Below are 72,089 nucleotides of genomic sequence, written 5' to 3'. Positions count from 1 at the left end.
CGCTGATTCTTGTCCTCCTTGCCAAACTTGGCCTCATCAGGAGTGCAGTATCCAGCATAAATGTCCTCAGGGATTTCAAACGCAGTATTGACCTCAGGCCTCTTTCCTCCCTTCTGTGGCTTCTTACTGTCAGCCATTTTCTTCAGCTGAGGATGAACAACTGAAGTTTCTGAAGAGGTATGCAACTTTTCTTTGAGGAACACTACAAATGAGTTAAGTTGATGAGAACCTAGTGATTCAGCAGCGGACATGTGTACCTGTGAACAGAGTATAGTTGTGAGGAAGTTGGAGAGGTCATATGCGTTCTCAGAAGATTTTCAAAAAGAATAGGTTTGAGGAATTTGACCGATGAGTCTTGAAGAATTTCACTAAGCGTTCTTTATCTTAGGTTCCAGAGTTGTACAGATTTGAAAATCCACACAATTGAGGAATCTTGAAGAAAATCATTGCTTAGAGAAACGAATCAAGAACAGATAACATGTGAGGTGTTTAGTGTGTGAAGATTTGAAGAATAAACACCTTTGAAGATTTTCAAGAAAACACATGAATCAAAGCAGGCAATAAAAGTAACTTTTAATTACCCCTTGATGAGGAACACGACGAACTGGGAAGTGTTGAAGTGAAGTTCATCCGTTCAGATCTTCCACGCCCTAACTCGACAGAGGAAGACAGCTACGGCGGTGGCGGAGTGAAGAAATCCGCAACCGGCGCGAGTATGAAGGCGACGAGGTCGAGGTAGTGAAGCTCTTCCTCACTAGCGATGATGAAGTAGCGGCGGCGCTAGGGTTTGGGAAGCTTGAGTGGGAGTGAGGTCGAGCGGAGTAAAAGTGAAGTGAGGAAGAGGCAGGGGTATTTATAGTGGCGGTGAAAAACGGTACGCCCGAAGATTTTGGACGAACGTGCCCTTGGCCCGTCTTATTCACGTGACATGTGTCACCCACGTACTGTGAGGTGGCGATCTTGTAGGATCGTGGGTGAATAGATAAGTATTATCGTGGAATGCGGAACGGTTTGAGCGGCAAAGCCGAAAATTGAGATAAGATTATTTTAAATTTCCGTTTGCAATTTCTTCAGCTGTCAAGGACACAGTGAAGATTTTGAACGAGTTTCAAATTAGAACGCACATGAAGAATTTGTGAAAAGATTAGATTGAGTTTAGCATAGAGGGGGAAGGGTCCGATCACATTCACTTAGCGGAAAAAGGCAACTTGAAGAATTAGCAATAAGTGAATGCTGTAGAGGACATAAAACTCATATATATATATATATATATATATATATATATATATATATATATATATATATATATATATATATATATATATTCAAATGAAGACAAACGACGGAAATAGTGAATACATTGCAAGTTGAAGAATTTGAAAGACTGAGAAATTTCAAAAAACTGAAGAAAAACTCAAATTTTTAAGATTTTCAACCTTTTGTGGTGGCGGAGCCCACGTATAAGAAAGTTGACTTCAGACACCGCGTACAATTGTCGTAGGGCTCTGAGAGTCAATTTCTTTGTTAATTTCTTCACACTTAGAGGGTTAGTCTTCATTGATTGAAGAAAAATGTTACTTCATGTGTTGCGCATCTAAGTCATCAAGTCAGCATAAGTGTTAGGATGAGTGTCCATTTCAGAGAACACTCGAAGATTCTAGGATATTTAGCTCACACCACAACTTGCTAAATCTCTTCTCATCCAAGGGCTTAGTGAAGATATCGGTCAGCTGATCTTCAGTGCTTGCATGACAGATGGAGATATCGCCCTTCAACACATGATCACGAAGAAAATGATGACGAATCTGGATGTGCTTTGTCTTCGAGTGCTGAATTGGGTTATGAGCAATCTTGATAGAGCTCTCATTGTCGCAGTAGAGAGGCACATTCTTCATGTTGATGCCATAGTCCTTGACTGTTTGCTTCATCCATAGTAATTGAGCACAACATGATCCAGCAGCAATGTACTCAGCTTCTGCAGTGGAGAGTGATACGCAGTTCTGTTTATTCGAGGACCAACAACCCAAAGATCTTCTGAGGAAATGGCATGTGCCTGATGTTGACTTGCAGTCCACGCGATCGCCAGCATGGTCAGAGTCTGAATATCCAATGCTATCTAATGAAGAGCCCTTGGGATACCATAATCCCAGTGTTGGTGTGTGAGCTAGATATCGAAGAATATGCTTCACAGCCTTATGGTGTGATTCCTTCAGTGTAGCTTGAAATCGGGCACACATGCAAACACTAAGCATAATATCTGGCCTAGATGCACATAGGTACAATAAAGATCCAATCATGGAGCGATATACCTTTTGATCGAAGTCTTGACCATTTTCATTAGTGCATAGATGGCCATTAGTGGGCATTGGAATTTTGACCCCTTTGCAGTCTTGCATGCCGAATTTCCTCAATAAATCTTTGAGGTATTTCTCCTGAGATATGAATATGCCATTGCGCTGTTGACGAATTTGGATACCTAAAAAGAATTTGAATTCTCCCATCGTAGACATTTTATATTCTTCACTCATCATATAGGCAAATTCATCACTATAACGTTGGTCAATACAGCCAAAGATAATATCATCAACATATATTTGGCACACAAACAATTCATCATCATAAGATTTTGTGAAAAGAGTTGGGTCGAGTTAACCGGGTTTGAAGCCTTTCTTCATGAGGAATTCCTTCAAAGTGTCATACCACGCCCGAGGGGCTTGCTTGAGGCCATATAGGGCCTTGTTGAGTCTGAAGACTTTGATTCTTTGGATCTTAAAAACCTGGGGGTTGAGCAACATATACTTCTTCCTCAAGCTTACCATTGAGGAATGCACTTTTCACATCCATTTGATATAAGGTGATATTATGATGGTTAGCGTAAGCAAGTAATATGCGAATAGCCTCAAGTCTTGCAACAGGTGCAAAAGTTTCATCGAAATCAACTCCTTCAACCTGTGTGTAGCCTTGAGCTACAAGCCGTGCCTTATTCCTCACCACAAGGCCATTTTCATCTTGCTTGTTGCAGTAGATCCACTTTGTGCCAATGATGTTGTGCTTGCGAGGATCTGGATGTTTGACCAGTTCGTAGACGTTGTTGAGCTTGAATTGATGTAATTCTTCTTGCATAGCCTGAATCCACTCAGGCTCTAGAAATGCTTCATCTACCTTAGTGGGCTCTGAGATAGAGACAAAAGCAAAGTGCCCACAAAGGTTAGATAAATGTGAAGATTTTGAGCGTGTGAGAGGACCTGGTGCTTCAATGTCATCAATGATCTTCTCAATTTGCACTTCGTTAGCAATGCAAGGATGAGTGGGTTGTCTTCGAGGAATTTGATCAGCATTCCCTTCAGGAGCATTTTCATCAGCCCCATTTTCTTCAGGTGCGCCAGCTCGGTGATCATCACGATCTCAAATGAATTCTTCAACATATTCTTCGGTAGGAACGACATCCTCGATAGCCTTGAACTTGATAGAATCCTCAGGTGCTGGTTCATCTATCACAGAAGGTAGGTGCTCTCTTTGCGAGCCATTAGTTTCATTGAACCACACATCAACAGTTTCAACAACTTTGTGAAGAATGCTGTTGAAGACTGTGTAGGTGTGCGAGTCCTTTCCATAACCAAGCATAAAACCTTCATGTGCTTTTGGTAAGAATTTGGAAGTGTGATGAGGATCTCTAATCCAACATTTAGCACCGAAGACTTTGAAATAACTCACATTGGGCTTTTTGTCAGTGAGGAGTTCATACGCCGTTTTCTTGAAGAATTTGTGAAGATATACCCTGTTGATGACGTGGCACGCAGTATCAATTGCCTCAATCCAGAAGCGACGAGGCGTCTTGTATTCATCAAGCATAGTGCAAGCCATTTCAGCGAGGGTTCTGTTCTTGCGCTCCACGACGCCATTCTGCTGAGGAGTATAAGGAGCAGATAACTCATGAGTAATACCTAGTTCATCAAGATAGCCATCTAGACTGGAATTCTTGAAATCGGTCCCATTGTCAGTTCTGATGTGCTTGATCTTCACACCAAAGTTGGTTGAAGCCCTCGAGGAAAATCGTTTGAAGACTTCCTGCACTTCATGTTTGTAAGTGACAATGTGCACCCATGTGTAACGAGAATAATCATCAACAATAACAAATCCATATTGAGATGCATCATTCAGAATTGCAGAATAGTGGTTAGGACCAAAGAGATCCATGTGAAGCAATTCAAATGGTCGAGTGGTGGTCATCACAGTCTTCGCTGGATGCTTGGCCTTTGTCATCTTTCCAGCTTCACAAGCTCCACATAAGTGATCCTTGAGGAATTTGACATTCTCGATGCCAATGACGTGCTTCTTCTTCGCAAGCGTGTGCAACTTCCTCAGGCCAGCATGACCAAGTCGTCGATGCCATAGCCAGCCTTCTAAGGCTTTTGCAAGTAAGCACACGGCTGGTTGCGGTCCTGTAGAGAAATCAACAATATACAAATCTCCTCTCCTAAAGCCTTCGAAGACTTTGCAATGGTCAACTTCCATGATCACAACACAATGATATCTTCCAAAGACAACAACCATATCAAAATCACAAAGCATTGAGACAGACATGAGGTTGTATCCTAAGGACTTGACAAGCATGACTTTGTCCATGTGTCGATCCTTTGAGATCACAACCTTACCTAGACCCAATACCTGACTTTTGCCTTTGTCAGCGAAGATGATATGCTTCATATGTGATGGTGATAAAGGAGCATCCATCAATAGATTCTTGTCACTAGTCATGTGATTCGTACATCCACTATCGAGGACCCACTCGTTAGCTTTGGGTTGATCATCCTGCAGATGAATTAGTGCAACTTACAAACTCATATACTTCATCAGTGAAGAATATGCCATCAATATCATCAGATCAATTTCATCAAGCAATAGCACAGATAAATCAGTATGAGGACGTGAGAAATGAAAATTCATTTCTTCATGATTAGCCTGCATCCTTTCAGGCACATTCAGGTCTCCAGCAAATTCTTCAAACGTTTTGAGCACGTCTGGAGACCTGACCCTGCATTAGAGATTAGTTCTTTTTCTTCACCACCCACATCTGAAGGGGTGGCAAAGAATTCATCATTCTGCGAGCACCATATGAGAAAGGTGGCATAGAAGCCAGTCCGCTTCGTTTCACATAAGAGGGGTTAGGGTAAGCATATGAATAAGCAGAGAAATTCTTTGAGGACTTATGAATATAATGATTTGAAGAATAACGCTCATATTCATCGCCCTTAGCTCTACCCTGCGAAACATAGGGGTTAGCACGATGATGATCATATGAGGATTTTGATCCTTTTGCGGAATTTGATCCATATGAAGAATTTGATCTAGGGTTCCTGTTCTTCGCAGGTGGTGTCATGAGGACATTCACCTGAAGACTTTCAAGATAACTTTTGGGAACCCAGATTTTCTTCATAGGAGAACCGTTCCTACAGTTAGTGCCAACATATCTAGCAAATACTTCACCATTCTGATTTTTGAACAGTTTATAGTTGGAGTCAAATGACTCATCAGAAGAATGAGGAGATTCACATGTAAAGCCAGATAAATTGAATGGATCAACTGGAGGTCCCTTTGCAGCAACCCATGAGGTTTTGGGGTACTGCTCAGGCTTCCAATATGTTCCATCAGCATTGAGTTTCCTCTCAAAGGCAATACCCTCTTTCCTAGGGTTCCTGTTGAGGATCTGCTTTTTAAGCACATCAAAAAGAATCTGATGCCCTTTGAGGCTTTTGTACATGCCTGTCGTGTACAATTCCTTCAGCCCTGCATCATTAGTAGTACTAGCAATGTCCTCAGATGAGGAATTAGTGATAGCAGAGACAGGTCAAGAATTTGTAACATTTGAAGCATTTGAACATTCAGGTGAAGAATTAGCAGATTCACGTTCAATGCACTTCAAACATGGAGGAACAAATTCTTCTTGAGTAGCGCTGATTTGTTGAGCAAGTAATGAATCGCGCTCCTTCTGAAGATCTTCATAACTCACTCTTAGCTTCTCAAGATCTTGTTCCTTTGAAGAAGTTCAAGAGAAAGCTTCTCATGATCAGATAAGAGAGTGTTATGATGACCTTGAAGGTCGTCAAACTTGGAATGGAGTCCCTGAAGACTTTCAACCAAGGCTTTTCACTGATCCATTTCTTCACCCAACATATCATCGCTCTTATTTAGCATGTATTGAACTTGTTCCAAAGCTCTTTGTTGTTTAGTGGCAAGGGAAGCAAGTTTGACATAGCTAGGTCCAAATTCATCGCCAGATTCATCATGACTAGACTCGGATAGATAGCATTTGGTTACATTAGCACTGTTTTCCATAAGGCAGGGGGTAGACGATGATGATTCTGGTTCGAATGGCATCGCATTGAGAGATTCCTTGTAATCCTCAAACCAAGGATCATGACGAGTCCGATGACCTTCGTAGACCTCAGAGAGACGGTCCCAGATTAGCTTTGCGTGATTGAGATGCATGACGTTCCTGAACTGATTTCGGGACAGGCTGGAGCAGATGACATCCTTCACTGTGAGGTTAAGTAGTGTGTACTTGAGAATGTCATCAGCCTCAGCCATCTTGCATAGATCGGTAAGACCGATCTCGGGGACGGTCCACAGTTTGCTGTCCATACCCATGAGTCGCTTTTTCATCATGGCCTTCCACCGAGGATATTCATGACCATCAAAGATGGGACAGGAAACGTTCCTCGATCCTGCAGTCGACATAACTAGAACTCCAGGTGGTTAAACCAAAATCACACAGAACAAGGGAGTACCTTGCTCCGATACCAATTGAAAGTGCATTATATCGACTAGAGGGGGGGTGAATAGGCGATTTTTATGAATTCTTCACTGAGGAATTTGCTGATGAGGAAATTCCCAAATGAAGAACTACTTGCAGCGGAATAAGTACTCAAAAGTAAACATAGCAGAACACACGCATAGTCATCATGATGAAATGAAGACAAGCACAGAGTACGGAAAGCGTAAACACAGGATAACACAAGATGAAGACGAACAGACTGAAGAAATTGAACTGAGGAAATTGAGAAAGTCTTCAGTCAAATTCTTCAAATAGATATGAACAAGCGCACAACAACAGAGATGAGGAAATGAAAGAGTTGAGGAAATAGAACCAGTAAGCTCGGTGAAGACAATGATTTGTTAGACCAGTTCCAACTGTTGTCTCAGTTGTACACTGGTTGGAGCGGCTGAGTATTTAAACTCGAGGACACCCAGTCCCGGACACACAGTCCTCACTGTATTCTCCTTGAGCTAAGGTCACACAGACCTCGCCGAATCACTCGTGGTAAGTCTTCAGGTGACTTCCGAAGCTTCACAAACTCGGTCACTCGACGATCCACAATTCCTCTTGGATGCTCTAGACCTTGACGCCTAACCGTCTGGAAGAAGCACAGTCTTCAAAGGAAACAAGCGTCGGATCCACACAGGATCAATCTCTTCAGTGATGCTCAATCACTTTGGGGTTTTGTAGGTTTGGGTTTGGGATTTCCTCACTTGATGATTTTCGCTCAAAGTCCTCGGAGGATGGGTTGCTCTTAAATGACAAGTGTCAGTTTCTCTCGGAGCAGCCAACCAACTAGTGGTTGTAGGGGGCGGATATTTATAGTCGGGGAGTAGCCCGACATGATAAGACATAAATGCCCTTGACTGATATGACCGTTAGGTGGATAGATATTTTGGGACAGCTGGTGCGTAGCACAGCAACGGTCGGAATATTTGAGGTTCGAATTCCTCAGGGCTATCATGCTCCTCACTTTGTAGGCAATCCGCACTGGCGAATTCCTAACTCCTCAGTCAGAACAAATTCCTCAGAGACCAGAAGAACTTCGTCTCTGTCACTGAAGAATATGACCTAACTGTGCGAGATTTCCAATGGCTTCACTCGAAAGGATTGGTAGGTGTAGGATTTTGAGTTGAGCATCACATGGAAATTTTTCCTTAGTATTTCTTCGACTCCCTTTAACAGTACTATGTTTCCTATGACTCAAGAAAGAGAAAATGAAACAGTAAAAACAAGAGTCTTCACGCTTCATGTTCCTCAAATGATTACCAAGTCTTCAAGGTCACACCAATTTCTTCACTTTCAAAGTCTTCAGAAATCCAAAGTCTTCAGTCGAAGAACTTCATTTTTAGGGGTCGAGTTTCTCTGTAAATATCAAACTCCGCATAGACTTATAGACCTGTGTACACTCACAAACACATCAGTCTCTTAACCTATAAGTCTTCAATACACAAAAATCACTAAGGGGCACTAGATGCACTTACACGGCTAGGATTTGTAACCCTAGGTTCTCGGTCTAAGGTAACCCCTTTATCTCTAATATTACTATTCATCCAACCTAACTTTAAGGGGCATCCTACAGAATGCTCTGCTAGAATCATACTCGTCGATTAGGAAGAGAGGTGTGAGACAATGCGTGAGAGACAGGCCTAAAGATAATGTGCGTAAATGAGACATGTAGGCAGGTCCATGTATATAGAAAGGGTTGATGGGGATTGTGTGTGTGTATGCTTGCGAGAGGAAGAGTGCTTCTGATAAAGGTTAGTGAAAATAGTTGTAAATGGTTACGAGAGGGAGGGAGGGTTATATCTAGCGCATGTGTGCGAAAAAGACACCTCGGGAGAGAGTGTGTGAGCATGTGTGAGAGATCACCGATGGAGAGTGAAACAACACGTAAAAGGCGGTTGTACACATTGATTAAAGATATAAATTGTATCCAGATATTAGGATGGGATCATGATATTTGCAATTCACGTAAGGAACGGTCATTGATCCATCAGACATCTGGATTCTATCGAATTTGAGCATGTCTATGTTATTATTCGACCCAATTGATCCACATAGTTAGTATTTTGAACTCCAGACAATGCATAGCTTTAGCAATCGAATATAAACGTGAGTATAGTTCATGTTGTGTGTGTAAAGCACATTATACATATGAAAGTTACACAATGAACATTATAAATAGCTACCTATGAACTAGCATACATTTAAATTTAACTTAAGGTGGTTTAAAAAAATCGAATTCAACATGAAGTCCATTCAATTATTTGAATTTGATATCATAGCATTTGTAAATCATACCTAAATTATGGGGGCACCAATCTTTGCTCTGGTTTTGTACTAATAGCATATGTAGTCGTGTACAAAATAGATTCAAATTTAGCTCCTCCATTCCAAAATAATCGTAGTTATAGGATTTTCAAGTGTCAAAATTTCAAAAAGAAGCAGATAATGTAATGAGGTTTTCAAACATACAAGGTCAAATATAATGTTGTCTATTTAGGTCAATCCTCATAGTTCAAGAGTACTCTAAACGTGAATGCTTGTGTTTCAAAATTTCGAACGAAGCGCCAAAAGAGCCTCTACTCGCCCGAAACCATGTGAGACCAATGTTTGGTAGTACAAGGAAAGTACTTTTCTAATAACTCCGACCCGTGAAACCTACCAGCCCGACGTCCAAAGGTATAAACCAGGGTCGGTTTGTAGCTTCATCTAGACGCCATGCAACCGCCTCAGAAAAACATTCATACACAATGGCCGCCTAAGCACACATGCGCGCGGCCGAAATCGCTCCCGCCCACTATTTGGGACACCTGGGATTACCATCCTACCCCTAACCCGTAGTAGGTCCGAAATTTAAGAGGGGGGCAAAGTTTGTACTTTCCCCAAATTTCAAACAAGCGTGTCCCATCTCCTGTTCAAAAAAGCCAAAAACAAGCGCGTCCCAGACCGAAACATGGTTCTCCCCCCGTCCCTCCTCCCCCGCCCACCCATCCGATTCCCCATTCATACTCCGTGGGCACCAAAACTATCTCTCCACTAGCCGCGAAACTCCGGCGTCCTTTGTCCGCCACCCCATCCCACCCATCAATCGCCACCCTCCTCCATCACGTCGGAGCCGATACCCCGACGTCGGCGTCCACCGCAACCTCAACCGCAATGCCCTCCATGGCTAGTAGTTGAAGCCGAGGCCGAGCAATCCGTACCCGAGCCAGTTCAACCACGCCGTCCTGCACCTCACCGCTGCCGCTCCAACTTCGCCACCGTCCACTTCACCGGAGCTGTTCCTGCTACGCCGTCCTTCGCCGCCTCGGATCTTCTTCTCCTCCGCCGCTATACGGCCATGACAACACAGTCAACAATTTGGCCATGGGTTTGTCCAAGGAACCATGACTCTCCAAAACATCGGTTCCCCGAGGGAAAACAAGAAGATCGCCGCGACATATCGACACCACACTGGCAACTGATACGGGTACTCCTCTTCCCTTATTCGTGCAAATCTTACGTGTCTGTTTGCATCGTATTCATCCCACAGAAGACACTAGTTGACCGCTTCTTCTTCATACTAGATGTTCCTAGTAACTCGCGATGCACAAGTGTAGGATCTTGAAGTATGTCTAGAGGGGGGTGATTAGACTACTTGACCAAATAAAAACTTAACTTTTTCCCAATTTTAGTCTTTGGCAGATTTTAGCAAACTTAGCACAAGTCAAGCAATCTTAACACAATTCAAGCAAGCATGCAAAGAGTATATGAGCAGCGGAAAATAAAGCATGCAACTTGCAAGAATGTAAAGGGAAGGGTTTGGAGATTTCAAACGCAATTTGGAGACACAGTGATTTTTGAGCCATGGTTCTAATAGATGGTGCTGTCGTACATCCGCGTTGATGGAGACTTCAACCCACGAAGGGTAACGGCTGCGTGAGTCCACGGAGGGCTCCACCCAAGAAGGGTCCACGAAGAAGCAACCTTGTCTATCCCACCATGGCTGTCGCCCACGAAGGACTTGCCTCAGTAGCGGTAGATCTTCACGAAGTAGCCGATCTCCTTGCCCTTACAAACTCCTTGGTTCAACTCCACAATCTTGTCGAAGGCTCCCAAGTGACACCTAGCCAATCTAGGATACACCACTCTCCAAGAAGTAACAAATGGTGTGTTGATGATGAACTCCTTGCTCTTGTGCTTCAAATGATAGTCTCCCCAACACTCAACTCTCTCTCACAGGATTTGGATTTGGTGGAAAGAAGATTTGAGTGGAAAGCAACTTGGGGAAGGCTAGAGATCAAGATTCATATGGTAGGAATGGAATATCTTGGTCTCAACACATGAGTAGGTGGTCCTCTCTCAGAAATGATAAGTTGGAAGTGTAGGTTTGTTCTGATGGCTCTCTCCACGAATGAAGATGAGGTGGAGGGGTATATATAGCCTCCACACAAAATCTAACCGTTACACACAATTTACCAATCTCGGTGGGACCGAATCAACAAACTCGGTCAGCCCGATTTAGTAAACCTAGTGACCGTTAGGGTTTTCGGTGGGACCGACATGCAACTCGGTAGGACCGATATGGTTAGGGTGAGGGCATAACGTAATCTCGGTGAGACCGATTGCACAAACTCGCTGAGACCGATTTTGGTAATAAGCTAACCAGAGAGTTGGTCAGGTAAACTCGGTGGGACCGGTTCGCTCATTTCGATGAGACCGAAATGTTACGAAAAGGAAATAGAGAGTTTAGATTGCAATCTCGGTGGGACTGATCGCTCATCTCGGTGAGCCAAAATGTTACAAAGGGAAACAGAGAGATTACAATCCCATCTCGGTGAGACCGAAATCCCTATCAGTGAGACCGATTTGCCTAGGGTTTGTGGCAGTGGCTATGACATCTGAACTCGGTGGCGCCGGGTAGAAAGAGTCGGTGGGGCTGAGTTTTACTTTAGGTTTTGGTCATATGTGGATGTGGGAAAGGAGTTGAGGGTTTTGGAGCATATCACTAAGCACTATGAAGCAAGAAACTCATTAAGCAACACCTCATCCCTCCTTGATAGTATTGGCTTTTCCTATAGACTCAGTGTGATCTTGGATTACTAAAATATGAAATGTAGAGTCTTGAGCTTGAAGCTTGAGCCAATCCTTTTATCCTTTGTATTTTGAGGGATCCATGCCATGCCATTCATTGAGCTTTCCTGAAATATTTGTCTTGGAATAGTATTAGCTCAATGAGCTATATGTTGTTAGGAATTACCAAAACCACCTAGGGATAGTTGCACTTTCAATCTCCCCCTTTTTGGTAATTGATGACAACATATAGATCAAAGCTTCGACAAATGATAATAAAATTTTAAAACATCGTCGCTTTGAGAAGTATGTGAAATGTGAGAGCTCCCCCTAAGTTTGTGCATAGTTTAAGATTTGCTTTGGACTCCAAATGCACATAGAGTTAGGTTCATGAGTTACTCTCCCATGTCACATACATCTTGGTGGAGAACTCAAAACGATAATACTCAAAATACATGCACTCATCACCAAGCAAAGTGAATGATCGTATAGAGATAAAATGGATAATGTCATCCAACAAGCATTAATGTAGCATATGATCAAACACATGATCATCATTGTATCACACAGGCAATAAAGTATCTCAAGCAAGCGAAAGCAAATAAAGTTCAACCACAAAGACAAGAGAGAACAAAAGCAAACTCTCTCTCTCGAAGCCTATGATCTATACATTTTTATCCCCCTTTGGCAACAAGTTACCAAAAAGTTCCTAGAAAATGCATAGGACTATGTCATCTCTCAGGCTTGGTCTTGATGTGGTGGTGTAGATATGACTCCAAGGACAAAGGCATCAGTTGATGAAATTGGAGCTTGTGGAGTAGATGCTGGAGCTGGTGGCATTGAAGCAGTAGCAGGTGTAGAAGATGTTGCTCTTGTGTCTATCACAGGCACATCAGCTGATATCTGAGCTCTAGGCACTCTAGCAAACGCCTCAGTGGTTGTCTTCCCCTTCCTCTCCTGCATGTCATCTTGGAGTTGCTCAACAACAGACTGGATCTCAGTTACTTTCACATCCAAGTCATAGAACTTCTGCTCCATGATCCTCTCCAGGCTCTCCTGGTTTTGAGTCAGGGTGGCCAACCCTTTCTCAATCCTCAGAGTGGATGCTATCAAGTAACCAAGCTGGTCTTGTTTGCTCTTCAGGAAGTACTCGGATGCCTCATCAATTGTTGGCATCTTGGTAGCCTTCTTAGTCTTTTCCTTCTCCTTCTTCGCTTGTGCTTGCACTGAAGATGGTTCATTTTCATCCATAACCACTTGGTTGTCCTCAAAGTCTGGATAGATTTGCATGTGTTCCTTGTCCAACAAGTAAGTGACAGTGCCCATCTTGGAGTTAATCAACTCCTGGATCTGTGGGGCATAACCACAACTTCTCTTCTGGTCTGCAGCTATCCTCTTGATTGTTTCAACAACGAGGCTCATCACCTTGAACTTTTGAGGCACATCAAACAAGTGTAGCAGATTAATAGCATGGCCTCTGATCATGTTATGATCACCTGACTTGGGCAAGAGTGTGTGCCTAAGGATCCAGTTGATGGTTGGCAGTCCTGACAGAAGAAAATGTATAGACCCAAACTTGTGAGTCTCAAGAGCATCATCTGGGATCTCCTTGTACATGTGTGCCATAGAGTTGTGATCCATCTTCTTCTTGGCATAGACATCCAAGTCATCCTCTTTCTCCTTTGGTGCATTGATCAGATTTGCCCATTCTTCAATACTAGACTGGTACCTTGTACCTTCAGACATCCAAACTATTCCGCCATCTGCATAGAAGTGTGCTGTGGAGTAGAATTGCATTATGAGCTCATCATTCCACTTTGTGAGCTTCTGCCCAACAAAGTCATCCACTCCACAACCCTTGAAGCTGTCAAGCACTCCTGGGTATTGTTCCTCATTTTCCTTGATGTATTTCCAATCTACCCATCTCATATCACAGACTATTGGTTTCTTGTCCAGCAGCACAGTCTCATAGAAGTCCTGTTGTTCCTTTGTATGGAACCTGTAGTCCATAGCAGTTCTCCTCCTGACTGCATAAGGATCAGTCAATCTCCACTATCTAAGTCCTGCATCCTTTCCCAGCTTCATGTTCTCAGCAATAGGATGAGCATCGTTATGATCTGGAATCTTAGGCTTCAACTTTCTCAGAACATGCTCTTCATCTTCTTCTTCTTCTACAACAACTTCAGGCACTGGGCCTTGTTCTTTACAGCAGTTGGGATGTTCCTGGTATTCCTCTTGGGTGCAGTCTTGGGCTTGGAAGCAGCCTTAGGTGCTTCTTTGGGCTTTGATGAAGCAGCCCCTGACCTTATGGCATCACCCATGAGCTTCTGAGCTTTGGGAGCCGGAGCAGCAGCCTCTTCTTCTTATTCTTCCTCTTCCATCATGGAAGGCTTCCCAACAACCCTAGCCATGGTCTTCTTGACCCTTTCCTTCCTCTTCTTTTCAGCCACTACTGGCTCCTCGGGTTCTGATCTCTCAGTTTCCTGAGTTGATGCTCTGACTTTCAGCATAGGAGTCCTCTTCACAGGGACTTTCCTGTTCAGACCTGGCATGGTGGCTACAGCAGTGCCATACTCCTTCTTGAGCACTTTCCTGGAGGTGACTTCATCCTCTTCTGCCACATAGTCTTCATCCTCAGAGCCTGAGGTTTTCTTCTTTCTGTTCCTGGTGGCAGCTTTGGGTAAGTTGCTTGGGGTGCTCCTGCTGCCCTCATCTGAGGAACTAGAGGGACTAGTGCCCTCACTCATAGGAATCTGCTCCTCTTCCCCGTTCTGGCTGTCACTTTGATCAGACATGTTGCAAACACTGACTGCCGACCCTGTGAATAGATGTAGATGAGATAGAGAGGATAAGCATCACAAAATACAGAGGTTTTTGCAAAAGATTGAGTTAAAAACTTAGTTTTAGTTTTCCATAGAAAGCATTTCGGATCAACCGATTTGTGAACTCGGTGATACCGAAGCTGCTTTAGGAACCTAAACTAGTGAACTCGGTCAGACCGAGTCACAGTTCGGTGGCATCGATACTGCTAGGGTTTCACAAAGTTTTGATCTCGTTCACACTGATTTGCAATTCTTGGTCCGAGAATCACAAGTGCAATTGCCTTGGCCAAATCGGTGGAACCGATTTCTACAACTCGGTGGGTCCGAGATGGTTTCGGCGGAAACCTAACCCTAAATTTTCAATCCAAACCTAATCTACGGATAGTTTTAACTAGATGAGATAGTTTCAATCGTGGCAAGATTCATGACGAACACAATGTGCTAGGAAACAGATTGGAATAGCAGAGTGATCAAGTCCATACCCTAGCTCGGCGATGGACTCGCTACGGTGGCAACGGCGGTGGAGATTCCCGTTGATGGTGGAGGAGACCAGCGGCGGGAGGCAGCTGGTGATGAGGAGAACGATCCGGAGACCCTGGAGGCAGAGCGGGCTGAGCGCGGGCGAAAACTGTTCAGAGAAATTTCCAAATTTTTTGCCCTTGGGTATATATAGCCCGACCCTGTCGGTGTGACCGAGTGGAACAACTCGGTGGCACCGAGATGCATTACTGCAAGCAGTTACTGTAACTCGGTGAGGCCGAAATGTTCAAATCGGTTGCATTGAGATTGAAAACCTAGATCGACTTAGTGATCTCGGTATGACCGAAATGGAAGAATCGGTCGGACCGAAACGCACAAAGAAGTTTTGGAAGTTTAAGTCTCTGACGAATCGGGGACTCTGAGTGCTCCTCACACAGAGTGGTTCGAATCTGACTTGATCAAATTTTGTGATGTAGCATGAATATAGTTTGAGACAAGAAAAGCATAGATAGCTAGAGAAGGTTCTTAGGCATTCTTGTCCATCCACTTTGCCAAAAGAAAAAAGAAACCAAACAAGCAAAACTACGAGTGGATGTCCTCGAATGAGTAAAGTATGCAATCAGCATGCTCACACAATAAAATGACAAATGAAATATGTGGCAAAGCATGCACAACCAATTCTAGCATCTATCAAGCAATTGGCGATGACTAGGTCATCTATATATGAGTATATTGACTTAGGAGTCAAATGAGAACATTTGATCATAGGTCATACTCATCATTTAAGCTCAAGTGGGGTTACCACTTTTACATAATGCATTGATGTGTTCACACCATTAGAGTTGCTTTAGCTCAATTCTTAGAGTAAAGCTCCCCCTAGATGTGAGATCCCCCTATAGAGGGATGAACCAACCTTGGGTTTTGTCGTTGTTCACTTCATGTAGGTGTTGAAGATGTGAATGCTCAATGTTTATGTAGATCATTTGGAGCAATCCTTTGGAGTGACTTGCACTTTCAATACCTACACGGGTTAGTCCCACAAGGAACAAACAAGGATATCCATAGACATAGAGTGATGCACACACAAGATGATGTCTATGAAAGCATTAGGTTACCTTGTCCCTTGTCTTACCAACAAGAGGGTTTGTGACTCCTTGAACTAGTGCAAGATGTGAAAGTTGATTGCACTTGTCTTTGCCAAAATGATATGAGTGAAGAATGTTGGCGGAGTCACCCTCAAGAACTCTCTAGTTCTTATTCTTCGGGATCCACACCATGTTGATGGGAATCCTTGGAGTTGTAGTTGTACTTGATGAAGTAGAGCTTGACGTAGTCTTGGGAATCCACTTGACCAAGGCCTTGGGAGCTTCTTCAAATGCATCAATCTCTTCTTGAAGCTCATCCTTGCCTTTTTTGCTTGTGGTCTTGTGGTGGAAGATCATCTTGAGCTTGTGTCCCTTTGAATTAAGTAGGATCATACTTCTCTCGTTGAGGAACAAACTTCGTCTTGGGGTATTGATCTTCTTCCCACTCAAATCCATTGGCATTTAACTTTTGTTCAAAACCAACACCTTGGTTCTTCCGGTGCCTTCCTTGCTTGCGTACAATTTCTTCGAATTGCTTACTTCCGGCAAGGCTCTTGTAAACACCTTTCTCTACAATTCCCTTCAATAAGCTATTTTCTTGCTCAAGTGTAACTTGTCTAGAAGAATCATTGGTGGAATCAAGAGAACTACTAGAAGCAACAATATTGCATTTAGCATGATGATTGTTACTACTAGAGGAAGAATCCTTCTTGTTTTTGTTACTAGACTTGACTTGGGGCATGTAAGTAGATAAGAGTAAATGCTTGGCAATGTAAGAAGAACTTTTCTTGCGAAGTTCATCATTGATTGCCTTTAATAACTCATGCTCTTGCTCAAGGTTGAGCTTTTCAAAGCGTAACTTCTCATGAGTCCTTAAAAGTTCTCGATGATACCCTAACATAGTTTCATGAGCTAACTTGAGAGTGTTTAGTTCTTTAGTTAGGAGCTCAATTCTCTCCTTATCATCGTCATTCGTTTTATCTTGATTAGCATGATTAATTGATGTTTCATCATAGTATTCATCACTAGAGTTGTCAATAAGTAAATCATCATCACCTAGCAAGTCATCTTCATCACTATTGAAATCAACATACTCGGGGTGTGTTACCTTTGGGCCTTTAGCCATGAAGCATCTTCCAAGTCCTTCATTTGGTGAATCAAATATGTCGTGGAAGTTGGTTGACACAAGTGCTAGACCGGCAACACCTTCATCTTGAGTATGTTCGGAGTCGGAGTGATAGCTTCTCTCGGAGTGATGTTCAGAGTCGGAATCGGATACCCATTCACCAACATGAGCTTGATGTCTTCATTTTGTGTAGCTCCTTGATGACTTGTCCTTCCTTTCCGAATCCTTGCTTCTCCGGGACGTTCTTCGTTCATAACGATCATCTCTACTCCTTCTCTCTCTTAGTGGTGATTCTTCTCTTCTAGTTCTCCTCTTAGGTGAATCTTCTCTTCTTTTGTAGGGAGCCGTACACTCATTGGAATAGTGTCCAGGTCTTCCACAATTGTAGCAATCTCGCTCTAGACTGGAAGATCTTTTATCATTGTAGGACCTTGACTTGGAACCTCTTTCCTTGCTTCTACTCTTGTAGAATTTGGTGAAGTTCTTCACCATTAGGCTCAATTCTTCATTGAAGGTTTGTTTCTCACTTGATGATGTGGGAGCTTCACATGAGGCTTTGTAAGCACCACTTGACTTGTTGTGCAGCTCCTCCTTATCCTTAAGCGACATCTCATGAGCAACAATTCTTCCGATGACCTCTGTTGGCTTGATATTCTTGTAGTTGGGCATCATTTGGATCAATGTGCATATGATATCATATTTTCCATCCAAGGCTCTTAGGATCTTCTTGATGATGAATTTGTCGGTCATCTCTTCACTTCCTAAGCCGGCAATCTCATTTGTGATGAGAGCAAGCCTAGAGTACATTTCAGCGACGCCTTCACCATCCTTCATCTTGAACTTGTCAAGTTGACTTTGAAGCACATCCAATTTGGATTCCTTGACGGAGTCGGTACCTTCGTGCATATCAATCAAAGTGTCCCAAATTTCCTTTGCATTCTCAAGGCGGCTGATTTTGTTGAATTCTTCGGGGCACAATCCGTTGAAGAGGATATCACAAGCTTGAGTGTTGTATTGCAGCATCTTCAACTCTTCCGCGCTAGCTTCACGGTTTGGTTCTCTCCCATCAAAGAATTCACCTTGCAAGCCAATACATACAATAGCCCAAACGGCGGGGTTATGTCCGAGAATATGCATTTTCATCTTATGCTTCCAACTAGCAAAATTAGTACCATCAAAGTAAGGACCTCTACGGTGATAGTTTCCCTCGCTAGATGCCATACTCTCCTAGGTTGTGAAACCAAGGCTATGACCACCAAAACCTATGGAAATCAAAGCAAATGGAGACCAAAGCTCTGATACCACTTGTAGGATCTTGAAGTATGTCTAGAGGGGGGGTGATTAGACTACTTGACCAAATAAAAACTTAACCTTTTCCCAATTTTAGTCTTTGGCAGATTTTAGCAAACTTAGCACAAGTCAAGCAATCTTAGCACAATTCAAGCAAGCATGCAAAGAGTATATGAGCAGCGGAAAATAAAGCATGCAACTTGCAAGAATGTAAAGGGAAGGGTTTGGAGATTTCAAACGCAATTTGGAGACACCATGATTTTTGAGCCGTAGTTCCGATAGGTGGTGCTATCGTACATCCACGTTGATGGAGACTTTAACCCACGAAGGGTAACGGCTGCGTGAGTCCACGGAGGGCTCCACCCAAGAAGGGTCCACGAAGAAGCAACCTTGTCTATCCCACCATGGCCGTCGCCCATGAAGGACTTGCCTCACTAGCGGTAGATCTTCATGAAGTAGGCGATCTCCTTGCCCTCACAAACTCCTTGGTTCAACTCCACAATCTTGTCGGAGGCTCCCAAGTGACACCTAGCCAATCTAGGAGACACCGCTCTCCAAGAAGTAACAAATGGTGTGTTGATGATGAAATCCTTGCTCTTGTGCTTCAAATGATAGTCTCCCCAACACTCAACTCTCTCTCACAGGATTTGGATTTGGTGGAAAGAAGATTTGAGTGGAAAGCAACTTGGGGAAGGCTAGAGATCAAGATTCATATGGTAGGAATGGAATATCTTGGTCTCAACACATGAGTAGGTGGTTCTCTCTCAGAAATGATAAGTTGGAAGTGTAGGTTTGTTCTGATGGCTCTCTCCATGAATGAAGAGGAGGTGGAGGGGTATATATAGCCTCCACACAAAATCTAACCATTACACACAATTTACCAATCTCGGTGGGACCGAATCAACAAACTCGGTCAGACCGATTTAGTAAACCTAGTGACCGTTAGGGTTTTCGGTGGGACCGACATGAAACTCGGTAGGACCGATATGGTTAGGGTTAGGGCATAACGTAATCACAGTGAGACCGATTAGACAAACTCGGTGAGACCGACTTTGGTAATAAGCTAACCAGAGAGTTGGTCACGTAAACTCGATGGGACCGGTTCACTCATTTCGCTGAGAGCGAAATGTTACGAAAAGGAAACAGAGAGTTTACATTGCAATCTTGGTGGGACCGATCGCTCATCTCGGTGAGACCGAAACGTTACGAAGGGAAACAGAGAGATTACAATCCAATCTCGGTGAGACCGAGATCCCTATCGGTGAGACCGATTTGCCTAGGGTTTGTGGCAGTGGCTATGACATCTGAACTCGGTGGCGCCGGGTAGAAAGAATCGGTGGGGCCGAGTCGGACTTTAGGTTTAGGTCATATGTGGATGTGGGAAAGTAGTTGAGGATTTTGGAGCATATCACTAAGCACTATGATGCAAGAAACTCATTAAGCAACACCTCATCCCTCCTTGATAGTATTGGCTTTTCCTATAGACTCAGTGTGATCTTGGAGCACTAAAATATAAAATGTAGAGTCTTGAGCTTGAAGCTTGAGCCAATCCTTTTATCCTTGGTATTTTGAGGGATCCACTTTTCTCATCCATGCCATGCCATTCATTGAGCTTTCCTGAAATATTTGTCTTGGAATAGTATTAGCTCAATGAGCTATATGTTGTTAGGAATTACCAAAACAACCTAGGGATAGTTGCACTTTCAACAAGGTTTCTCCTCATATACTATTTCACCTTAGCTAGAGGTCCGTTGCCCCCCCTGAATTTCAATTTCTGGCCAGTTGATTCCCAATTAACGGAAGCATTCCCCAGTTTACACCGGGGAAGCAGCGCCTTGGTGTTTATCTTAAGGGCGTGTGCGGCCTAGATCTACTGGCGCCCGATCTGGAGACTGGAGGTCGGCCGGGATTGAAGGAATGGCCTGGGGGCGCTGCCAAGCACGGTGGTGGTGTGAGGTCGAGGGGAGGGTGGGGCGGCGGAGGCAGGGGTCTGGGCCGGTGGTCGCTGGCGGTTCGAGAAAGATTGTCAACAGTGATTGGCGGGAGGTAGACGAAGGCCATCTACCCGTTCCTTATGGATCGGAAGGTTCATTAAAAAATCGACTGACCTATTTATTTTCAGTCGACTGTTATCTTAGATATGACCACATGTGGTGGTGTGCTGGAGGAGTACCTGCATTTCCTGTGCTCATATATTACAAAATCATACGGAGTAGAATCTAATTTTGTTTGCCATGCAATGTTGTAGAGCTATCATATGTCTCATGTCATTTATATTTCAGCCACCAGCTATCTGCTACTTTTACAGTGCACTAGTTCTGCACACACTTCACTCATACTCTCACTATTGTGTTTTTATGCAAGGGTATTTCAGAGTCTGCCTCGAGGCAAGCAGAAAAGAAAAGAGAGAAGTTGCTCCAGCTTGCTACGCGGGTAGGCACGCCACGTTACAGCGTTATGAAGGGTGCAGTGTCAGTAGATGGAGACGGTAAACGTAGCTCTGGAGTTGATGAGCTCTCTCGCAATGAACCACCATCCAAGGTGCTCGCTTTAACTTCGCGGTGTCATATGTGGTTGCATGTTCCATATGGTGTCTAGCTTGTATTCGAAAGGCCGAAGTCGGTCTTTATTAAGATAAGGAAATATATTTTTTACATGAACAACCATCTCGTGAGCACCATAAGACAAATAGCTAGCCAGGGCACTGGCCGAGCCAGTGACAAGCTGTAACACCCTGGATACAACTTTCCATATTCGTAACTCCAACTCTTGCCTTTTCCGGAGATGCGATATGATTTTTCCTTCGTGGTTGGGTTTTTGTCTTTTGTTTTGCATTTTGTTCATGTCATGCATCTCATCTCATAGCATCATGTGCATCGCATCCATATGTTTTCATAAAACCCGTACCCGTTCTTAGTTGTCGCATTCCCCTGCCTTTGTTATCCCTTTCTCAGACTAACCGGCTTCTCGTTCCCTCTTGTTTGACCACCTAACCCCTCTCTGCACAACCACCGACCCCCTCGTGTGCGTGTTCAAAACTTACCCAAACCCGAATAGGTCTGTCGTTACCGATGAGTCCGGATCATCCCCTAACATCTATAAAACATCTCCGTTTTCTTTGTTTGGACGCCCATAGCCTATCTTTCTCGACCGCCCGATTTTGATCTAAGGGTCCATGTCTACCCCAATTCATCTCCCATCACTATATATACGAAGTTAGTCCAAATCTGAGCAAACCCTAAAAATTAGGACCCTTGTCCCATCCCGCCACCGCTCCTCTTCCACCTCGGGATCCCCTTCCGATCCAAAATCCTCCCTCGATTTTTCCAACCGGACCAACCACTCGCCGCCGCCGGTGACCTGAACCACCAGGCCGCCCCTCTGATCCCTTCGCCTTCCATTTCTCCCTGCTCCCCTTGCCTCCTCCCGATCCATCCACCGCGGTCGTCCCACGCGTCACCTACCAGCTCGTCCGAGACGTCTCCTTCCTCCCACGGTTCTCCTCCTTCCCTTGGTTCCTCTTTCCTCTCTCTGTTCGTGCAACAGGAGCTCTGCCTAGACACCATGGCCGTCACACCGCTTCTTCGAGACCAGCCGCCGTTGATCTGCATCCATGCCGCCTCCCGCCGTCGACCGCAAGCCAGGAGCCCGAGCTCCTCCTTCCCGAGCCGCAGCCACCCCGCAGCCGTCCAACCTCACTGCTGTTGTACCTCGCCGACCCCGCCACGCCGGCCTCTAGGACCTCCTCCTCGCCACCTCGCCGTCCTTCCTCCCGTCGGTGTTCTTCCCGAGGACGCCAGCCGCCCTCCTCAACCACCTTGGGTCGCCGTCGGCCGCAAGCAGCTCCCCAGCAGATGAGCCCCGTCGCGCCCTCTCGTTCCTCTGTTTTCCTCCTCTCAGTATCTCATCTCTCTCTTGTTCTCTCTCTGTACAGAATGCAGCGTCGCCCATGGCCTTGTCTTCGGCCAGAACGAGCCTCCCCGTTGCGTCACCCACCGGATCCACGCGGCCAGCCCTCGCCGGAGAACGCGCCAAGTCTGCCGCCGTCGACCTGCTTCCTCTGCTTCGAGGATGAGGCCCGCGGCAAGTCCCCTACCACGCCGGAGCCAGCTGCAGCTCCGTCCCCAGCGCCTTTTGCCTCACCGCCGTCTAGGACCCTGTGTCGCCCCGCTTCTTCCACTCTCGGCCTCGCCTGGTTCATCTCCGCCGGAGTCCTCTGCCGCTGTGTCCTCTGTTTCCCTGCATCGAGCCCAGTAGCGCGCGCCTCGCTCGACCGGGTCCTCCCCGTGTTGACCGCGCCAGCCCAACAGAGCCAAGGCTGCGAGTTGTGAGGCCTCTCCACCAGCCAGCCGGCCTGCAGTCTCCATCGACTGGGCCTAGCCCAATGTGAGCAGCCCAGATCCTTCTGTTTTGGCCCGTGTTATGTTTTTTCTTGTCCAGCGATTTTAGTATTATCCGGTGAATTACTGTTTTCAGAAAAAACCCTTGAACTTCATGCATATAATAACTCATGAACCGTGCATCATATTAAAAAAAAATTTATATAAAAATGCTTAGAATTTCATCTAGTTTCACATTATGCCACTTTCATCCATGTTAAAATACTTAAATTGCTGTTTGATTTAATTTGCATAAATGCCATGCTAAAATGCTTTATTTCATAACTAAATAACCGTAGCTCGGTTTTAAATAAACTTTATATGTAAATGGGGTGAAAAAATGCCTAGTTTAACATGGTGCACTCATATTGCATGTTTAACAACTCTAAAATATGGTTTAGGGCAGAACAGTACCAAATTCGAATATTGCTCATGAGGATTTTCTGGAATTGTTGTTTGTTACTTCTGGCCTCATTTAAACTTTCCTAGATAGGTAGCTTAATTATGCTTCACCTCCTGCCATGTTTAACAACATTTAATATTGTTTGGTAGCTTAAATGAGATTAAACTAAATATGTCAATGTGGGGTTTTGTCAATATGCAACTCGTTGCATATTGAGCTCGACTTAATTTGTCGTGTTGTTTGTTGCATTTTGCCATGCCATGCCATGCCTCATTAAACCGGACATGCATCATACTTGTTTGTGCATCATGCCATGATTATGATTGTGTGTTTACCATATTGTTTGCTTCTTTCCGTTTTGCTTCTCTCGTTAGCTTCGGTTCCGTTCCGGAGGTGTGAGGATTCGTTCGACCACGTCCGCTTGTCTTATTCATGGACTTGTTCTTCTTCCTAGCGGGATTTCAAGCAAGATGACCGCTACCCTGGATCTCACTACTATCATTGCTATGCTAGTTGCTTCGTTCTATCGCTACGTTGTGCTACCTATCACCTGTTTATCAAGCCTCCCAAATTGCCATGTCAGCCTCTAACATTTTCACCCTTCCTAGCAAACCGTTGTTTGGCTATGTTACCGCTTTGCTAAGCCCCTCTTATAGCGTTGCTAGTTGCAGGTGAAGTTGAAGATTGCTCCATGATGGACAGGATTATGTTGGGATATCACAATATCTCTTATTTAATTAATGCATCTATATACTTGGTAAAGGGTGGAAGACTCGGCCTTATGCCTACTGTTTTGTTCCACTCTTGCCGCCCTAGTTTCCATCATACTGGTGTTATGTTCCCGGATTTTACGTTCCTTACGCGGTTGGGTGATTTATGGGACCCCCTTGACAGTTTGCTTTGAATAAAACTCCTCCAGCAAGGCCCAACCTTGGTTTTACCATTTGCCTCACCTAGACCTTTTTCCCTTGTGTTTCCGGAGCCCGAGGGTCATATTTATTTACCCCCCCCCCCCCGGGGGCCAGTGCTCCTCCGAGTGTTGGTCCAAACTAGAGCACCGTGCGGGACCATTCCTTGGCAAATTGGGTTATGTCGGTTCCTGTATGCTTCGCTTATCCGGTGTGCCCTGAGAACGAGATATGTGCAGCTCCTATCGGGATTTGTCGGCACATCGGGCGGCTTTGCTGGTCTTGTTTTACCATTGTCAAAATGTCTTGTAAACCGGGATTCCGAGTCTGATCGGGTCTTCCTGGGAGAAGGTATAACCTTCGTTGATCGTGAGAGCTTATCATGGGCTAAGTTGGGACACCCCTGTAGGGTATAAACTTTCGAAAGCCGTGCCCGCGGTGATGTGGCAGATGGGAATTTGTTAATGTACGGTTGTAGATAACTTGACACCAGATCTGAATTAAAACGCATCAACCACGTGTGTAGTCGTGATGGTCTCTTTTCGGCGGAGTCCGGGAAGTGAACACGGTTTTGGGTTATGTTTGACGTAAGTAGGAGTTCAGGATCACTTCTTGATCATGGCTAGCTTCACGACCGTTCCGTTTGCTCTCTTCTCGCTCTTATTTGCGTATGTTAGCCACCATATATGCTTAGTCGCTGCTGCAGCTTCACCACTTTACCCCTTCCTTTCCCTTTAAGCTTTGCTAGTCTTGATACCCATGGTAATGGGATTGCTGAGTCCTCGTGGCTCACAGATTACTACAACAATAGTTGCAGGTGTCACATCCCTAGTCTGGTATGACCTAGACTAGCTAGTCATTTGTGCATCATATTTAAATTTCATTTAAATTTGAAATGAGGATTGGTGGAACCCTCAGAATCATTTTTGAAAATGACCCAAATAAAAATTTCTCCAAAAGGGTCCAAGAAAATGCTCATGATGCCCTCTAAAAATATTGGACAGAGATAAAAATCAAAACAATATTTTTAGGAGCTCATGGACATTTATTTTGGCCATTTGGATTAATTCGATAAATATTTGCATTGGAAATATATTTCTATATATATGAAATATGGTCCAAAAATTATGCCAATTATACAAGAGCTCTGGAATAATACCATTAGCCCCTACAAAAATTGGCATAATAAAATTAAATGATTTGATATATTTATTAAATCAAACAAATGTCAGAAAAAAATAGAAAACAGAAATAAAAGGAAGGGGGGCTTACCTGGGCCTCCCCTCCCCTGCGCAGCCCAGCAGCAGCAGGCCGGCCCAGCCAGGAGGCGGCCCAGCCCGCCTGGCCCCCCCTCCCCTGTCGCCTTCCTCCTCTGCCAGGAGGACGGGCGTGTGCCCGACGCTCGCCGGCACGCGCGCGCGCCACCTCCCCCCCCTGCTGGCCACCTCCTGCTTCCTCCTCGTCGCCTGGAACGCCTGGACGAAGCCACGCAGCTGCCGCACCGCTCTCACTCTCCCTCGCCCTCCTCCTCTTCCCCTGCTCTCTCTCCCTCTCACCCGAAGCACCACCGCCGCCGCAGCTCGCCACCGACGCGCTCCCCGCCGTCCCCTCGCCCCTCCGTAGAGCCCCCGAGCTCCGCCGCGACCCCCTCTACTTCCTCGCCGAGCCACGCAAGCCGGAGAGCCCCGTGGAGCCGTCGCCGTCGCCATCCTCGCCTCCGGCCGCCGTGGGTACTCGCCGTCAATTCGGGAGCTTCCGGGCATCCCCGACCTCGCCTTCGCGCTCGCTGGATCCGCGGTGAGCTCCTCCACCGTTCCCCTCTCTTCTCCCTTCCGTTCCCGCGCCGTAGCGCCGCTCCCCACCACGGCCGAAGCCCCTCGCCGCCGGCCATGGCGCCACGGTGGCACGAGCCCAAGCCGGTCCCTTCCGCGCGCGTCCCCGTGTTCCTGGTGACGCCAGGAGCCCGTAGGAACCCTCCGTCTCCACTGCCGTGCACCACAACGCCGCGGCCACCAGTTGCCGAACTCCGGCCGCCGCCCTGAGCTCTGCTCCGGCGAGCTCCGGCGCCCCCGCAGCCCCCCACCAGCTCTCCTGGTTGCGGACGACGACGGGCTACGCCCTGGTGCTTTTCGCGCGACCAAACGCCGCCTGCAGCGCAAGTCCGGCGAGTCGCCGCCGTGCTAATGGTCGCCGCCGGCCAGAACCCCGGCGGGCTGACGTGGCTTGTTAATTAGCCACTAATTCCCCACCCGCTGACGCTGACAAGTGGGCCCCAGGGCTTAGTCAAAGCCGACCAGCCCAGGTTTGACTCGGGGTTAACCCCCTGTCACTGACGTGTGGGTCCCACACGTCAGATTTGACCTGGACAGCCGCGTTGACCCGCTGATGCAATGATGACGTCATGCTGGCGCAATAATATAATTTCTGGATTTAAATTTAATCAGAAAATTCCAGAAATTGATTTAAACTTCAAAAATTCATAGAAATTCAACCGTAGCTCAGATTGAAATAATTTATATATGAAAAATTATCAGAAAAATGCCATCTTTCCATCTGTACTAGTTTCATGCATGAAAAACAAACTTATACATGCTGAATATGGGAAAACACATTATGGCATATATAAGAGACTTAATTTAGAAATGCATTTGAACCTTTGGTTCAAATGGACTTCAAACCAAGTGAACATTAGTTGCATTAGCTCAGCAGCATCACATCTACATGCCATGTTCATGCATCATATTGCTGCATATGATTGTGTTTTGATTGCCGGCACCGTTCCTTCTCGATAGGTCCTGCTCCGGAGACGTTCCAGAGTACCTGTCCGTGAAGCAGTGCCTTCCTTGTTGTTTTACCAGGCAAGCAAACCCCCTTGTTCATTTCGATAAAACTCTACTCTCTCGCTCCTGCTCTCAGTTATTGCATTAGAACAACAACGATTCATCTGCTACTTTGTGCCGCGGTAGTTGAACCCATTCCTCTGCATGACCTGTCATTGCCACAGTAAATAGTTGAAACCCACTAGCATGTGTAGTAGTTGATTGAAGCCATTGATGTGTGCCTACCATGCTATGCCTGCTATTGCTTAGAGTGTGTCAGGTCTGATTCATTGGGAATGAATTGGAGTGTCACGATATGTTCTGATGCTGAGAGTGAAGTGTGTGAACACGATTTGGTAAAGGTAGCGGTGAGAGGCCATGTAGGAGTACATGGTGGGTTGTCTCACTGGAACCGTCCTTAAGCCCTGAGTTCTGTGTATGTTGTCCAATGACTCGATACTACCACACATTGGGCTCCGGGCGCTCCAAGCCCTCTCGACTTATTAACCGACTTGATCTCTGTCCAGGAGTCGCAACTAGTTTCTGGTGTTTGTAGGTAGTGCTATTTTTCTACCAGGTGGCACCCGGCAGGGTGGGCTTGGGACAGACTAGGCACACGTGGCACGGTGTACCGAGTGGCACCCGGTTGGTGGGCTCGGGAACCCTGCTCACATCGTTTGGGGCCGTGAGCGACACCCCGGCCGGATCTCCTTGCGGATGGAACCCGAATAGGCGATAAACCTGGACTAGAGTCTTGTGTGGTTAGTCAGGTCATGGCCGACACCCTCGCCAGGCTTCCGCTTGAAGGTTGCCGAGATACATGACGTGTACATGGCGGTAAGTGGCGAGAGCGTGTGTGAAGAAGTACACCCCTGCAGGGTTAACATGATCTATTCGAATAGCCGGGTCCGCGGTTATGGACTTCTTGGATGCTTACATGGTACATAGACAACTTGAAGTGGATACCCTAAAATGCTCAAGACATGTGTGAGTGCTATGGATGGCCTTCTCGTAGGGAGACGGGGATGAATCCATAGTAGTGTATTGTGTGGTGATTAGTGGACTCGTGTACGTTGTTTCACCTCCAGAGTTTCTGGTAGTCGTAGAACAGGATAGCCACAGAGTCAAAGCTGGCTTGCTGCAACTAAACCCCACGTTACCCTCTTGATACAAGTGCATGTATGATAGGATCTGATGTAAGTCTTGCTGAGTACCTTTGTACTCATGTTGCTTTATTTATGTTTTTGCAGCTGAGACTTCGGTCTTACTAGTGTTCTTGTGGACTTCGACTAGTAGCTAGTACCTCAGCTACGATCTTGATCGGTTGTTGTAGATAGTCAGGCTCTTCAGCCTTTTTCTTTTGTAGATGTCTGTACCCAGACATGTAATGCTTCCGCTTGTTGCTTGTATGCTCTGTATGATGGGTCTTGTGACCCCTGTTTGCAATATATGCTATGACGGCTCTTCTGAGCCTTTATCTATATGAGTTGTTGAGTTATGCTGTGATGCCATGTTGTACAGCACATACCTGCATGTTATGCGTACGTGTAATGTGTATTGCTATGTGTGGGATCTGACTATCTAGTTGTTTATTCTTAGTAGCCTCTCTTACCGGGAAATGTCTCCTAGTGCTTCCACTGAGCCCTGGTAGCTTGCTACTGCTCCGGAACACTTAGGCAGGCCGGCATGTGTCCTTCTTCGATCCTGTGTCTGTCCCTTCGGGGAAATGTCACGCGATGAATACCGGAGTCCTGCTAGCCCGCTACAGCCCGGTTCACCGGAGTCCTGTTAGCCCAGTGCTACAGCCTGGATTCACTCGCTGATGACCGACACGTTCGATGCTAGGTCATGGATGCCTGTCCCTGTAAGTTAGTGCCACTTTGGGTTTACGACTAGCCATGTCAGCCCGGGCTCTTTATCATATGGATGCTAGCGACACCATCATATACGTGCGCCAAAATGCGCAAACGGTCCCGGGCAAAGGTAAGGCGACACCCGTGGGGATACCGTGCGTGAGGCCGCAAAGCGATATGAGGTGTTACATGCTAGATCGATGTGGCATTGAGTCGGGGTCCTGACAGCTTTGGTATCAGAGCCTGACTGCCTGTAGGATTACCAAGCCAAACCGGTCGAAGTTGAGTCTAGAAATTCTTTAGTTATATAAGGGAATTGATTGTGGGTTGGAACGTAAGGCTCTTTTACTCCTTTACCTCATGGCCTTCTGATCGGAGTCATCCTATCTTTCCGACGGGGTTAAGGAACTAGGCTTCTCCTCCGTCTATCAGGATCACGTGTTACTACTCCGTAGTTCCATAGGATTGGTTGATCAGAGTCATACCCCAGTTTTCGAGTACTTCCGGTGTAGTCTGTTTAGTACTATCTCAGAACCTTGAGTGATGACGATAAGTATGTTACTACCCCATGTTTAGTAGGATGTCTCATTCTGAGCATTTTACTGTCGTTATGCTGCCGGATTTTCCCTAGGAGTTCGAGTGATATTAATTCCTTGTCCTACATGCTACAGTCCTTAGTTGCTGCTGATTCCGTCCTTGATTCGTTTCTCAGGATGTCATCAGCCAAGCGAAGTTCCGTTGCTCGTAACCAGAATCACGGAGATGGTAGGGATGAGGATCCTTCCGACCAGCCTTCGTTGACAGAGTTCATGCTAGAGATGGAAAGGAACAAGCGTGAGTCCAACCACTTGTTGGCACGTATCGAGGAGAACACCGCACATCAGTCCAACAAGTCTGTGACCATTCATGACTTCATTCGTTTGCACCCACCTACCTTTCATCATTCCATCGAGCCACTCGATGCAGATGATTGGCTCCGTAGCATCACTCATAAGCTGCGTTCCGCGAACGTAGCTGAAGATGACAAGGTCACTTATGCCACATATCACCTGGAAGGTCCTGCTAGTCTTTGGTGGCAGAACTATGAGGCTATGCTTCCAGCTGGCCAGATTCCTACCTGGAAGGATTTCACTGAGGCTTTTCGCGAGCATCACATTCCCCAAGCCCTCCTTGATCGCAAGAGAGCAGAGTTCTGTAGCTTCACCCAGAGTAAGATGGCTGTTGATGCTTATAGCAGAGAGTTCGAGAACCTTGCCTGCTATGCCACAGAAGAAGTGTCCACGGACGCCAAGAAGCAAGCTAGGTTCCGAAAGGGTCTCAACCCCAAGTTGCGTCGTGATCTTCACCTGCATCATTGTGATACATTCCAAGCCCTTGTGAACAAGGCCATCAATGCAGAGACAGCTCAACTCACTTACGAGGAGTCTCGTAAGCACACCCGTGATTTGGGATCTTCCTCCGGTTCTAGTTCCCAGAAACGCCGGATTTGGGTTCCAAACCCTGCTCTTCCTTCCGGTTATGCACCGAGGCCGTCCTATGTGGTGCCTTCCCCAGCTCAGTCGTATGTTCCACCCAGGCCTACTGGTAGACCGCTTGTTAGTGCGGGTCCCCGTCCAACCTCAGGGACTTGCTTCACATGCGGGAAGCCAGGACACTATGCACGTGATTGCTCTCAGACTAGTTATGCTCCACCCCAGCCCGAGAAGACTGTTGGCTGTATTAAGCCATCACGCAAGATGATCAGTGTCAAGTCAGCCCCCACTGAACGTGGACGTGTGCATCACGTCTCAGCTAAAGACGCTCATGATGATCCAGATGTCGTTCTTGGTACACTCCTTGTCAATTGTCACCCAGCATCAGTTCTATTCGATACTGGAGCATCTCACTCCTTTATTTCTGAAAGCTATGCTAACTTGCACAACATGTCATTTTGTGATATGCCAACTCCGCTAGTCATCCAAACTCCTGGATCCAAATGGCAAACCTCTAGTGTAAGCCATGGTAACGAAATCCTTGTTGACAGACTTGTATTCCTTGCATCGCTTGTAGCCCTCAAGTCTTCAGATATTAACATCATCTTGGGTATGGACTGGATGACAGCTCATCATGCCAAGATTGATTGTTACACAAGATCTGTTCAGCTTACACACCCATCTGGCAAGTTAGTCACCGTCTCCACTAGAGTTGCAAAGCGTCAACTCTATTCTCTTAATGCCAGCCCTCTTCCAGACCTTGAAGATATCCCGGTAGTCCGTGACTTTCCGGATGTCTTTCCAGAGGAACTGCCAGGTGTTCCACCTGACAGAGATGTAGAGTTCGTCATAGATCTTATCCCAGGAACAGCTCCAATCTCCCGGAGACCTTACAAGATGGCACCCCTAGAACTAGCCGAGCTTAAGAAACAACTCGATGAGTCCTTGCAAAAGGGTTTCATCCGTCCTAGTTCTTCTCCTTGGGCTTGCCCCGTCCTCTTTGTCAAGAAGAAAGACGGTACGGACCGGATGGTCGTTGATTATCGTCCCGTTAATTTGGTCACGATAAAGAACAAGTATCCGCTTCCCAGGATCAACGACCTGTATGATCAGCTCGCTGGATCCTCAGTCTTCTCCAAGATGGATTTAAGGTTAGGATACCACCAAATCAAAATCAGAAACGGGGACATTCCCAAGACAGCTTTTGTCACTCGTTATGGTCAGTGCGAGTACACCGTCATGTCCTTTGGCCTAACCAACGCCCCAGCCACATTCTCCCGTTTGATGAACTCGATCTTCATGGAGTACTTAGATAAGTTCGTCGTGGTTTATCTCGATGATATTCTTATTTACTCGAAGAACGAGGAAGAGCATGCCGAACATCTTAGACTTATTTTAGAAAAACTCAGAGAGCACCGCCTTTATGCCAAGTTCTCCAAGTGTGAATTTTGGTTGCCAGAAGTGACCTACCTAGGCCACGTAATCTCTGGTAAGGGCATTGCTGTCAATCCCGAGAGAGTTCAAGCCGTTCTCGATTGGACTCCACCTGAAACAGTCAAACAAGTTAGGAGTTTCCTTGGCCTAGCCAGCTATTGTCGCCGCTTTGTTGAAAACTTCTCCAAAGTAGCCAAACCCCTCACGGAACTTCTCAAGAAAGATAAAAAGTTCGAGTGGTCCCCACAGTGTGAGTACAGTTTTCAGGAACTGAAAAGACGCCTGACTTCTGCTCCCATACTTGTGCCACCGGATTTCACTAAAGACTTTATTATCTACTGCGACGCCTCACGACAGGGACTAGGTTGAATTCTTATGCAGGATCGTCATGTGATTGCCTATGCATCCCGACAGTTGCATCCACATGAGGAGAATTATCCTACACATGATCTAGAGCTTGCAGCCGTAGTCTATGCACTCAAGACCTGGCGACATTACCTCCTTGGTAAACGTTGCGAGATCTACACCGATCACCAGAGTCTCAAGTATATCTTCACCCAACCAGATCTGAACCTTAGGCAAAGACGTTGGTTGGAGTTGATCACAGATTATGATCTAGGGATTACCTACACCCCAGGCAAAGCCAATGTCATGGCTGATGCTCTAAGCCGTAAATCCTATTGCAACAATCTCATGTTGCAGCAAGGCCAACCACTTCTCCATGAGGAATTCTGTAAGCTTAATCTTCACATAGCTCCTCGCGGATTCCTTTCTACCCTGGTGGCGAAACCTGATCTTGAAGATCGGATTATCGCTGCTCAAAAGCAAGACACAGGAATTTCTCGGATCAAGAGAAACATTAAGAAGGGAGTTGGTGGATGTTTCTCTATGGATGATCGTGGTGTTGTTTTCTTTGAGAATCGCTTGGTGGTTCCCAAGAATCAACATCTGCGACAATTGATCCTTAAGGAGGCGCATGAATCTCCTCTCACGATTCATCCCGGTAGCACTAAGATGTATCAGGACCTACGCCAGAGGTTCTGGTGGACTAGGATGAAGAGAGAAATCGCTGAGTTCATTGCTAAATGTGATGTTTGTCGTCGCGTTAAGGCAGAGCATCAAAGACCTGCTGGCACCCTTCAGCCTTTGGCTATTCCTGAATGGAAATGGGATAAAGTTGGTATGGACTTCATCACCGGCTTTCCCAGGACCAAGAGAGGGAATAATGCTATCTTCGTAGTCATTGATCGTCTCTCCAAAGTGGCTCACTTCCTTCCTGTTCGAGAGAGTATCACTGCTAGTCAGCTTGCTGACTTATACATTTCTCGAATAGTATCACTTCATGGTGTTCCACTAGAGATTAATTCAGACCGTGGCAGTCTTTTCACTTCTCATTTTTGGGAGAGTTTCCAAACTGCCATGGGAACCCATCTTTCCTTCAGTACCGCTTTCCACCCTCAGTCAAGTGGTCAGGTGGAACGGGTCAATCAAATTCTCGAAGACATGCTCAGAGCTTGCGTTATCTCATTCGGTATGGATTGGGAGAAATGTCTTCCTTTCGCCGAGTTTGCTTATAACAACAGCTACCAGTCCAGCCTCAAGAAAGCTCCTTTTGAGGTTCTCTATGGACGAAGATGTCGAACACCTTTGAACTGGTCAGAAACCGGTGAAAGACAATTCTTTGGACCGGATATGATCCAGGAGGCAGAAGAGCAAGTTCGCATCATTCGTGAGAATTTGAAAACAGCCCAGTCTCGTCAGAAAAGCCAGTATGATCGTCATCATAAGGATATGACCTATGAAATTGGCGACCAAGCTTACCTTCGGGTTACTCCTTTGAAGGGTACCCATCGTTTCGGTATCAAGGGCAAGTTGGCTCCTCGTTACATTGGTCCCTTTCGCATTCTCGCTAAACGAGGAGAGGTTGCCTACCAGTTGGAACTACCTCCACATCTTTCCCGAGTTCATGATGTCTTCCACGTCTCTCAACTCAGGCGTTGCTTCTCGGATCCCATCCGCGGAGTGGACCACGAAACGCTTGATCTCCAAGATAACCTCACATACCGAGAGTACCCGGTTCGCATTCTTGATCAAGCAGAGCGTGTTACCCGACGTCAGAACATCAAGTTTCTCAAAGTTCAGTGGTCTCATCATTCCGAGAGAGAGGCTACTTGGGAGCGAGAAGATCGTCTTCGACTGGAGTACCCCGCTTTCTTTCCGTCGACCCCTGAATCTCGAGACGAGATTCTTTCAAGTGGGGGCGAGTTGTCACATCCCTAGTCTGGTATGACCTAGACTAGCTGGTCATTTGTGCATCATGTTTAAATTTCATTTAAATTTGAAATGAGGATTGGTGGAACCCTCAGAATCATTTTTGAAAATGACCCAAATAAAAATTTCTCCAAAAGGGTCCAAGAAAATGCTCATGTTGCCCTCTGAAAATATTGGACAGAGATAAAAATCAAAACAATATTTTTAGGAGCTCATGGACATTTATTTTGGCCATTTGGATTAATTCGATAAATATTTGCATTGGAAATATATTTCTATATATATGAAATATGGTCCAAAAATTATGCCAATTATACAAGAGCTCTGGAATAATACCATTAGCCCCTACAAAAATTGGCATAATAAAATTAAATGATTTGATATATTTATTAAATCAAACAAATGTCAGAAAAAAATAGAAAACAGAAATAAAAGGAAGGAGGACTTACCTGGGCCTCCCCTCCCCTGTGCGGCCCAGCTGGCCGGCCCAGCCGACTGGCTAGCGCCAGTCGTCCTCCACCTCCCGCCAGGAGGCCAGAGGCGTGTGGCCGGCGCGTGCGCACCGCCGTGCCGCCACGGCACCTGCCTGCCTGTCCTCCCCTCGACGCCTGGACGTCCGGAACGTCGCCACGCGCTGCCCCGCACCGTTCTCACTCTCCCTCGCCCTCCTCCTCTTCCCCTGCTCTCTCTCCCTCTCACCCGAAGCACCACCGCCGCCGCAGCTCGCCACCGACGCGCTCCCCGCCGTCCCCTCGCCCCTCCGTAGAGCCCCCGAGCTCCGCCGCGACCCCCTCTACTTCCTCGCCGAGCCACGCAAGCCGGAGAGCCCCGTGGAGCCGTCGCCGTCGCCATCCTCGCCTCCGGCCGCCGTGGGTACTCGCCGTCAATTCGGGAGCTTCCGGGCATCCCCGACCTCGCCTTCGCGCTCGCTGGATCCGCGGTGAGCTCCTCCACCGTTCCCCTCTCTTCTCCCTTCCGTTCCCGCGCCGTAGCGCCGCTCCCCACCACGGCCGAAGCCCCTCGCCGCCGGCCATGGCGCCACGGTGGCACGAGCCCAAGCCGGTCCCTTCCGCGCGCGTCCCCGTGTTCCTGGTGACGCCAGGAGCCCGTAGGAACCCTCCGTCTCCACTGCCGTGCAACACAACGCCGCGGCCACCAGTTGCCGAACTCCGGCCGCCGCCCTGAGCTCTGCTCCGGCGAGCTCCGGTGCCCCCGCAGCCCCCCACCAGCTCCCCTGGTTGCGGACGACGACGGGCTACGCCCTGGTGCTTTTCGCGCGACCAAACGCCGCCTGCAGCGCAAGTCCGGCGAGTCGCCGCCGCGCTAATGGTCGCCGCCGGCCAGAACCCCGGCGGGCTGACGTGGCTTGTTAATTAGCCACTAATTCCCCACCCGTTGACGCTGACAAGTGGGCCCCAGGGCTTAGTCAAAGCCGACCAGCCCAGGTTTGACTCGGGGTTAACCCCCTGTCACTGACGTGTGGGTCCCACACGTCAGATTTGACCTGGACAGCCGCGTTGACCCGCTGATGCAATGATGACGTCATGCTGGCGCAATAATATAATTTCTGGATTTAAATTTAATCAGAAAATTCCAGAAATTGATTTAAACTTCAAAAATTCATAGAAATTCAACCGTAGCTCAGATTGAAATAATTTATATATGAAAAATTATCAGAAAAATGCCATCTTTCCATCTGTACTAGTTTCATGCATGAAAAACAAACTTATACATGCTGAATATGGGAAAACACATTATGGCATATATAAGAGACTTAATTTAGAAATGCATTTGAACCTTTGGTTCAAATGGACTTCAAACCAAGTGAACATTAGTTGCATTAGCTCAGCAGCATCACATCTACATGCCATGTTCATGCATCATATTGCTGCATATGATTGTGTTTTGATTGCCGGCACCGTTCCTTCTCGATAGGTCCTGCTCCGGAGACGTTCCAGAGTACCTGTCCGTGAAGCAGTGCCTTCCTTGTTGTTTTACCAGGCAAGCAAACCCCCTTGTTCATTTCGATAAAACCCTACTCTCTCGCTCCTGCTCTCAGTTATTGCATTAGAACAACAACGATTCATCTGCTACTTTGTGCCGCGGTAGTTGAACCCATTCCTCTGCATGACCTGTCATTGCCACAGTAAATAGTTGAAACCCACTAGCATGTGTAGTAGTTGATTGAAGCCATTGATGTGTGCCTACCATGCTATGCCTGCTATTGCTTAGAGTGTGTCAGGTCTGATTCATTGGGAATGAATTGGAGTGTCACGATATGTTCTGATGCTGAGAGTGAAGTGTGTGAACACGATTTGGTAAAGGTAGCGGTGAGAGGCCATGTAGGAGTACATGGTGGGTTGTCTCACTGGAACCGTCCTTAAGCCCTGAGTTCTGTGTATGTTGTCCAATGACTCGATACTACCACACATTGGGCTCCGGGCGCTCCAAGCCCTCTCGACTTATTAACCGACTTGATCTCTGTCCAGGAGTCGCAACTAGTTTCTGGTGTTTGTAGGTAGTGCTATTTTTCTACCAGGTGGCACCCGGCAGGGTGGGCTTGGGACAGACTAGGCACACGTGGCACGGTGTACCGAGTGGCACCCGGTTGGTGGGCTCGGGAACCCTGCTCACATCGTTTGGGGCCGTGAGCGACACCCCGGCCGGATCTCCTTGCGGATGGAACCCGAATAGGCGATAAACCTGGACTAGAGTCTTGTGTGGTTAGTCAGGTCATGGCCGACACCCTCGCCAGGCTTCCGCTTGAAGGTTGCCGAGATACATGACGTGTACATGGCGGTAAGTGGCGAGAGCGTGTGTGAAGAAGTACACCCCTGCAGGGTTAACATGATCTATTCGAATAGCCGGGTCCGCGGTTATGGACTTCTTGGATGCTTACATGGTACATAGACAACTTGAAGTGGATACCCTAAAATGCTCAAGACATGTGTGAGTGCTATGGATGGCCTTCTCGTAGGGAGACGGGGATGAATCCATAGTAGTGTATTGTGTGGTGATTAGTGGACTCGTGTACGTTGTTTCACCTCCAGAGTTTCTGGTAGTCGTAGAACAGGATAGCCACAGAGTCAAAGCTGGCTTGCTGCAACTAAACCCCACGTTACCCTCTTGATACAAGTGCATGTATGATAGGATCTGATGTAAGTCTTGCTGAGTACCTTTGTACTCATGTTGCTTTATTTATGTTTTTGCAGCTGAGACTTCGGTCTTACTAGTGTTCTTGTGGACTTCGACTAGTAGCTAGTACCTCAGCTACGATCTTGATCGGTTGTTGTAGATAGTCAGGCTCTTCAGCCTTTTTATTTTGTAGATGTCTGTACCCAGACATGTAATGCTTCCGCTTGTTGCTTGTATGCTCTGTATGATGGGTCTTGTGACCCCTGTTTGCAATATATGCTATGACGGCTCTTCTGAGCCTTTATCTATATGAGTTGTTGAGTTATGCTGTGATGCCATGTTGTACAGCACATACCTGCATGTTATGCGTACGTGTAATGTGTATTGCTATGTGTGGGATCTGACTATCTAGTTGTTTATTCTTAGTAGCCTCTCTTACCGGGAAATGTCTCCTAGTGCTTCCACTGAGCCCTGGTAGCTTGCTACTGCTCCGGAACACTTAGGCAGGCCGGCATGTGTCCTTCTTCGATCCTGTGTCTGTCCCTTCGGGGAAATGTCACGCGATGAATACCGGAGTCCTGCTAGCCCGCTACAGCCCGGTTCACCGGAGTCCTGTTAGCCCAGTGCTACAGCCTGGATTCACTCGCTGATGACCGACACGTTCGATGCTGGGTCATGGATGCCTGTCCCTGTAAGTTAGTGCCACTTTGGGTTTACGACTAGCCATGTCAGCCCGGGCTCTTTATCATATGGATGCTAGCGACACCATCATATACGTGCGCCAAAATGCGCAAACGGTCCCGGGCAAAGGTAAGGCGACACCCGTGGGGATACCGTGCGTGAGGCCGCAAAGCGATATGAGGTGTTACATGCTAGATCGATGTGGCATTGAGTCGGGGTCCTGACAGCAGGTACAGGTTTTGCGATGATCATGACGCGAGAGCGATGTTTGCTTGTTTTGGAGTTCTTCTTCTGCTTCTTCTTCGATCAGGGGATAGGTTCCAGGTCGGCATCCTAGGCTAGCAGGGTGGATGTCGTTTGAGCTTCTGTTTGTGTTTCATCCATAGTCGGATGTTGTTCTCATGTATGATATGATGTTGTATTCGTGTGGCATTGTATGCCTTTTGTACGTATCCCCATCTATTATGTAATGTTGATGTAATGATATCCACCTTGCAAAGCGTTTCAATATGCGGTTCTATCCTTGGTGGGACCTTCGAGTCTCTTTAGGATAGTATCGCATATTGGGCGTGACAAGTTGGTATCAGAGCCCCGACCGACCATAGGAGCCCCCTTGATTGTTGGCCGTTGTTGAGTCTAGAAGAAAACTATTCTGAGTCTTAGGATTATATATATATTGGAGAGTAGGATTCTTTTTACTCCTAAGCCCCCTTCGTAGCTCTGGTGAGGACTCTTGACGTAGATGTTTTGTCTTTCCTTTCCTCTCCTCGATATTCTTATGACGAGAACATTGTTCTTGGTGCCTCCTGACATTTAGGGGTTGTGGCAGTGTCCCGGGAGTTGAGCTCCGAGGTGTTGTCGTCACAATTTTATCGTTGCAGTTCTGGAATACCTGAGTTTTGCCGACATCGAAAATCTCTTTTATGCAGTTGTTGGTGATATAACCTCGATGCCACCCAGTACTGGGGCGGGAGTTCGGGAGTATTGCCATATCTCGTATAACGGATGCTTTTCGAAGGTTGAAGTACACGATTTCCGGAGTTTTCTTGGTTATGTGTTGACGGATGGATACAGCTGGATGTAGGTATTGTTAGTTTGGGTGAGATATATTGCTTCCCCTGTATCCCCAACACCAGATTGCATAACCAGAAAGTTTCGGGAGTTTATAGGTGGGAATTCAAGTAGCTCCTAGAATATCTTCCCGACAGATGCATGATATAAGATTGGGGTTCGACGTCTAGTGGTCCGCCTATCCACGGTCGTTTTTACAGTGGTCTCATTGTGTCTTAAAGAGCCCTTAGCTATGCTGGTTCGGGGACACTTCGTATGTCATGTGCACTGCCTTGTACATGATGGTGCTGTATGATCGAGCCCATGTGGGCCCCACCACGAAAACTTCGGACAAAATCTCTATCATATGTTTGTTCCGGCTTATTCTGCAAGCCTAATCCTTTGTTTTGTTTTATTTGTGGTATTCGAGTTGCTTCGATGTCAAGTGTTGATTCCATACCTTTTCTAAACGGAGTTCTCATATCTTCTGTGTGAATACTAATCCTTTTGATATTTGAGGTTGTCATGTTAATTCTTTTCCAACTGGTGCGCTTCTCTTCGAGATGATCCCATCTTTCTCCCCATCCGCAAGATCAATTCTCAGTTCTTCGCAACGGTGTTTCTTCCTCCGTCCCAAGTTGCCTTTGTTTTTTTCCCGCCCTCCCACCCTTTTTCTTCAAGGACTCAGATTTCTTAATCATGTATCCTTTTATTTGTGGGAAGTCTCTTCATTCTTTTCTTTCAATGTTCTTATCCGGTGATTTCCCATGAAGACGCTCAACTGTTTCAAGTTCATCATCCTTCATTGTTGTTTCTTCTCCGATGGATCCAATTCAAGCTTTCGATATTCATCATATTCCTTTCCTCGTTTCTAATGCTTTCTCATGCCGATGCACCTCTTAATCATTCACTTCTTCCTATTCATTTGTTCTAGAGTGCTGAAGATATCTCACAAGACTTGTGTTTCCATTCTCAATCCGTTCAAGATATCTCGAGATTGTTATCTCATTCAAGCCATTTTATTCTACCGGTGCAATCTTTATTTCAAGCAATCCTTCAATGATATTTCTTTCGAGTGGGCCCTAACCCACAGGTCTTTTCCCAGGATCTTACCTGACTCTTCTAATTTTCCCGGAGCCACTCCCAAAGTTTTTTGAAGTTTGACGTAAGAATGAATTTTCATCAGTCATATTCCCTCTCCAAGATCGCTTTCAGAATATTTTCATCGTTGGTTCATCATTTCTATTCTTCTTCGTTCCGGAGTATCTCAACAATTGTCATGGTGGTTCTCATCATCATTCTCAACATGTGAAGACCGAAGAAGAGTTTCTCTTAAATCTTGGTCCACTCTGTTGAAGATTCATGGTTCTAGCTTCATGCCATCCTCATAATTGTTTTTGATTGTGGATATTCTTTTCACCCATCCGGAGCATTTCATGAGTTGTTTCCATTTCTTTCCTCCGAAGGCCATCATGTCATAATTCTTCATTCTCAGCATGTAGCTATCGTTCTCCAAATCTTACCGGTGCATCGTTCAAATAACCTCTAATCAGTTCATGGCCTCTTTGTTCTCTTGTATCTAAATCCCTTCAAGTATCTTCATTCATTTTCAAATTCTTTCCGGTGAATTGTGCCTTTGCTACTTTCATTTTCAATTCTTACGGTGGTTCGTTCAAGATTCCTCTTCCTTTGCTACCGTATCATTTCATTCGTTGTTTCCAATCCCACCGGTGGTTCCATCTATACCTTCTCAAGTTGGCGCTATATCCCTCTTAATCCTTTCTACGAGAATAAGTAGTATGCCAAATCCGTTGCTTGTCATCAATTTAAATTGGTGAAGGATACGCATAACGTAATTCTTATTATTGTTTCATCCAAGTGATCTAGTTTCTTCTTTCCAGAGTTGTTCATCATGTCACATTTCCCGGTTCGAGATGTTTCATCTTTTCTTTTCCGAAGTTCCAAGTTTTTCGCTTTATCTCATTTCGTAGCTCCATCTAAATCATCGGAAGGCTTCACCTTGTGTTTTCAACTTCTCTTTCTTTCTGTCATCCTTTTATTACCGGAGTTCTTCATGGAGGCTCTACATGATGGTTCGTCAAGGATTCTTTTCATTCTTCAATTGTTCGTCAAGATTTCTCTTGAAGTTATGATCTGCCAAGCTATACTCAAAATTAAACATGGTGCTCAACACATGTTTTGTTTTGAGGCGTTCAAGCATTCTTCATCTTGCCTTCCAAAGTGCAATTCTTTCTACCTTATCTTTTGAGATGGTGTTATGTCATTCTTGATAATTTCCCTTCGCGTTTCATGATTCACAAGTTTTCAAGAGTGACATATTTAAATCCATCATTTTCTCTTTATTCAAGAAATCTTTTCAACCAATCTATCTTTTCATTGGAGTTATCTTGTGTCATATTTCACCTAAAGCCTTCCCTAAGGAATGTTGCTATTATGGTGCTTATCAATGATCCAAGTTATCTCGCTATCATCTTGGTGAAGAAGTTTTCATCTTCTTGTTGATCTCAATCCAATCAACTGTTTTCCGTTAGTGGTGGGTTGGCACCTCATAGTCTTGAGATGTTTTCCATAAGCCCACTACAAGCTTATTCGTTTCGTTGTTGGTTTTCCAACAACTTCGTTATAACCTTCTTGGAAGGGTGCTTTCCAAGCTCAGTTGTGGCAGAAGTTGGCATTTTCTTCTCCATTCTTTTATTCCAATGATCTATCTTCTATTCTTTCTTCCGGAGGCATGGTGATGTTGCTCTCTTCACTCATCATCTCGAATTGTGAGGATCGTGTTCTTTTCATGCTTATCCATTTAACCGGAGTGGTCTCAAATTTTATCTTGTCCATTAAACTCTTGATTCATGTCTTTGCAACCTTCAAGTTCTCGTAATGCTCCATGTTTCTCTTTTCTAACGGATTGTTTGCAATCTCGTTCATCTCTGTTGTACTCTTTGTTTTAAATTGCTCAACCTCTCAAGGTTCGTGGTTTCACTCGTTCGTCAAAGAAGCAACTTAGTTTACCTCTTATCTTCCTATTCCTTTTCCCTCCGGTGCCATCCTAGATCTCGGGACGAGATCCTCTCGTAGTGGTGGAGTGTTGTAACGCCCCAGATACAACTTTTCATATTCATAACTCCAACTCTTGCCTTTTCCGGAGATGAGATATGATTTTTCCTTCGTGGTTGGGGTTTTGTCTTTTGTTTTGCATTTTGTTCATGTCATGCATCTCATCTCATAGCATCATGTGCATCGCATCCATATGTTTTCGTAAAACATGTACCCGTTCTTAGTTGCCGCATTCCCCTGCCTTCGTTATCCCTTTCTCAGACCAACCGACTTCTCGTTCCCTCTTGTTTGACCACCTAACCCCTCTCTGCACAACCACCGACCCCCTCGTGTGCGTGTTTGAAACTTACCCGAACCCGAACCGGTCTGTCGTTACCGATGAGTCCGGATCATCCCCTAACATCTATAAAACATCTCCGTTTTCTTTGTTTGGATGCCCATAGCCTATCTTTCTCGATCGCCCGATTTTGATCTAAGGGTCCATGTCTACCCCAATTCATCTCCCATCACTATATATACAAAGTTAGTCCAAATCTGAGCAAACCCTAAAAATTAGGACCCTTGTCCCATCCCGCCGCCGCTCCTCTTCCACCTCGGGATCCCCTTCCGATCCAAAATCCTCCCTCGATTTTCCAACCGGACCAACCACTCGCCGCCGCTGGCGACCTGAACCACCAGGCCGCCCCTCTGATCCCTTCTCCTTCCATTTCTCCCTGCTCCCCTTGCCTCCTCCCAATCCATCCACCGCCGTCGTCCCGCGTGTCACCTGCCAGCTCGTCGGAGACGTCTCCTTCCTCCCACGGTTATCCTCCTTCCCTTGGTTCCTCTTTCCTCTCTCTGTTCGTGCAACATGAGCTCTTCCTATACACCATGGCTGTCGCCCCGCTTCTTCGAGACCAGCCGCCATTGATCTTCATCCATGCCGCCTCCCGCCGTCGACCGCAAGCCAGGAGCCCGAGCTCCTCCTTCCTGAGTCGTAGCCACCCCGCAGCCGTCCAACCTCACTGCCGCTGTACCTCGCCGACCCCGCCACGCCGGCCTCCAGGACCTCCTCCTCGCCACCTCGCCGTCCTTCCTCCCATTGGTGTTCTTCCTGATGACGCCAGCCACCCTCCTCAACCAGCTTGGGTCACCGTCGGCCACAAGCAGCTCCCCAGCAGATGAGCCCCGTCGCGCCCTCTCGTTCCTCTGTTTTCCTCCTCTCAGTATCTCATCTCTCTCTCATTCTCTCTCTGTACAAAATGCAGTGTTGCCCATGGCCTTGTCTCCGGCCAGAACGAGCCTCCCCGTCGCGTCGACCGCTGGATCCACGCGGCCAGCCCTCGCCGGGGAACGCGCCAAGTCTGCCGCTGTCGACCTGCTTCCTCTGCTTCGAGGATGAGGCCCGCGCCAAGTCCCCTACCACGCCGGAGCCAGCTGCAGCTCCGTCCCCGCCGCCTTTTGCCTCGCCGCCGTCCAGGACCCTGTGTCGCCCCGCTTCTTCTACTCTCAGCCTCGCCTGGTTCATCTTCGCCGGAGTCCTCTGCCGCTGCGTCCTTTGTTTCCCTGCATCGAACCCAGCATCACACGCCTCGCTCGACCGGGTCCTCCCCGCGTTGACCGCGCCAGCCCAACAGAGCCAAGGCTGCGAGTTGTGAGGCCTCTCCACCAGCCAGCCGGCCTGCAGTCTCCACCGACTGGGCCTAGCCCAATGTGAGCAGCCCAGATCCTTCCGTTTTGGCCCGTGTTATGTTTTTTTCTTGTCCATCGATTTTAGCATTATCCGGTGAATTGCTGTTTTCAGAAAAAACCCTTGAACTTCATGCATATAATAACTCATGAACCGTGCATCATATTAAAATGTTTTATATATAAAAAATGCTTAGAATTTCATCTAGTTTCACATTATGCCACTTTCATCCATGTTAAAATGCTTAAATTGCTGTTTGATTTAATTTGCATAAATGCCATGCTAAAATGCTTTATTTCATAACTAAATAACTGTAGCTCGGTTTTAAATAAACTTTATATGTAAATGGAGTGGAAAATGCCTAGTTTAACATGGTGCACTCATCTTGCATGTTTAACAACTCTAAAATATGGTTTAGGGCAGAACAGTACCAAATTCGAATATTGCTCATGAGGATTTTCCGGAATTGTTATTTGTTACTTCCGGCCTCATTTAAACTTGCCTAGATAGGTAGCTTAATTATGCTTCACCTCCTGCCATGTTTAACAACATTTAATATTGTTTGGTAGCATAAACGAGATTAAACTAAATATGTCAATGTGGGGTTTTGTCAATATGCAACTCGTTGCATATTGAGCTCCACTTAATTTGTAGTGTTGTTTGTTGCATTTTGCCATGTCATGCCATGCCTCATTAAACCGAACATGCATCATACTTGTTTGTGCATAATGCCATGATTATGCTTGTGTGTTTACCATATTGTTTGCTTCTTTCCGGTTTGCTTCTCTCGTTAGCTTCGGTTCCGTTCCGGAGGTGTGAGGATTCGTTCGACCACGTCCGCTTGTCTTCTTCATGGACTTGTTATTCTTCCTAGCGGGATTTCAAGCAAGATGGCCGCTACCCTGGATCTCACTACTATCATTTATATGCTAGTTGCTTCATTCTATCGCTATGCTGCGCTACCTATCACCTGTTTATCAAGCCTCCCAAATTTCCATGTCGGCCTCTAACATTTTCACCCTTCCTAGCAAACCATTGTTTGGCTATGTTACCGCTTTGCTCAGCCCCTCTTATAGCGTTGCTAGTTGCAGGTGAAGTTGAAGATTGCTCCATGATGGACAGGATTATGTTGGGATATCACAATATCTCTTATTTAATTAATGCATCTATATACTTGGTAAAGGGTGGAAGACTCGGCCTTATGCCTACTGTTTTGTTCCACTCTTGCCGCCCTAGTTTACTGGTGTTATGTTCCCGGATTTTACGTTCCTTACGCGGTTGGGTGATTTATGGGACCCCCTTGACAGTTTGCTTTGAATAAAACTCCTCCAGCAAGGCCCAACCTTGGTTTTACCATTTGCCTCACCTAGCCCTTTTTCCCTTGGGTTTCCGGAGCCCGAGGGTCATCTTTATTTACCCCCCCCCCCGGGCCAGTGCTCCTCCGAGTGTTGGTCCAAACTAGAGCACCGTGCGGGACCATTCCATGGCAACTTGGGTTACGTCGGTTCCTGTACGCTTCACTTATCCGGTGTGCCCTGAGAACGAGATATGTGCAGCTCCTATCGGGATTTGTTGGCACATCGGGTGGCTTTGCTGGTCTTGTTTTACCATTGTCGAAATGTCTTGTAAACCGGGATTCCGAGTCTGATCGGGTCTTCCTGGGAGAAGGTATATCCTTCGTTGATCACGAGAGCTTAGCATGGGCTAAGTTGGGACACCCCTGCAGGGTATAAACTTTTGAAAGCCATGCCCGCGGTTATGTGGCACATGGGAATTTGTTAATGTCCGGTTGTAGATAACTTGACACCAGATCCGAATTAAAACGCATCAACCGCGTGTGTAGCCGTGATGGTCTCTTTTCGGCGGAGTCCGGGAAGTGAACACGGTTTTGGGTTATGTTTGACGTAAGTAGGAGTTCAGGATCACTTCTTGATCATGGCTAGCTTCACGACCGTTCCGTTTGCTCTCTTCTCGCTCTTATTTGCGTATGTTAGCCACCATATATGCTTAGTCGCTGTTGCAGCCTCACCACTTTACCCCTGCCTTTCCCTTTAAGCTTTGCTAGTCTTGATACCCATGGTAATGGGATTGCTGAGTCCTCGTGGCTCACAGATTACTACAACAACAGTTGCAGGTACAGGTTTTGCGATGATCATGACGCGAGAGCGATGTTTGCTTGTTTTGGAGTTCTTCTTCTGCTTCTTCTTCGATCAGGGGATAGGTTCCAGGTCGGCATCCTAGGCTAGCAGGGTGGATGTCGTTTGAGCTTTTGTTTGTGTTTCATCCGTAGTCGGATGTTGTTCTCATGTATGATATGATGTTGTATTCGTGTGGCATTGTATGCCTTTTGTACGTATCCCCATCTATTATGTAATGTTGATGTAATGATATCCACCTTGCAAAGCGTTTCAATATGCGGTTCTATCCTTGGTGGGACCTTCGAGTCTCTTTAGGATAGTATCGCATATTGGGCGTGACACAAGCCCAACAAAGACGAGCATCACCTGGAACCCAACTAAAAAGCCGTGATGGTGGTGAAGCTGCCCGCTTCCCACCAGGCTCTCAGGTCCTAGATGATCATGCTCACCACTCTAGCCGGATGTCTAGCTTGTATTGCTTCCAATTTGGTTAAATTGCATCTGCTTAGCTTACACATTATACCTTTGAATATGACATGCCTGTCTGTTTTTGGTACATACTAGTACATCTGTGTATTAACCATGTTCTTACATCAAACTAATGTTCTTGTGTATCCCTCATCAGTCACTTATGATGAGCCAGTCAGGCAAGTGGACTACTTCTCATTTAAAGAATGCAGTGTCAGCCTCCCAACATGATTCTCAAGAAACAGCAAGGCTAGATGAAGATAGTGAACGTAGCTCTGTAGTTGATTACCGCATTTCCCCTACACTAGCATCATAGGTGCTTGCTCTAACTTGGCAGCGTGATATGTGGTTGCATGTTGCATATGGTGTCTAGATTGTAATTCTTCCAGACTGGTCAAACTGCATGTGCTAGTCTGCTTAGCTTATACATTATACATGTTAATGTGACATGCCTTCCTGTATTTAGTACATAGTACATTTGTCTATTAAGCATGTCCTTACATAAAACTATTGTTTTTTTGTATCCCGCATCAATCAATATGACGAGGCACCTTTAGTGTATGCAGTGCGATATTAGTTGCAACTTTCATATGATTTATAGCATGCGCTGCTTCTATTTTTTGAAATTCCATTTATGATGGGACGCTTTTAACTTGGCAGAGTCATATTGGTTGCATCTTTCATGTGGTGTCTAGCTTGCATTGCTTCTTATTTCTTGGAATGGTTTCTTCTTAGTTTACACAAACAGTTGTGAACATGCCATGCCGTCCTGTTTTTCGTACATATTCCATCCTGATATCATGTGTTTGCCTTACATCAAAGTAGTGATTGTCAGTATCATGCATGAATGAGTTCTGAAGAGAGAATTTTATTGCTTTTTCTTGTCGGTTTTACTTGACAATTCAAAATCAATAAAGCGGAAGGAAGTTAGCAAGGCAGCGGATAAAGGTGCTCCTTCTGAACGGAGGGCCTCTACAGTTTCTACTCCTCCACACCCCCAAGATGATTTCCAAGACAACACATGCATAGACACTCAACAAAGCTGTGTTTATGATGAGCACGTCTCCCCTAGTGCACCATCACCGGTGCTCCCTCTAACTTGGCATTGTTATATGTGGTTGCATGTTATGTGTGATGTCTAGCTTGTATTGATTCTAATTTTGTTGAATTCCATCTGCTTACTTTACACATTATACTTGAATAAGACACGTGTTCTTGTTTCTAGAACATACAATATCTGTCTATAACACCATGTTCTTACATCAAATTACTACTGTTGTGTAACCTGCAACAATCACTTATCATAAGACACGTTTGACTTCGGAGTGTGATATAGGTTACGTCTTGCATTCTTTTCTAGCTTGTACTACTAATTTGTTGAAATGACACTTATGACTAGACAGTTTAAATTGGTAGAGTGATATTCATTGCATCTTTCATATGGTGTCTAGCTTTCATTGCTTCTAATTTGTTGAAATGCCTTCTCCTTAGTTTACACATCATAAGCTGTGAATATGCAATGCTGTGAATATGCAATGGCACTAATGACGAGAGACCTCTAACATGGTAGTGTGATGTTGTTTGCATCTTGCATATGATTTATTTCTTGTACTGCTTCACATTTGTTTAAACGCCATTTATGATGAGACACCATTATCTTGGCAGAGCGATATTTGTAGCATCTTTCATATGATGTCTACCTTCCATTGCATTGCTTCTAATTTGTTGAAATGTCTTCTGCTTAGTTTACACATCATAGTTCTGGTTATCTCTTCCATCCTATTTTTCGTACATATTACATCCTCCTATCATGTGGTTGTCTAACATCAAAGTTCAGTTCGTCTGCATCATGCATTAGTTTGTTCTGAAGAACTAAATTGTTATTCGTTTTTCTTGTCGGCTTGACTTAAGATGGCACAGAGAAAGAGGAAGAAACACAGAATGGCAGGGAATGAGAAGCGGATGAATCCTGCAGATTCTGTTGGTACTGATGGTGCAATAGAAGGTCAAAGTCCAGTAGAAAATTCTACAAACAGGGCATCCCATGCCACACGAGTTGCAAAAAAATCCAAACAGAAACAAATAGCTGTCACCAAACAAGCAGAGACAACCTAGTTCTTGCAACACCTTCCACAATACTACCAGCTGCACGAGTTACTCGTGCGTCAACTGAGCTAGCAGATTGTTCCAAAGATCCCTTGCCACCTGACACTACTTCCCAAGCACTCTTGACACAAGACGAGTTGGCAATATCAGATGAACCTTGTGAGCTTCAAAAGCAAGAAGGTAGTTGCTGGAGTCAAGTTATAGTTGCATGCTTCTTTTTATGTAGTCTCACAGTTTGATGTACACTAACACTTCCTATGTTCGTTGTTGGACTAGCTCCTAGGAGCAAGAGGAAACAAACATCAGGGATAATGCTCGATAGGTTAACTAAATCTAGAGGAGGAAGAATGGAGATCCGTTTTGAGGCAATTTTAAAAAGGCCACGTGATGCTACAGAATCAGCCAAGTTAGTATCAGAGGCAACGGTTGCCGTTAGGTGTCATGTACGTACCTCCCAACATGGATTCAGTACAGGAATGACAAAGACGAAACCCAGTTCAACACCTTCCTCAACCATTTATCTGTAAGTATGGTTATGTATGGAAACTAGTAATATCATCTTGCTCTGTCCCATACTTTCTAGGTTGCTGACAATGAGACTCCCATAATTTTCAACATATGAGGTTCAAGTTGGATACCCAAGATGATGCAACCAGACAAGCTTGCACCCATGTTTTCAAGTCTGCTCTGCGACAGTGTCGGTATAACTTGAGGAAAACTCACTTTGAAGGCAAGGCTAATAGTGAACTTTCCCAAACATCTCCAGTGGAAAATATATCGGATGAAGACTGGAGGGGCCTTGTTAAACACAGGTCTGATCCGAAGTATTAGGTACATTATATATATGTGATCAGATCACATGTTGAAGTCCTATTTATGCATGTTGAAGTCCTATCTTCTTGTAGGTGATCTGTTCAAAGAACAAGGCCAACCGTACAAAAGTGAAATTCCAACAGACGACGGGATCTTGTAGCTATATTGCACACTGCGAGGCTCTTGTAATTAGCTGCGCTTTCACTCTTTTCGCTGTACCATATTATCAGATCTATATTGACTTGTTCGAAATGCAGAGGAAAGCCCGCAAGGACCAAAAAGTACCTGAATCAAATGATGTGGAAATCTTCAAGGACTGTCACACCAGCAAGAAGAAGGGCATGACTACTCCAGTCAAAGCCGCCGTTGTAAGTCCTTAATCCTCATGCCTTTTAACTGCTACTTACTCTGACTTGTACCTTGAATTGCATGGTTTGCAGCCAATGTCTATTACTCTTTTCAATTTTATACACAATTGTCTTAGCGTATCATTGCACCTTACAAGGTTTAAAAGAGAGGAGTAATATTCCTTTGATCTTGACCCGTAATCTAGTTCTGTGCTGGACTTTCCCACACAATGTTACAATTGCATGTTTGTCTATTCTTAGTTGTTTTGTGATATGAATGATGTCATACTATGCTTACCATATTATAAACTTCGTCTCTTTATCCTTAGCCCTCAATAAAATGTGAATAAATAGACAACACATTACCGATGGTACATGGTCATATGTTTGGAACCTGGTTTTATTATGTACTTTGCAATAAAATACAACTAATATTTTACATGGGTTCACCAGAATAAGTTCTGTATATAGGCCAAAGCTATTTTGTTTGGTTTTGTTGCCTCCTTAATATCTTCTGTTCTGGTACTACTAATGTAAAAAACTCAACTTTTCAGCGAGCTATGGAAAAAATGGTGGAACCGCCACCTTCTGAAGGTAGCGAGGCAACTATAACCGCAATGTCAGCTCTTGCTGCAGTGGGTCAGTACCTGTCCACTAACAGTGCCAAAAGCACATTCCTGCGTAATACTGTGTTGGTTGTTAAGTCAATCTCGTCCAAACTACCTCATGATCAAGATATGCAAGCTCAAAGCAATGTTGTATCTGCGCTCCAGACACAAGTCCATTCCCTAACAGAGACCCTTTGTGAAACAAGGAGAGACATTGTTCGATGTCGTCAAGATATGCATGGTTTTGAAACCAGACTATCAGACATTTGCTATGTTGTTCAGGAGCCTAGGAGAAATGAAGGTGAGGGTTATGGTGCTCCATCGGACAATACAGCATGAAAACATAACAGTCAGGTCAAATGAACTAAGCTTCTGAACTTCTGGTGGTGCATTTATCTGCTAGACTGTTAAGTTTTATGCCAACCTTCCTTTTGTTATATAGTTGTAATTTGTTTTGGTGCGATACAAAATTTGTTCTTAACGTGCAGCCACCGGCTGAAGAAAATAGCAAGCCATTTTTGTATAGTGTAGGGTGTTCCCCATATTTGCACTGGTGGCGATCTTTGATGCCGAGTGGATGTAATCTGTGCAATCGCCTTAATAGCCTAGCATTAGTTTCGGCCTTATTTATTTCCTAGTCTACTTTTTCCCTGGTTTGTTAGTGGCTGCAAAAAGCATGGGCCATATACGGGCCGTAGGATCCATGGGTCTCCCGCGGGCCGTCGATAAATGGGCCTCCGTTAGGGCCATAGAGTCAGTGGGCCTCGGGTCGTTGGATAAATGGGTCTACATGGGCTGTAAACGGGCGTAATTAGTATCGGCCCAGCACAGTAATGGGCCGTTAACAGGCCAGAGGATAGCAAAGGCTTAATTCTGTCACAGGCATAACGGGTCGTTAATGGGCTAGAATATAGGACGGGCTGGAAACGGCACAATGGGTTAACATGCCAGAAACGGGCCGACTCTTGCCATGGGCCGAATTTGGCCCATTAGGGGAACAGGCCAGTAACGTGCCGGAAGTAATCGAGGGCTGGAAAGGTGCCCAAGAACGTATGGGCTGTCAATAGGCTGAAAGCTAACACGGGCTGGAAACGGCGCAACGGGTTAACAGGCCAGAAATGGGCCGACTCTTGCCATGGGCCAAATTTGGCCCATTAGGGGAACAGGCCAGTAACGTGCCGGAAGTAATCGAGGGCCAGAAAGGAGCCCAAGAACGTATAGGCCGTCAATAGGCGAAAGCTAACACGGGATGGAAACGGCCCATGTGAATCACAGGTCGTTAATGGGTACAAAGAAAATTACTGTTCATTATGGGCTAGAGTCACCGTGGGCCTCTAAAGGGCCTAAAGATACGAAGGCCTCATGTGGGCCAAAAGACATCATGGGCCATACATGGGCCGAAAGTGAAATGTGCTGGTGTTATATCCGACGGCCCACATGACGTTGTTGGGCCGATTTCCATTAGGGCCTAACAGGCCGTGAGTTACCGGGCCGTAAAATGGGCTATTTGCAAAGAGACTGTTAACAGGCTTTTCATGGGCCAGCCCATTAACTTGTGACCAAGTCAAACAGGTCGGCTTTGTAAACTAAATGGGCCAGTGGTGAGCAGTGGCACGTGTCGACATATCATAGGCACCTATCTGACCCACTGATGAGCTGACACACGTTTCGTCCGGCCAATAAGAATTTTACACGTGGAAATTTCCCATTGGTCAGGGCTGTTAACGAGTTATCGGATCCAAAACCCGACCCGATAGCTTAACGGCGTTCCGTTACGGTGGATGCCATGTGTCGGTCACCCTTGACGAAAGCACTTCTGTGACGTGCGATTTATCGTCATGGAAGTGGACACTTCCGTGATGATAATTTTGGTAATGTCATGGAACACTTCTACAACAGCACATGTATGACTATCTTGATTCTGTCATAAAATTGTCATGGATGTACATGCATGCCAGAAAATGCGACCTACTGTGACAAACACATATCATCACGGAAGTGTATTTTTTTGTAGTGAAAGTAAACAAGCAATCTAATCATCCTAAAACCAAAGCTTGACACATTAGTTTTACAATACAATGGATATATACAAGGGGATAATTATTTACAGAGAAACTTCCATGAAAAATTCTACATTGTTTCCATGAGCATGAACACAAGTGCTCAAGGTCGACCCTCACTTCTTCAATGCATAGCTTTCCAATCACTTCTCTTTTTGAAAAACTTTTTAGGCATGAGAGGCAAGTATTTTTTTTGGTATTTTCATTCTTTTAATTTTTTTGTATGTTTCATCCACAACTAAAAAGAAATAAAAAGGAAAAACAAAATCTACTTAGTGAAGAAAGCAAACAAGCACACACGAGAATATCAACCCCACGCTATTGCTCTCCAGCAACGGCGCCAGAAAAGAGCTTGGTAATCCCCAAGTGCAGGGAATCATCATACCAATTTCCAGAGGTGGAAGTGATAAGTATGGAGTGTTGAACCCATGAGGAGCTAAAGGTAAGATCAATATTCTCTCAAGTCCTATCTTCCACTGATACGACTCTACGTACACCGAACGTTTGCTTCCAACTAGATACGAGAAATAAAACTACGTTGTGGGTATGAAGAGGATAACTTTGCATGATATCGGAGAGCTAAAATAAAAAAGTAGGTGCTGTTATCATAAAGTTAGAATATATTACTAAATATTATAAATAGCGAGTGTGGAATAATGATGGGTCCGTGTGCGGAATTGTCCTAGGCAATTGTTAACAAGATCGGTAATCACTATTGCAATTTCATATGAGGGAGAGGTATAAGCTAACATACTTTCTCGTCTTGGATCATATGCACTTATGATTGGAACTCTAGGAAGCATCCGCAACTACTAAAGATCATTAAGGTAAAACCCAACCATAGCATTAAAGCATCAAGTCCCCTTTATCCCATATGCCGTGACCCACTTATCTGTGTTTATGCTTCTATCACTCAAGCAACGCAGACAATAAGTACACCATGGACATATTGCAACACCCTACAACGGGAATCCCTCACGCTTGCGTGACACGGAGGGCACTATAGGACAACACCAAAATAAAACATACAACTCATACCAATCTAGATCATCAATCAATCCAAAGACAAAGGATATCTACTCAAAACGTCATAGGATGGCAACACACCATTGGATCATAATATGTGGCATAAAGCACCATGTTCAAGTAGGGATTATAGCGGGGTGCGGGAGAGTGGACCGTGTAAAAGAGATGAGGATAGTGATGATGGTGATGTTGATGAAGACGATCATCGCGGCGATGATTCCCCTCCTGATGTCACTCCGGCGCCACCGAGAGAGAGGAGGGGAGGTTCTCCCCCTTGTGCTTCCTCCTCCATGGCCTCCCCTTAGACGGGGAGAGGTTCTCCCTCTGGTCCTTGGCCTTCATGGCGATGATGGCCCCTTCGGGATCCTCCTCCATAGCCTCCGGTGATGATGGCCCCCTCCGGCAGGGTGCCAGAGAGGGCCTAGATTGATTTCTCGTGGCTACAGAGGCTTGCGGCGGCGGAACTTCCGATCTAGGTCAAGTTTTGGAAGTTTGGGTATTTATAGGAGAGGTTGGCGTCGAGAACAAGTCAGGGGGGCCCACAGGGAGTCCACGAGGTAGGGGGTGCGCCCTCCACCCTCGTGGGGCCCATGGGACTCCCCTTAGGTAACTCTTCGTTCCGGTATTTTTTATATTTTCCAAAAAAATCTCCATTGATTTTCAGCCCATTCTGAGAACTTTTATTTCTGCACAAAAACAACACCACGGTAGTTCTGCTAAAAACACCGTTAGTCCGGGTTAGTTCTAATCAAATCATACCAAAATCATATAAAACTACTGTAAACATGGCATGCATACTTCATAAATTATAGATACATTGGAGACGTATCAGTCCTCTACAGCATTCACTTATAGCTATGTCTTCGAACTTGCCATTTTCCTGAACTAAGTGAATGTGATCGGACACTAACCCCTTATGTGCTTATTCCTCAAACTCTATATATCTAGTCATATGCATTCTGTTGAAACTTGTCGAATGTCCTCACTGCATCCTTGTAGCTGAAGATACAGAGTCACACATTTAAAACTGCTTTCAATGATATATCTCTTTTGCCTGACTCTCGGAGAAGCCGGAACGACCACCCGACAAACCAGGCATGCGTGGAACATGGAACAACTTTCAATGAGTTGCATGCACGCCATGTGTCCATCAGATGTGAACCGCTAGGGGCACCTGCGTAATTACGATGTGCGACCCTGTACCTTATAAATATCCACACCGCACGGTCATTATCTTTTCATCCACCTCATCACCTCGCTCAAACCATAGCGCCTCCGCTAGCTCACGTCGACGCCAGAGATGAAGCGCTTTGCTGTCGGGACTTCTTCGACGCCGTCCTCACGCCGGCCGCGGACCTCATCTTCTTCTCCGCCGCCGTAGGTGTCTTTCGCCGCCAAGTTAGGGCACGGGAGATTCAACTGCTCGACTTCCTTCTCTGCCTCGTCTAGCAGTTCATCAGCGGTAATTAAATCTCACTTTTTACTGTCTTTTTGATCCATCAAATCCATCCACTTCAACCAAAAGTGGTTTCTATACTTCCAAATTTGGATTTGTCTCTTTCTGCATCTCATATCATGCTAAGGATATTCACTTATGCTTCATAACTAGTTAGATTCCTCACTTGTACTTATTCATGGATTCGTACAAATCTGGAACCAACTCTCTTTAAATAAGTGAATGTCTTCGCTCTATGAGGTCAATGTCTTCAAAAACTCATTTATCTTCAAAATCTTTTGAGAATGCATATGACCTCTTCTCCTTCCCTCGCACCTCTAATGCTAAGACAGGTACATGTCTGTGGGAGAATCCCATGGTTCTCATAGTCTGCATTCATTTGCAGAGTTCTTACAGCATCATATGCACTCCCTGAAGCCAGTTCTTGTCTGACTAGTAGACGGAAGCCTTTCACTGTTTTGAAGCCTATCAGTCTGAATATCATGGCCACTAAGAAATCAGCAAGGAAAGGTGGCAGGTAACACCGAGGCAATACAACTCTAGATCTGCCTCCGGATCTGTATGAACTATACAAAACAGATCCAGAGGAGAACTACAATCAGCGCAACACCCGGATCCAATGGATGTGAAGATATTGGGCAGCAATGGTTCAAGTACAACTTCGTCAGTGCCGAATATGCTGAGAAGAATGCCATCAAGTTCCCGTGGGGCAATATTCTGTACAAGAATCTGCAGCCAAAGTCGAAGCCTGAAGCTATTGCTCAAGGTTTCTATCCGTGCATGGACCGAGGACCAAAGCCTGAGAATGCCGACCCATCATCCTTATTATGGTGTCATGAAGACAATCTATTCAATCGCAACTACCAGTTCGCAAAGGAGTCAGCTGCAAAGAACAAGAGGGGTTTTGGACTCAATTTCAACCCTGGTCCATCTTCACCAAGACAGGATGGCACTCGCGATGCCAATCCCAATGTCATCGGGCCCTTCAATAACTTCGATGGGCTCCTCTCCCACATTGCTACTCAGAGGCACATGGTGGATCAATCTACAGATGATGCTGACTTTGAAGATGCTCCTGCTCCACCAAGGCAGAAGAAGAAGAAGAAAACAAAAGCTTCGAAGCCCTCTGCCACACCAAAGGCTTCATCTATGAAGCCGTTGAAGACTGCACCTCCTGAATCCAGTGTGTAGTCTGAAGATTTGTCTCGTGTCTCCAAGAAGAAAAAGAAGACCAAGAAGCCCAAGAGAATTTCTGGGCATGAACTGACTCCTGCTGCTGTTCTACGCAACGAGGATGACACCATTGATCTATCGAGTGATGAAGATCTTGGTGATGAAGCTCTAGAAATGCTGATCAAGAGCAAGCAAGAGGAGGAGATCTTCAATGATCTGCCCCTCTTTGATGTTAATATTCTGAACAATTTCATCGATGAATGGTTTGATGACCAGAGCATCAGTATTGATGACCTACAACTGCCTGTGGACATAAGCGTCACATTTCACGGAGCCATTGCCAATGAATTGGCCTTGGCTCAGAAAATCGTCGAGCTCAATGGTAACCCACAAGTATAGGGGATCGCAACAGTTTTCGAGGGTAGAGTATTCAACCCAAATTTATTGATTCGACACAAGGGGAGCCAAAGAATATTCTCAAGTATTAGCAGTTGAGTTGTCAATTCAACCACACCTGTAAGACTTAATATCTGCAGCAAAGTATTTGGTAGCAAAGTAGTATGGAAGTAATGGTAACGGTGGCAAAAGTAACAGTAGCAGTTTTGTAGTAATCGTAACAGTTGCAACAGAAAAGTAACTAAGCAAAGATCAATATGTGAAAAGCTCGTAGGCATAGGATCAGTGATGGATAATTATGTCGGATGCGATTCCTCATGCAACATTTATAACATAGGGTGACACAGAACTAGCTCCAATTCATAAATGTAATGTAGGCATGTATTCCGAATATAGTCATACGTGCTTATGGAAAAGAACTTGCATGACATCTTTTTTCCTACCCTCCCATGGCAGCGGGGTCCTATTGGAAACTAAGGGATATTAAGGCCTCCTTTGAATAGAGTAAAGGACCAAAGCATTAACACTTAGTGAATACATGAACTCCTCGGGCCCTAGTGACAAGCATTAAGCATAGCAAAGTCATAGCAACATCAATCTCAGAACATAATGGATACTAGGGATCAAACCCTAACAAAACTAACTCGATTACATGATAGATCTCATCCAACCCATCACCGTCTAGCAAGCCTATGATGGAATTACTCACGCACAGCGGTGAGCATCATGAAATTGGTGATGGAGGAAGGTTGATGATGATGATGGCAATGGATTCCCCTCTCCAGAGCCCCGAACGGACTCTAGATCAGCCCTCCCAAGAGAGATTTGGGCTTGGCGGCGGCTCCGTATCGTAAAACGCGATGAGTCCTTCTCTCGGATTTTTTCTCCCTGAACGTGAATATATAGAGTTGGATTTGAGGCCGGTGGAGCCTCAAGGGGCCCACGAGGCAGGGGGGCGCTCCCTCCACCCTCGTGGACAGGGTGTGGGGCCCCTGGTGTTGATTCTTTCGCCAATATTTTTTATTAATTCCAAAATTATTCTCCGTGAAGTTTCAGGTCATTCCGAGAACTTTTATTTCTGCACAAAAATAACACCATGGCAATTCTGCTGAAAACAACATCAGTCCGGGTTAGTTCCATTCAAATCATGCAAGTTAGAGTCCAAAACAAGGGCAAAAGTGTTTGGAAAAGAAGATACATTGGAGACGTATCAACTCCCCCAAGCTTAAACCTTTTCTTGTCCTCAAGCAATTCAGTTGACAAACTGAAAGTGATAAAGAAAACTTTTACAAACTCTGTTTGCTCTTGTTGTTGTAAATATGTAAAGCCAAATTTCAGGTTTTCAGCAAAGATTATGAACTGACCATATTCACAATAACACTTAGGTCTCATGTTTACTCATATCAATGGCATAATCAACTAGCGAGCAATAATAATAAATCTCGGATGACAACACTTCCTCAAAACAATCATAATATGATATAACAAGATGGTATCTCATTAGCCCTTTCTGAGACCGCAAAACATAAATGCAGAGCATCTCTGAAGATCAAGGACTGACTAGACATTGTAATTCATGGTAAAAGAGAACCAGTCACAGTCATACTCAGTATAAACTAATAGTAATGCATGCAAATGACAGCGGTACTATCAAGCTGGTGCTTTTTAATAAGAGAGTGATGACTCGACATAAAAGTAAATAGATAGGCCCTTCGTAGAGGGAAGCAGGGATTTGTAGAGGTGCCAGAGCTCGATTTTGAAATAGAGATAAATAATATTTTGAGTGGCATACTTTCATTGTCAACATAACAACCAAGAGATCTCGATATCTTCCATGATACATGTTGGGGAACATAGTAATTTCAAAAAAAATCCTACGCACATGCAAGATCATGGTGATGCATAGCAATGAGAGGGGAGAGTGTTGTCCATGTACCCTTGTAGACCGTAAGCGGAAGCGTTATGACAACACGGTTTATGTAGTCATACGTCTTCACGATCGACCGATCCTAGTACCGAAAGTATGACACCTCCGCGATTTGCACATGTTCAGCTCGTTGACGTCCCACGAACTCATGATCTAGGAGAGTGTCGAGGGAGAGTTTCATCATCATGATAGCATGATGACGGTGATGATGAAGCTACCGGCACAGGGCTTCGCCTAAGCACTACGATGATACGACCGAGGTGGATTATGGTGGAGGGGGCACCGCACATGGCTGGAAACAATCAACTTGTGTGTTCTAGGGTGCCCCCTGCCCCCATATATAAAGGAGCAAGGGGGAGGCCGACCGGCCTTGGGGCGCGCCAAGGATGGGGAGGAGTCCTCCTACTAGTAGGAGTAGGACTCCCCTTTCCTAGTCCAACTAGGAGGAGGAAGGGGAAAGGAAGGAGAGGGAAAGGAGAAGGAAAGGGAGGGCGCACCCCCCTCCGTAGTCCCATTAGGACTCCTTATAGGGAGGGGGCGCGGCTGCCCCTTGTGGGCTGAATCCCCTCTTCCCTATGGCCCATGTAGGCCCAATAGTCCCCTCGGGGGGTTCTGATAACCCCCCGGCACTCCGATAATTATCCGGTGACCCCTGGAACTCATCCATTGTCCAAATATAGTCATCCAATATATCAATCTTTATGTCTCGACCATTTCGAGACTCCTCCTCATGTTCGTGATCACATCCGAGACTCCGAACTATCTTTGGTACATTAAAACACATGAACTCATAATACCGATCATCACCGAACGTTGAGCGTGCAGACCCTACGGGTTCGAGAACTATGTAGACATGACCGAGACACGTCTCCGATCAATAAGCAATAGCGGAACCTGGATGTTCATATTGGCTCCCACATATTCTATGAAGATCTTTATCGGTCAAACCGCATAACAACATACGTTGTTCCCTTTGTCATCGGTATGTTACTTGCCCGAGATTCGATCATCGGTATCTCAATACCTAATTCAATATCATTACCGACAAGTCTCTCTACTCGTTCCATAATGCATCATCCCGCAACTAACTCATTAGTCACTTTGCTTGCAAGGCTTATAGTGATGTGCATTACCGAGAGGGCCCAGAGATACCTCTCCGACAATCGGAGTGACAAATCCTAATCTCGATATATGCCAACTCAACAAGTACCATCGGAGACACCTGTAGAGCACCTTTATAATCATCTAGTTACGGTGTGACGTTTGGTAGCACACAAAGTGTTCCTCCGGTATTCGGGAGTTGCATAATCCCAGTCATAGGAACATGTATAAGTCATGAAGAAAGCAATAGTAATATACTAAACGATCAAGTGCTAAGCTGACGGAATGGGTCAAGTCAATCACATCATTCTCTAATGATGTGATCCCATTAATCAAATGACAACTCATGTCTATGGCTAGGAAAGTTAACCATCTTTGATTCAACGAGCTAGTCAAGTAGAGGCATACTAGTGACACTCTGTTTGTCTATGTATTCACACATGTACTAAGTTTCCGGTTAATACAATTCTAGCATGAATAATAAACATTTATCATGATATAAGGAAATATAAATAACAACTTTATTATTGCCTCTAGGGCATATTTCCTTTAGTCTCCCACTTGCACTAGAGTCAATAATCTAGATTACACAATAATGATTCTAACACCCATGTAGTCTTGGTATTGATCGTGTTTTCCTCGTGAGAGAGGCTTAGTCAACGGGTCTGCGACATTCAGATCCGTATGTATCTTGCAAATCTCTATGTCTCCCTCCTTGACTTGATTGCGGATGGAATTGAAGCGTCTCTTGATGTGCTTGGTTCTCTTGTGAAATATGGATTCCTTTGCCAAGGCAATTGCACGAGTATTGTCACAAAAGTTTTCATTGGACCCAATGCACTAGGTATGACACCTAGATCAGATATGAACTCCTCCATCCAGACTCCTTCATCTGCTGCTTCCGAAGCAGCTATGTATTCCGCTTCACATGTAGATCCCGCCATGACGCTTTGCTTAGAACTGCATCAACTGACAGCCCCACCGTTCAATATAAACATGTATCCGGTTTGTGACTTAGAGTCATCCGGATCAATGTCAAATCTTGCATCAACGTAACCATTTACGACGAGCTCTTTGTCACCTCCATAAACGAGAAACATATCCTTAGTCCTTTTCAGGTATTTCAGGATGTTCTTGACCACTGTGCAGTGATCCACTCCCGGATTACTCTGGTACCTCCCTGCTAAACTAATAGCAAGGCACACACCAGGTCTGGTACACAACATTGCATATATGATAGAGCTTATGGCTGAAGCATAGGGAACACCTTTCATTTTCTGTCTATCTTCTGCAGTGGTCGGGCATTGAGTCTGACTCAACTTCACACCTGTAACATAGGCAAGAACCCTTTCTTTGCTTGATCCATTTTGAACTTCTTCAAAACTTTATCAAGGTATGTGCTTTGTGAAAGTCCAATTAAGTGTCTCGATCTATCTCTATAGATCTTGATGCCCAATATATAAGCAGCTTCACCGAGGTCTTTGATGACCCACAAGTATAGGGGATCTATCGTAGTCCTTTTGATAAGTAAGAGTGTCGAACCCAAAGAGGAGCAGAAGGAAATGACAAGCGGTTTTCAGTAAGGTAATCTCTGCAAGCACTAAAATTGTAGGTAACAGATAGTTTTGTGATAAGATAATTTGTAACGGGTAACGAGCAATGAAAGTAAATAAGGTGTAGCAAGATGGCCCAATCCTTTTTGTAGCAAAGGACAAGCCTGGACAAATTCTTATAATGAGAAAAGCACTCCCGAGGACACATGGGAATTATCGTCAAGCTAGTTTTCATCACGCTCATATGATTCACGTTCGTTACTTTGATAATTTGATATGTGGGTGGACCGGTGGTTGGGTGCTGTCCTTTCTTGGACAAGCATCCCACTTATGATTAACCCCTATTGCAAGCATCCGCAACTACAAAATAAGTATTAAGGTAAACCTAACCATAGCATGAAACATATGGATCCAAATCAGCCCCTTATGAAGCAACTTATAAACTAGGGTTTAAGCTTCTGTCACTCTAGCAACCCATCATCTACTTATTACTTCCCAATGCCTTCCTCTAGGCCCAAATAATGGTAAAGTGTCATGTAGTCGATATTCACATAACACCACTAGAGGAGAGACAACATACATCTCATCAAACTATCGAACGAATACCAAATTCACATGATTACTAATAGCAAGACTTCACCCATGTCCTCAGGAACAAACATAACTACTCACAAAGCATATTCATTTTCATAATAAGAGGGATATTAATATGCATTAAGGATCTGAACATATGATCTTCCACCGGATAAATCAACTAGCATCAACTACAAGGAGTAATCAACACTACTAGCAATCCACGGGTACCAATCTGAGGTTTGGGTACAAAGATTGGATACAAGAGATGAACTAGGGTTTGAGAGGAGATGGTGCTGGTGAAGATGTTGATGGAGATTGACCCCCTCACTATGATAGGATCGTTGGTGATGATGATGAGGATGATTTCCCCCTCCCGGAGGGAAGTTTCCCTGGCAGAACAGCTCCGCCGGAGCCCTAGATTGGTTCCGCCAAGGTTCCGCCTCGTGTCGGCGGAGTTTCGTCCGAAAGCTTGCTTATGATTTTTTTTCCAGGGTAAAAGACTTCATATAGCAGAAGATGGGCACCGGAGGGCCACCAGGGGGCCCACGAGGCAGGGGACGCGCCCAGTAGGGGTGGGCGCGCTCCCCACCCTCATGGCCAGGGTGTGGGCCCCCTCTGGTACTTCTTTCGCTCAATAATTCTTATTAATTCCAAAAATGACTTTTGTGGAGTTTTAGGACTTTTGGAGCTGTGCAGAATAGGTTTCCAATATTGGCTCCTTTTCCAGCCCAGAATCCCAGCTGCCGGCATTCTCCCTCTTCATGTAAAAACTTGTAAAATAAGAGAGAATATCCATAAGTATTGTGACATAACATGTAATTATAGCCCATAATGCAATAAATATTGATATAAAAGCATGATGCAAAATGGACGTATCAACTCCCCCAAGCTTAGACCTCGCTTGTCCTCAAGCGGAAGCCGATATAGAAAAATATGTCCACATGTTTAGAGATAGAGGTGTCGATAAAAATAAAATACGGACATGAGGGCATCATGATCATTCTTATAACAGCAACATATATATATATATATATATATATTGTCATATGATTTCTTATGCTCAAGTAACAATCTATTCACAATGTCAAGTATGATTCAGAAACTTCATTGAGAACTAACAAACTATAATCTCAGTCATTGAAGCAATTGCAATTTATCATACCATCGGAAAGAGTCAAGAATAGAGCTTTTCAGCAAGTCCACATACTCAACTATCATTTAATCTTCCACAATTGCTAACACTCACGCAATACTTATGGTTATGAAGTTTTAATCGGACACAAAGAATGATAGGGGCTTATTGTGTTGCCTCCCAACCTTTTACCTCAAGGGTAATGTCAACTATAATAGTTCATGCTAACTTACATCCAATTGGATATATGTATCAGGATCTTTCCAACACGAGGTGCTTGCCAAAGGATAAAATGTAAAAGGGAAAGGTGAAGATCACCTTGACTCTTGCAAAATGTAAAGGACATAAAGTAAAAGATAGACCCTTCGCAGAGGGAAGCAGAGGTTGTCATGTGCTTTTAGGGTTGGATGCACAAAATCTTAATGCAAAAGAACGTCACTTTATATTGCCACTTGTGATATGAACCTTTATTATGCAGTCCGTCGCTTTTATTACTTTAATATCACATGATCGTATAAAGCTTATTTTCTCCGTACTAATAAGTCATACATATTTAGGGAGCAATTTTTATTGCTTGCAACATGACAACTTACTTGAAGGATCTTACTCAATCCATAGGTAGGCATGGTGGACTCTCATGGCAAGAACTGGGTTTAAGGATATTTGGAAGCACAAGTAGTATCTCTACTTGGTGCAAGGAATTTGGCTAGCATGAGGGGGAAAGGAAAGCTCAACATGTTGGACGATCCATGACAATATACTTTAACTGAGATGTGAGGAAACATAAACCATTATGTTGTCTTCCTTGTCCAACATCAACTCTTTAGCATGTCATACTTTAATGAGTGCTCACAATCATAAAAGATGTCCAAGATAGTATATTTATATGTGAAAACCTCTCTTTCTTTATTACTTCCTATTAATTGCAACAATGACCAAAACTATGTTTGTCAATTCTCAACAACTTTTATGTATCATACTCTTTATGTGTGAAGTAATTACTATCCATAAGATCAATATGAACTCTTTTATTTCTTTTTATTCTTTCTATTTTCTCAAGATCATAGCAAGATAGCAAAGCCCTTGACTCAACACTAATCTTTATTATATAGCTCACGGACTCGATTACATAGAGGGATCACAAATCAAAACTGAAAACTAAATAATACCAAAAATTTATTCTGCTAGATCAAGATATTACCAAAAGGATCGAACTAAGAAAAACGGTAAAGATAGGAGTGTGATGGTGATACGATACCGGGGCACCTCCCCCAAGCTTGGAAGTTGCCAAGGGGAGTGCCCATACCCATGTGATTATGTCTCCTTCTTCAGAGTTGGTGTTGTGATCTTCTTGGCGATGATGCCGCTCAGGATACGATTCTCCTCCTCGAGCTTATTAACCTGTTACTTGAGGTCCATATTTTCCTTGCGAAGCTTGCCCGTGATGACTAAAGCTCCTTTTACCCAAGGATGCTGCATAGCTTCTGGAGAACAAGTGACACTCTTTTTCATATTCTCATAAGAAAGAAATTTAACATTGGAAGGGATGACTGAGTTTGAGATAGCTGAGCTCTGTAGTTTCCCCATCATGAATCCTGCTTGGAAGCGAGAGGTAACTTCTTGATCCTCCTCCGTGGCATCTATCCTTTTCAAGTTGGCCTCCATCTCATCCTCCGTTGATGGCCCAAAGTGATAAGCATCGTTGTTTGCTCCTGGACCTGGTGTTGGGTGAGACACCCGACTCTCCCCGACTGACTCTTGAGAAGACATCTTGCTCTAAATCTGTGATAGAAACAGGTCGAAACAAAGACATAAGATATTTGCATGATATGTGGTCAAAACATTCTGGAGATTATATAATGAATTTTTACCGACCAAAAGAAGTATCGTGCAAGAAAACAGAGTCCGGGGAGCATACGAGGTGCCCATGAGGTAGGGGGCACGCCTAGTAGGGTAGGGCGCGCCCTCCACCCTCGTGGAGGCCTCGTGTCCTTCCTGGACTACTTATTTTTGTATTTTCTTAAATATTCCACAACGGAGAAAAATTGGTATTAGAATTGTTTTGGAGTCGGTTTACTTACCGTAACACATACCTATTCCTTTTCGGAGTCTGAAATGTTCTGGAAAGTGTCTCTTATGTATTCCTCCGGGGTTATGGTTTCAATAATATTAGTTTCAACATTTATAGGATTACCTAAGATATAATGTTTGATTCTTTGACCGTTTACCACCTTTGGATTTGTGCATTCAAAGTTGTTGATTTTTATGGCACCGGAACGATTGACCTCCTCGATAACGTAAGGGCCTTCCCATTTAGAGAGAAGTTTTCCTGCAAAAAATCTTAAACGAGAATTGAATAGCAACACATAATCACCTACGTTAAACTCACGCTTTTGTATCCTTTTTTCATGCCATCTTTTAACTTTTTCTTTAAACAACTTGGCATTCTCATAGGCTTGGGTTCTCCATTCATCAAGTGAGCTAATGTCAAATAACCTCTTATCACCGGCAAGTTTGAAATCATAGTTGAGCTCTTTAGTAGCCCAATATGCCTTTTTTTTACTATGAACAGTAGGGTAAAACCCCACTGCATATTTTATTAAAACTTAAAAAGAGCAGTACTGTACATGGAGAAATAAAGCAAACTATACAGCAAGCTAAGCTAGCTAGCTAAGACTAAGGAAACAAGAAAAAAGACACAAACAAGGGCTTGAAGTGAGCCCTTGAAAGGAAGAAAAAAGCTAAGCCTAAATCTAAAACTAAAAGAAAGACTCCTCATGAAACCAGCAAGCTAGCCAGCCAGGTGTTGAATTCAGCAGCATATTTAATCTTGATCCTGTGGGACAGCTACTTCAGTTCCTCAAAGTAAATGTGCTTCCATCCCTGGAAGGAGGGCTGAATGTTCTCAAAAATCTTATTGTTTCTTGTAATCCAGATAGCCCAAGAACCCAGAATGATGATTTCCATGAAGAAAGGAACCTTCAACTTATCCTTCAGATCTTGGAAGGCCCCTAGCACAGACAAGTTTGGAGATCTTTCTGGACATATGAAATTCCAGCATGTCCTAGAGAATTGGCACCCCCAGAATAAATGATGTAGAGTTTCTTCTTGTTGGCAATTCAGCACAACACAATTGTATTCTTCCAAGACCATAGTTTTCCTTCTCAGCAGGTTTCTTGTGTTCAATCTATCATGTAGTAGCATCCAGAAGAACATTTTGTGCTTAGGTTGACATGAAGACTTCCAAATCCAGGCAAAGTGGGGTGGAACTTGTTTGACTCCTATGATCACTCTGTATGCCTTTGAAGCAGAGAAGGTACTATTTCATATGTAACTCCAAGTGTCAGACATACCTAGAAATTCAGATTGTCTTAGATCATGGCAAACTTCTTCTAACAGGAGAAACTGCTGGTATGCTTGGTTGGACAGAGGCAGGTGGAACAGATCTTCAAGGTACTCAGTGTTCACCACTTGTTGCACTGTCATTGTGGCATCTAGCACAAAAGAGTAAAGATGAGGATATTCTTGCTGTAAGATAGCATTTCCCCACAAATCAGACCAAAAAAGGCAGTTCTACCATCCCCTAAGTTACATCTGGCCATGGCTTTATATTGATCAGATAATTGAAGAAAGACCCAACCAAATCATTCCCTGGTAGTTTATTATCCTGGTAGTGTGCTTCCCAGATGAGGTTAACCCAAGGGATATCATGCATGTTGTAGAATTTATGTAGATTTTTCATTAACAAAGCTTTGTTTTGAGCAAAATTGTCCATAACTCCCAGGCCACCTTGCACCTTTGGTCTACAAACAGTTGTCCATGCAACAGAGGCTGGCCTGTGATCCTCCATGTCAGAACCTCTGCATAAACAGTGTCTCAAGTACTTAATCACTTGTTGTTTGATAGTTACAGGAACATCTAGACAAGCCATGAAAAAGATTGGCAAAGAAGCCAGCACAAATTTTACCAGAAGCAATCTTCCATCACTTGTCATAAAGGTAGCCAAGCTAGCCAGACTTTTGGCAATTCTTTGAACCATTGGCATACATTGCTCCACAGTGGGCTTGGATAAGCCTAAAGGAAGTCCCAGGTAAGTGAAGGTGAAAACTCCTCTTTGGCAATTCAAAGTATTAGTAAAGATTTCAACCCTAGCCTCAGTGATATTAATTGGAACCATGACAGATTTCTGATAATTTACTTTGAGACATGTGGCTGTGGCAAAAGTATTCAGGAGAGCTTTTAGACAAAAGAGTTCTCTGGCATCTGCTTTCATAACCAACAGTATGTCATCTGCATATTGAACTATTGGGAAATCAGGGCATGAGTTTAGTTGTATAGGAGCAGTGATAAGTCCAAGATCCCTTGCTTTATTAAGAATGGGTTGCAGTAAATCTGCAGCCAACACAAACAGAAGAGGAGAATGAGGGTCTTGATGAAGCTATGTACCTAGGGTAGGGTCATGGACCTGTCCAAACTACCCTCCCCAAGGACATCTCTAGAAGAAACCACCTTTCAATCGACTCAGAAGTGTTCCACTCGACGGACTCGAAGACACTCGACCATGAAGCCAACCACTCGACGGCCAGGAGATCTAAAGTCGCTCTGCAAACAATCGACCGGTCATTAAGTAGCCTTTATGGTCATCATAGCACTCTATTTGTGGCATTACCAGTAACGCCCGATCGTAATGTACCTTAAACCCTACATAACTGAGGGCCGGAGGGGTCTGGCGAACTCTATATAAGCCACCCCCCTCCTCAGTGTAAAGGGTTCACACCCCTGTAACTCATACGCACATAATCCAGTCGACCGCCTCCGGGCTCCGAGACGTAGGGCTATTACTTCCTTCGAGAAGGGCCTGAACTCGTAAATCTCTTGCGTATACAACTACTCCATAGATAGGATCTTGCCTCTCCATTCCTACCCTCTACACTACTGTCAGACTTAGAACCACGACAGTTGGTGCCCACCTTGGGGCAGGTGTCTTAGCGACTTACTGGAGAAGTTGCGATTTTTCCGATCTGCTTCATCATGGTTTCAGGCGGAGCTCTGGTTGAGGGCCGTGAGATCCGTCTCGGCATGCTCACGTTCATCGCCGACGACTCCGCTTGGCTTCAGGAGGATCCGCTCGACATCGACGCGCTCCCTGTCCGCGGGGCGACGCACTTTCGCGCGTGCGTCCGTGGCGTCCTCCTGCGGCAACCATCGACCCAGTATCGGTCGGCTCCTGTGTCGTCCTCCCTCCATGTTTCCCGCCGGCGCAAGCGCTCCGGTCGGTCGAGGTTTCAGCGGTGGGTGAGGCACGTGGTGGCTCGCCAGTCGGCCACCCCCAAGTCGCGGCGATCGAGCCCGATGAATCTCTCTATGGCCTGTTCGACCTGTCGACTGGCTCCGCAGAGACCGCATCCGAGTGCGACAGCAGTGATCCAGCGGTGGAGGTTCTGATGGTCGATGGACCACGCGGTCCTCCCGGTTTTCCCCGCACCGACGAAGGCGACGGCGGAGGCGATCCGTCGCATGCCCATGAAGAGTATCTCCCCGAGCCCCTCACTTCGCTGTAGAGGGAAGAACTTCGCCGCCGGAACATGGATGCGCTGTACACTCCTATCATTGGAGAAACCCCCGAAGCTCGTGCCTTAGAGGACGCGCGCTTGGCCAACTTGGCTGAGCGCACTTGACTAGAGAACCTCCAGCGAGCACTCGACGAGCGTGCGCAACAACGGGTTCCAGAATCCAGTCGACGTCAACTCTTTCCACCACCGACTGAGGTATATTGAACTCTGATTCAGAATTTAGCAGCTGCAGCCCGTATAGTAGAGTCGATTCAGCCTTCCCAGTCAGAGGCTGGCAGAGGCTTGTTACAGATCAGAGCATTAGTCCGGGAGGCAGGAGATCAAAATTCAGCTGTATCGCAGTCGTGGAATAGGATTCACAGCAGATCCGTCGCTGCAAATATAGTCCAGTTGGCCCATAGCCCAAGATCGCCCCCGAGGCGTGAGGGACGTGGAGACCGGCGTGATCAGTACAAGAACCGTGAGCAGTATGATCACTGACTTGATCGTGATGATCGACATTGAGTGCCCACCCCTCCCCCAAGGAGTGGATCGTACGCGCCTCGACAGCAGGATGACAGACGCCATCACAATGTTGGGCGAAGGATTCCAGTCGACCCTAGGGAACCAGGCTTTGACGCGAGATCCATTATTGTTCAAGGTTTGGTCGACAGGAACAGAGCTCACCGAGAAGATCATGACAGAGATGTACCCACCAGCAATAGAGTACATGTCTCAGGACCAGAGTGTTTCAGCAGAGCCATCAGGTCCGCGGTGATTCCTCTCAACTTCAGGTTGGCGACTGGAGTTAGTAAGTTCACTGGTGAGTCCAAGCCTGATACTTGGCTTGAAGACTACCGAGTGGCTATTCAGATTGGCGGCGGCAACGATGAAGTAGCCATGAAACACTTGCCTCTTATGTTGGAGGGCTCGGCCAGAGTATGGTTGAATCAGTTAGCACCCAGCAGCATTTACACTTGGGAAGATCTTGCTCGAGTGTTTGTCAGAATGTTTGAAGGAACTTGCAAGCGACCAGTGGGGTTGACAGAGCTGCAATCTTGTGTGCAGAAGTTGAATGAAACTTTGAGGGATTATATCCAGAGATGGATCACGTTGCATCATATGGTAGAGAATGTATCTGATCACCAGGCAGTTTGTGCCTTCAAGGAAGGCGTTAAATATAGAGAGCTAAACCTAAAATTTGGTCGAACTGGAGACATGTCTCTGAGTCGAATGATGGAGATTGCCGCCAAGTATGCCAATGGTGAAGAAGAGGATCGGCTCCGGAGTGGCAAGCACAAGTCAGTCGCCCACGAAACCGGAGGAGGGAACTCCAGTCAGAAGCAGAAGCGGAAAGCCGAGCCAGTTGCTCCTGGAGAAGCCTTGGCCGTGACTCAAGGAAAGTTTAAAGGGAAGCCCAAAGGATCTTGGAACCCTAAGAAGGTGAAGGACAAGTAAGGGGAATGACGTGATGGATTTGCCGTGTCACATCCACACGAAGAAAGATGAGGAGGGTAAACTCATTTACCCGAAACATACCACTCGACAGTGTCGAATCTTGATCCAGCAATTCCAGGGGAAACAACCCAAAGATAAGGAAAAGGAGTCGGACAAAGTTGAGGACAAATAATATAGTGATGATGGATATCCCCAGGTCAATTCCACCCTGATGATTTTTGCTGACATTGAAAGGAAAAGTCGATTGAAAGTTATCAACCGAGAAGTTAATATGGTTGCTCCGACGACAACCAGTTATCTGAAATGGTCTCAGACTGCCATCACATTCGACCAGTCTGATTATCCGACACACATAGCCACCCCTGGGAGCCAAGCTTTGGTGGTCGACCCAATCATCGAAGGCACTCGACTGACTAAAGTTTTGATGGATGGTGGCAGTGGCATGAATATACTATATGCAGAGACGTTAAAAGGGATGGGTATTCCGATGTCCAGACTCAGTACCAGCAAAGTGAGTTTCCATGGAGTCATTCATGGAAAGAAGGCTGAGTCACTCAGCCAAATTGCTCTTGATGTGGTTTTCGGTGATTCCAAAAATTACCGCAAAGAAAAGTTGACGTTTGAAGTTGTGGATTTCCAGAGTGCTTATCACGCTATTTTGGGCAGGCCAGCTTATGCACGTTTCATGGCTCGACCATGTTATGTGTACCTCAAATTGAAGATGCCTGGTCCCAAAGGTGTGATCACTATTACTAGCAATCGGAAGAAGGCGGAAGAGTGCTTTCAGAAAGGCTCAAAGATCGCCGATGCTCAGATGGCAGTGGTAGAGCTGCAGGAATACCAAAAAATTGCAGACCCGAGTGATTTGTTGCGAGCCAAGAAGCCCACTACGGAATCAGCATTTCATTCGTCTGGTGAGACAAAACCGATTCACATTCATCCAACTGACCCCAGTGCTGCTCCGACTCATATCTCTACAACACTTGACTCCAAATAGGAAGAAGCGCTCATCCAGTTCCTTCATGAGAACTGGGACATCTTCGCATGGAAGCCTTCTGACATGTCGGGTGTTCCCAGGGGGCTGGCTGAGCACCGTCTATGAGTCGACTCAAAAGTGAAACCTGTCAAAGAACATCTTCGACGGTTCGCCGTCCAGAAAAGAAAGGCCATTTGTGAGGAGGTGGCTCAGCTCTTAGCAGCGGAGTTTATCCGAGATATTTATCACTCCGAGTGGCTCCCCAATGTTGTCATAGTCCCCAAGAAGGACAAGTCGCTTCGCATGTGCATCGACTTCAAACATATCAATCGGGCCTGCCCTAAAGATCATTTTCCTCTCCCCCGCATCGACCAAATAGTCGACTCGACTGTCGGATATGAGCGCCTGTCTTTTTTAGACGCCTATTCCGGTTACCACCAGATCTGTCTGTATGGACCCGATGAGATCAAAACAGCTTTCATCACTCCATTCGGGTGCTTCTGTTATGTCACCATGCCATTCGGCCTCAAGAATGCCGGAGCCACGTTCATGAGGATGATTCAGAAGTGTTTGCTCACTCAAATCAGTCGGAATGTGGAAGCATACATGGATGATATTGTGGTCAAGTCACATAAAGGTTCCGACCTGCTGGCCAACCTTGCAGAGACATTTGCCAACCTTAGGAGGTATGATATCAAGCTTAACCCATCAAAGTGCACATTTGGAGTTCCTGGCGGAAAGTTACTCGGTTTTCATGTTTTCGAACGAGGAATCGACGCCAATCCAGAAAAAGTTGGTACTATACTCTGAATGAAATGTCATGTGCGTGTGCACGATGTCCAGAAGCTTACTGGTTGCTTGGCCACTTTAAGTCGATTCATCTCTCGTCTCGGTGAAAAGGAATTGCCTCTTTACCGACTGATGAAGAAGTCAGACAAGTTCGAGTGGACTCCTGAAGCTGCTGCAGCGTTTGCAGAGCTAAAAGCCCTGCTCTCCACCCAGCCGATGCTTGCTGCCCCGATCAGCAAAGAGCCTTTTCTACTTTACATTGCAGCCACGGGACAAGCCGTCAGTATAGTACTTACGGTCGAGCGGGAAGAAGAAGGAAAAGCCTTTAAAGTTCAGCGCCCAGTATATTATATTTCTGAAGTTTTGACCCCATCAAAGCAAAGATACCCTCATTATCAGAAGCTTGTATATGGGATTTATATGACCACGAAGAAGGTTGCTCATTACTTCTCTGACCATTCCATTACAGTCGTCAGTGACGCTCCATTGTCAGAGATTCTGCACAACAGAGATGCAACTGGTCGAGTGGCAAAATGGGCGATTGAACTCCTTCCCCTAGATATCAGGTTTGAGGCAAAGAAAGCCATCAAGTCCCAAGCAATAGCAG

Source organism: Triticum dicoccoides, chromosome 2B (assembly GCF_002162155.2).
Source record: "Triticum dicoccoides isolate Atlit2015 ecotype Zavitan chromosome 2B, WEW_v2.0, whole genome shotgun sequence".
NCBI lineage: Eukaryota > Viridiplantae > Streptophyta > Magnoliopsida > Poales > Poaceae > Triticum > Triticum dicoccoides.
Note: the sequence above shows the minus strand (reverse complement) of the source record.